We start from the raw sequence: 72,089 nt of genomic DNA on the forward strand, positions 1-72,089 counted from the left end.
TGTTTGCATCAAGTTCGTGTTGTTCAGCTTTTTATATGTTACTTAATTTTGTAGAGATTTTTAAAAATGATTTTTGATAAAGGATTGATAACTTTCCAACTTTATTTCTTGCTTTAGATCTGTTGGATTTTGCTTCATAAATTGCTTATAATCTGGAATCACATTCTACCAGCCTAAGCCTTTAGTTAGCATTTCTTTTAATTCAGCTCATGTTTCCCTTTCAATAATTACTGTCCTACATAGTCTATTGTTCAATGTCTGAAATCATTTGCCTCATATAGTACTTTAAGATTTATAATTTTGCAACAGAAATTGCCTCAATACTGATTACTCCATCACAGTTAAACTGTGGTATATTATATTTTTACGGAATTCAGCTAGAATGTTTAGTGTCCTCATATCATTAGATTATATTTAAACAAGTACTTATATTTACATGGATATAAGCATGCAACTAAATTAATATTGATTCACTGCTATGATTAGCAACATGAGGCTGAGGGATGGCCAGGCCATATTGTATGTATTTTGTGCTCATTACAAATGGCAGTCCTTACACTATCATACACATTGTGACAATGTCTTTGGCAAGTGGACAGGATGTCGGATTGTATGTGTGTTTGTATCCTACCTTTAAGCTGTTGTGCCTGTGCCAGACAATATGTATATTAACTTTTATGGCAATAATTCCACTGGCATATTGAAGACATCACTTGTTTTTATTTGGTATCCATCTTAGGAAGTTGCATTAGTATGTTTATAAATAGTTACTGCTTTCTACTTCCAATTGGCTGATACAATAAGGCTTTGTTGTAACCTTTTCCAAAGGTGTTCTCTGATACATTTTTCAACAAATCATATTAACAAGGGAATTGCATAAAATTTAATTTTGTCTGGAAGCTTACCCGGAGAAGTTTGTTAATGTTGAGTAACATGTAAATATCTAAATTTATTTATATCTACTTCAATTCCACAATTAGCAAATAAAGCTTTAAATATTATCTGTAGCAATGTACACTTTCTGAAATAAAAATTTTTGTGATTTTATGAGTGTGAATCAAAAAAATGTGCAGAGTTAAGGTTTAACTTGCTTAAATTTAATTCTCTGATGTTACTAGAGCTTTGGAAAGAAACATAACAACTCCCCTTTTTAGAACATTTCAAATCGGATCCAAGAGATATTCTTTCTCTTTCACAAAGTAGATAATGGTTTCAGTTTTTTTTGATATTATGGACTATAAGCCTAAAGTGTGAATAAGTTTTCCTTCTCCCTGTCCCCTAATTTTCTTAATTTTTCCCTAGTTATACCATCTATTCTTTTATTTCAATATAATTCTTCTATTAGCTTTTAGGTTTACCACTTTAGACTAGAATATGTATCCTTAATATTTTACCACTTCATGAAAAACCTTAGAGCAATATAATTGTCCTGTCCACAAATATTGATGGCAAAATACCTTTGAAACACAACATGGATAAAAATATAGAAAGTTCTTTTCTTCTCCAAAGGGTGATAAAGTGTTTGCCTTGGAGGGAAAATGTAATCTGGAATCATTTCATTAAGGCAGTGTTTAAAAACAAACATAAATTGAATGGGTTTAGCCTTAAGACAGAGCAAGCAATTTCCTATTTGTGACACCAATTCTTATTATTTTATTACACCCAGACTGATCATATATTCATGAAACCTACAGGCAGGCATCTGATTTTGTGATACCTTGCTTAAAATTAGTTCAGGAGCAAAAACAGATGTACTATATCAAATTTGTGCTACCATTTCCTTTTCTTACATTCATAATAATCTTTTCTTATTATTTTTCACACTCTTTACACCCAGAGAGAGAAATGTTTCTGCTCCTCTTTCTTGTTTTCCTCCATGTCCTCATTTTCCTTCTCTTTTCTTTCTCCTCCTTCTTTTCCTTTCCTTGAGCAAACATTTTCAAGATACTAGTTGAGACACTTGATCTATAACAGTGAAAGGGGCGCTTATAGTGAAACATCATTGCTAGTGTGGTTCTTCTTGAGCCTACTAAACAATAAAAGGCATAAAAATTACCCAAAATAATTATAGTTTATAAAGAAAATGCAAAGCTCATTTTAGATTCATATTAACATTGATTTAATAAATCCAAGCTGATTTTGTCACATAATGTATTATTATCAAATGAACAATTGCATAAATTTTGAGAATACTTTACTATTAAATAAGTATACATATCAAATTTATTTTTTGAAGGAAAGATATGTCCATGCACTTTTCTTTAAATTTTTTCTCATTTACAATCCACTAATAACTACAAGTCAAGATTGAGTTATTTGATCCTTTTAGATAATCAATTTGTTCCATTAGACTTTTTTCCTCACTTGATTTCAAAACAAATCTTGGCACATAATAATAAATTGTAAGATTTTACAGTTTAGGCATTATGGAAGAGCAAGTTTAAATAACTTATTTGCCAATGTCTATAAAACTTGGCTACAGGCTCACAGTTGTAATACTGGCACTTTGGGAGGCCAAGGAGGGTAGATCACTTGAAGTTAGGAGTTCAAAATCAGCCTGTCAAAATGGTGAAACCCTGCCTTTACGAAAAATACCCAAAAAGTTAGCTGGGCATGGTGTTGGGGACCTGTAGTCCCAGATACTCGAGAGACTGAGGCAGGAGAATTGCTTTAACCCAAGAGGCGAAGATAGCACTACTGCACTCCAGCAGGGGCAAGAGAGGGAGACTCTGTCTCAAAAAAACAAAAACCAAAAAACTTGGTTAATATTAGGATCATCAGTTATCTCCCCTCTGAAATCAATATCATTTTATCTACTATTATTCATCTGTTTCTTAATCTAAAATAGTATTTCTCCTTTTTTATAGGAAGGAATGGTGTATATTTAAGAGATGCCAGAAATTTTAACACCTTGGGCTTATAAAGTTTTGAACTACAGAAATAAATTGGTTAGGTAAGATTAACTAAATTGAATTAACAAAATACAGAAAGATTATATTAATAGAACAAAATAATAACTTTTAAAAATATGTAAATAACTAGCTTAAACTATTTAAAAATTTATTTTATATTAAAATTTTAAATTTATAATATTTAAAATTTACTATCAATAATGTGTGTTGTTTTGGAAATTTTTTTTCTTTTTTATTATACTTTAAGTTCTAGGGCACATGTGCACAATGTGTAGGCTTGTAACATATGTTTACATGTGCCATATTGGTGTGTTGCACCCATTAACTCGTCATTTACATTAGGTATATCTCCTAATGCTATACCTCCCCTTCCTCTCACCCCACAGCAGGCTCTGGTGTGTGGTGTTCCCCTTCCTGTGTCCAAGTGTTCTCATTGTTCAATTCCCACCTATGAGTGAGAACTTGTAGTGTTTGGTTTTCTGTTCTTGCAATAGTTTGCTGAGAATGATGGTTTCCAGCTGCATCCATGTCCCTACAAAGAACATGAACTCATCCTCTTTTATGACTGCATAGTATTCCATGGTGTATATGTGCCACATTCTCTTAATCCAATCTGTCACTGATGGGCATTGGGGTAAAAAACAAACAACCCCATCAAAAAATGGGTAAAGGATATGAACAGACACTTCTCAAAAGAAGACATTTATGCAGCCAACAGACACATGAAAAAATGCTCATCATCACTCACTGTCAGAGAAATGCAAATCAAAACCACAATGAGATACCATCTCACACCAGTTAGAATGGCGATCATTAAAAAGTCAGGAAACAACAGGCTCTGGAGAGGATGTGGAGAAATAGGAACACTTTTACACTGTTGGTGGGACTGTAAACTAGTTCAACCACTGTGAAAGACAGTGTGGTGATTCCTCAAGGATGTAGAACTAGAAATACCATTTGACCCAGCCATCCCATTACTGGGTATATACCGAAAGGATTATAAATAATGCTGCTATAAAGACACATGCACACGTATGTTTATTGCAGCACTATTCACAATAACAAAGACTTAGAACCAACCCAAATATTTTGGGATATTTTAAATTGCATCACATTTTATTTTGCATCCAAGATTTTTGCATTATTTAGCTATCATAGTCAAATATTTAAGAAGGTGTTATTTATAAAAAGGAAGTATAGTGAGAATCATCTATCATAATTAAGATAACAAACAGAAGTTGTACCTAATAGAAAGTGTATGTTAAAAAAAATTTAACAAATTCAGACATAATGACTCTTACACAACATTGTCTTCTCAAACATGGGTTAAGTGATGTCATTTCAAGATTCTCAAAAAGATTATATAATCAATCATTATATGAATCACTAGAGAGATGTGTAAAATCTGCCAAAAAGAAAGGGAAAAAATAACAAAATTCCAAACTTTATGAGCTTAAAAAAATCTTTTGTTCATACTGTTCTGAAATATCCCACTAATCTATTCAGTCTTTCCTTCTTTATACACTGCCAAAAACAGTGCAACCCATCACCATCTAGCCAAAATCGCAGAAGTGATTACAAAAGAGTGATTCTTCACTCAATTTGAAATCCTATTGTCTTTTATTAATTAGTTTTAATATGAAATTATATAAAACATAAATGTAAAATTTAATATGTGGTTTAAAAAATGGCAATGAAATGACCTCCTAAATCAAGAAATAGTGCATTGCTCTCTGTGACCTAAGGAATACTGTTTTCTATGCAAACCTTTCCTACTAGAATTTTGTGATAGCTGTTTTCTCTATATCTTTATTGTTTTCATAGCTATTTTTTTTCCTGAACAATATAATTTGCTCTTGCCTCTTGTGGTAGGCAACATAATGGTCTCCCAAAGATGCCCATGCCCTAATCCCTGAAATCTGAAAATATGTGATCTTATACGGCAAGAAGTCTTTTCAAATGTCATTTAGTTAATGATCTGAAAATGGAAAGATTTTTCTGGATTATCTAGCTATACCAAGTTTAATCACATGGTTCTTTAAAATTAGGGGGATGTGAATATAGAAAAATGGCACAGAGAAAAGCAAAGTTTTACCTTGAAAATTGAAAAAACGGAACAGCAGCCCAGGAATGTCTGCAGCATCTTATACTTGAAAAAGTCAAGAAAAGAGATTTTATTCCTAGGGCCACCAGATAATAACACAGCCTTACCAATATCTTAATTTTAGTCCAATGAAACCAGTGTCAAAGTCTAACCTACAGAACAAAAAAAAATAATAATTTTGTGAGTTTTTTAAACCACTAAATTTATTGCAATTTACTACAGCAGCAACACAAAATTCATGTATCTCTTTTATTAATGTATATAGATGAATCAAACTAAATTGAGTTTAATCTTGCTATTTTCTTCAATATTAATGTTTTTTTAAAAAAATGTATTCATCCCAAATCTTACTGGTGTCACTCATTCATTATCATTGTTGCTGTGTAATATTACATTATACAATTTATGGCAATTTGTTATCCACCATTTAATAAACACAATGAAATTTTGGTTGTTTCCTACCTGAGAAAATTAGTCAAAAATTTGTAATGAATATTTTTGTGTATTTATCCAATGGGGTTTTCTAAGATAAATATTTAGGTGTGCTGTGTCATAGGACATGTCTTCCTTAAGATTTACGCAAATATTTAAATTTTTTTCTAGTGAGATTGTACCACACTCTCCAACCACCAGAGTATGAGAGACCTTAATGAGGTCTACATCTATTTAGTTTTAGCCAGTACGATAAGTACATGGTTGGGTAGCACTGTAGTTTTAATTTGTAATTTCTTGATAGTCAATAAGTGTTAAGATTTTTTATGTTTATTAACCATTTGGAGTTAATATTTATGAATTGTGAATTCTAAACCACTCTGGTCATTTTTTTTAATTGGATTATTTGATGTCTTTTTCTTATTGACTTTATTTCCTTTGTGTCTTTTTAACATTAGGCCTTGGTGGTTCTATGTATTGAATATATTTTCTCCCACTTGATGATTTTTATTTTTGTTCATTTTCCAGTGTCTTTTAATGAAGACAAATTATTAATTTCAATGTAGTCAATTTATAACTTTTAGGTTATATTTTTGTTTATTTAAAAGTATTTCTCTAAATATACCATGAAGATATTCATATATATTACCATTTAAAAATCGTATTTCTTTGCTTTCACATTTAATTTTTAATATTCCTAGAAATTACTTTTATAAGACTTGAGTAAGGGGAAAAATCATGTTTTCATAGAAGAATACACAGTTGTATTGGCATTACTTTAAGAGAATATTGTATCCAAATGGTTCTACAGTGGAATATATCTTACAATAAAATGGTTATAAAATTAATTATTTTTATAAGACACTTCAATGTTTCTGGACTTCTTTGTTTCTGATGAACAATGGGCAATTAATCATATCATTCTTCCCTGTATGTAATGTTTCCTTTCTCACTGGTTCATTTTAAGATTTTCTTTCTCTTTGGCTTTTAGCATTTTGTCTATGATGTGGTTAGCATTTTTGTTGTGTTTAGTTTGAAGCTCCTTGGATCTCTAAGTCAATATTTTCTACAAAATTTGACAAATTTTCAGTTGTTGTTTCTTGAAATATTTTGTTTCTCCTCGTGTTTCTCTTTCTGGCACTTCAACTATAGACATGAACTTCTTTGCAAGGTATGTCTTTCTGTTATGTAGATTGATCTATTTTCATGGTCACTGGTTATTTTTTTTTTTTGTTATCTTCAGTCACTCATTGAGTCTTTCTTTTAATTTATTGGACATTTTAGTTCTAAAATTCCATCTTTTATCCTTTCCTTGTCCTATCAGAATTCCATTCTCCGTTCACTCATTACTGCCATTTTGCTTTAAACTTTGGATATAATATCCACTCATTCTTTGAATATTGCTTAATAAGTTTCTGTAAAATCCATTTTGCTAAATCTGAAATTTGACATTACCTTGAATGTTTTTATTCAGCATCTTTTTTGCTTATTGTAAATTATCACTTTCCTGTTTCTTTACATTCATGAAAAATTATAAATAATATACTGTAGCACATATGGATTGTTAGAATTATTATCTTATGTTTGGTAAATAGTAACCTTGTTTGGACTTAAAACACTAGCTTTATTTTCCAAGCATTAGGCATCAGCTAAAGTGTCTGCTCAATTTTTGTGTCTTGAAGATGCTGGCTCTTTTTAGGCTGGACTCTTAGAGATCTTTGAGAAACAGGTTTACTTGGACTGGTCACCAACTTGTCTGAGTCCAGTAAGACAGAACACTCATGCATACATAAGTAATATGAAATGTGTTTATTGCATGCAAATAGGTGGGAAGAAAAAACAGAAGTCTAGGATTCATGTGAACCAGTCCCCCAAGGCTCAGAAAAGCTGCCAGGAATGGATGGAATCTCATCTGCATGTCTCCTGCTTGCACTGCAGTTGAGTTACCCTGGTAAGCAGACTGAGCTGAGTTTTATACCCCTGGGTTTTCAGAATTTTTAGGATAAAATGGGGAAGGACATCCTGTATTGTGGAGAGGGAGGATGGGCAGGATGAAACAGAGTCCAGGCTTTCCAGCCAGTCCCTCCCTATTTTAGGATATCACATTCGCAACATATTTTACATTTATTCTTCAGAACTACAAGTAAAAATGGAGTGAGAACTGGGTTAGTCCAAGGCCACCTGGAGAATTGTCCTCCAGTATCATCCACTGTCTCTGCTTAATTTGTCTCTCAACATAAAAGAGACAGAGATTACCAGTTGACCCTCCTTATCTGTGGGTTTTGCACCATGGATTCAACCAACCACATATTAAAAACATCCAAAAAATGCATTTGTATTGGATATATACTGACATTTTTGTCCTTATTCCCTAAACAATATAGCAGATCAACTATTTACATAGCATTTATATCTTATTAGGTATTATAAGAGAACTAAAGATTATTTAAACTCTACAAGAGAATGTGTAGAGGTTATATGTAAATATTGCACCATTTTATATTAGGGACTTAAGCATCCATGGGTTTTGGTATTACACAGGGGTCCTGGAAACAATCCCCTACAGATATAGAGAGAGGACTGTACTCAAAATTAGAGGCAAAATCTTCCTGGCATTCCCTTGTTTCTAGGGATTTCTACTAATTTACAGCTGCTCCATAGATTTGGTTTCTTTCCTGTGAATCTCCAAGTCATTAAGCTTCAGCTTTTTGCTGTCCAAGTTGCATATGGTTGAGGAATGCCATCAATTAATAAGAAAACAAGTACACGGAACTCACTTGGAAGAGCTTTATTTTATGATAATGGATACTTTTGGTCTCTATGTTCTTGTAAATGGATATCTCTAATGCATATGTGTAGTTTATGTTAGTGACCATTCAGAAATTTAAGTTTGTGCTGAAATTATAGATCACACACTTTCTGTGATTCTTCACTTCCAGAATATCCCATCTTAAATTATTTAATCGTGAACTTCTTTTCTACCATATTGAGCTGGTAAGCCTCCAATGCATCAGTGTGATTTTTCACACTGAAAACATTTTTTCTCTGCTGCAGCAAAGTACATTGGAGGATATCTTCAGGAAACAAAACACAAATATTCTTACCCCTTATTTTTGAAACTTTTCAAAAGTAAACTCTCCTCTGACTTTGGCTTGTTTTGTATACTTATTTATTCTTTTGAATCCTTTTTGAAATATTCATGCATTTTTATCTACATGTTATAATTTTTATCCCAAGAAAATTTTACATGACTATTTTACTGTCCCATCATTACCACAAGTAACAAATATTAATGTATTTTTTAAAGAAAATATGTACTGAGCAGCCACTTTATGCTCAGAACTATTTTAGGAATTTGAGATATATATCAGTGAATGAAATAGCCAAAAAGTACTGCCCTAATAAAGCTAAATTAAATTTGTGATAGAAACAGAATAATGCATAAACAAAATACACATTATATGTATTTGAATAGTGTATTTGATTCCTGGGGAAAATAATTCATAGCAAGTAAAGATGTAAAATATGGAGGTTAAAGGGGTATTAGTTTTAAATATTCTAATCATCGTAGGGATTACTCACAAGATAACATATCAGCAAATAATTGAGGAAGTTCAAATAATTAGCAGTAAACCCTGGAGAGCAAGAAATATAAACAAAGGGAAGTGTTGCAGGAAGTCAGGGACCCCGAACTGAGGGACCGACTGAAGCCATGGCAAAGAACATAAATTGTGAAGATTTCATGGACATTTGTTAGTTCTCCAAATTAATACCTTTATAATTTCTTATGCCTTTCTTTACTGAAATTTCTGAACATAAATTGTGAAGATTTCATGGACATTTATCACTTCCCCAGTCAATACTCTTACAGTTTCCTATGCCTATCTTTACTTTAATCTCTTAATCCTGTCATCTTTGTAAGTTGAGGACGTATGTTGCCTCAGGACCCTGTGATGATTGCATCAACTGAACAAATTGTTCGTAAAGTATGTGTGTTTGAGCAATATGAAATCTGGGCACCTTAAGAACAGGGTAACAGCGATTTTCAGGGAACAAGAGAGATAATCTTAAAGTCTGGCTGCTGGCGGGCCGGGCAGGACAGAGCCATATTTCTCTTATTACCAAAAACATGTAAAATAAATATCGTTGAATTCTTTCCCCAGTAAGGAATATTAATAATTAACAGCCCTGGGAAAAGAATGCATTCCCAGGGGCTGGGGGCTGTAAAATGGCCACCCTGGGAGTGTCTGCCTTATGCAGATGTAGATAGGGATGAAACACACCCTAGTCTCCTGCAGCACCCCCAGGATAGCTAGGATTAGGAAATTCCAGCCTGGTGAATTCAGACCGGTTCTCTGCTCTTGAACCCTGTTAAAATGTTTATCAATGAGAATGCGTGCACAGCAGGACATGGAATTTCATTAGTGATTCTAGTTTCACCCTGACCTTGTGATCTTGCCCTGACCTTCTGCCTTGTGATCTTTTGTTTCCCTTAAAGCATGTGATCTCTGTGAACCACACCTTATTCATACACTCCCTCCCCTTTGAAAATTTCTAATAAAAACTTGCTGGTTTTACGGCTCAGGGGGCATCACAGAACCTGTCGACGTGTGATGTCTCCCCTGGACACCCAGCTTTAAAATTTCTCTCTTTTGTACTCTTTCCCTTTATTTCTCAGACAGGTTGACACTTAGGGAAAATAGAAAAGGACCCACGTTGAATTATCGGGGGCAGGTTCCCCTGATAGGAAGAATCAGTACAAAGATCATCAAGCAGTGTCATACCTAGAAAGTTAGAAGGAAATCAAGGAGGCAAGTGCAACTTGATAAGGATGAGCACATTAGAGTGTAATTAGTAATTATGTTGGGAAGACAATTAAAACTAAGTAAAATAGATCCTTAAAATTTATCAAAAAGACTTTGGCTTTACTCTAGATAAAATAATGATAATCGTTAAGAATTGACTATGGAGACCAACAATCTGACCAAGTTGAACAGTTAAAAAATTATTTAATGAATAAAAGAACAAGATATTATTAGACTGTACTTTGACAGTAGCAGTAGAGATATGCAAAAGCAGCCATACTTAAATGTGAATTTTTAATGGCCATCGATTCAGAGGGTGCAAGCTTCAAGACTTCACTCCTAACATATGGTGATGAACCTGCTGGTGCACAGGAGTCAAGAATTGAGGTATGGGAACTACTGCTTGCATTTCAGATGATGTGCAGACACACCTAGATGTCCTGGCAGATGTTTGTTGCAAGGGTAGAGTATTCATGGAGAATACCTGCTAGAGCAGTGCAAAAGGGAAATATGGGTTTGGGGCCCCTACACAGATTCCCCACTGAGGTAATGCCTAGTGGAGTTGTGAGAAGAGGGTCACCATCCTGAAGACTCCAGAATGGTAAATCCACTGACAGCTTGAACTGTACTGGAAAAGTCACAGGCGCTAAATGCCAGCTCATGAAAGCAGCCAGGAGTGGGGCTGTACGCTGCAAAGTCATAGGGGTAGGCCATCTGAGCCCACCTCTTGCATCGGCAAGACCAGGATGTGAGACATGAAGTCAAAGAACATCATTTTGGAGCTTAAGATTTGACTACACTGCTAGATTTCAGATTTGCATTTGTTTTGGCCAATTTATCTCACTGGGACCAGTGTATTTACCCAATGCCTGCAACATCATTGTAACTGGGAAGTAACTAAATTGCTTGTGATTTTACAGTCTAATAGGTAGAACGGACTTGCCTTGTCTCAGATGAGACTTTGGACTGTGGACTTTTGGGTTAGTGTTGTAATGAGTCAAGAGTTTGGGTGACTGTTAGGAAGGCATAATTAGTTTTGAAATGTGAAAGGGACGAGATTTGAGAGGGCCCAGGGACAGAATGATATGGTTAGAGTTTATGTTTCCATCCAAATTTCATCTTTAATTGTAATCCCCATAACCTGCATAATCCCCACATGTCAAGGGAGAGACCAGGTGGAGGTAACTGAATCATGGAGCAGTTTCACTCATGCCATCCTCATGATAGTGAGTAATTTCTAATGAGATTTTATGGTTTTATAAGGGGCTCTTCCTGACTTCACTTGGCACTTCTCCTTCCTGCTGCCTTGTTAAGAAGGTGACTTTCTTCCTCTTTGCCTTCCGCCATGATTGTAAGTTTCCTGAGGCCTCCCAGCCATGCTGAACTGTGAGTCAATGAGAGCTCTTTCCTTTATGAATTACCCAGTCTCATGCAGTGCTTTGTAGTAGTATGAAAATGGACTAATACAGAGGGAGAAGAAGAAAAAGTAGAGAGATATGAGAGGGAGATATCAACACATAGATGTCTAGAGAAAAATTCTTGCTATCCTCTATTCAATCAGGACTACAGGTTCTTATGCAAGAGCTCGTCCATATTTATCATAGTTCTTATTACAATCTAGCATACTTAGTTTTTTATTTTCTTAAATTATTTAATGACCTATGATCAGCTGGTGTCTTTTTGAAGGTATTATAGACATTCAATAATAACTTGTTGATTAAATGATTCATTGAATAAATAATAGTTCAACTGAATAGCTCATTAAATAATACTAATAGCTTGGCATGGTGGAGCATGGTAGTCCCAGCTACTCAGGAGGATGAGGTGGGAGTATCACTTGAGACTGGGAGGTGGAGGTTGCAGAGAGCTGAGATTGTGCCAGTGCACTCCAGCCTGGGAGAGAGAATGAGACTCCATCTCAAAAAATAAATGAGTGAATGAATTAATGAATAAATAAATAAATAAATTCTGAGAAAATTGATCTCAAGTAAAAATAATTTTTACTAAAAACAGATTTGAAAATAATGACCTAAAAATATTTGTATGATCCTCTCTAATGATACACTGGAGTTTGGGAAAAGATCAGGTGAAGTAAGAATGGAGAAGTCATTGAACTTTTAAATGCCCACAGCCAAGGAATATTATTAGGATACAACAATGAATCAGCTCCCATGAAATTATAGCCATAAATCACACTAATATTATGAAGATGAATTCTAGTTAAAAGGATTTGATCCATTTGAAAACTTCTTAATGAAAATAGTTACAGAAAATGCAATTGAATTTTGTATAAAAAATAAAAGTCTGTCACTCCTCAGTGACTCCCCATTACAAGGATAAAACCTGTGATTTTTTAATGGTTCAAAGCAACAGGATCAAGATAAGGAAAACAGACTATGAATGTTATAGTGGGAGTGCAGGCTTAGTTGGGTTCAATTCCCAGCTTTTCCACTTACTAGCAACATGACCAAAGACAATGTTGTGTATTTATATCTTTATGCTTAAAGTGGTGAAGATAAGAGTACACATGTTATAGATTTACTTTTTAAATGAAATGAATTAGATATTTTGGGAAACATGTGCCAAATGTTAAATCCTGCATGTGTTTAATATCCCACAATACTGACTCAAAATCACTACTGAGGTATAGGAATTTAAAGACTCCTTTATTTTCTTTCTTTCTTTTGTGTTATAAAGTAACTGGGATTATAGCAAACAGGTTATATTGAGAGAATCTCTACTTTTATATTTTACAATTACAGTGTGACTCTGAATATGCAAAAATAAAATTTTGGCTTGGAAAACATGTTAATAAGAAAGGAAGTTGGTAGGATAAAATTATAATATAGTCTTTTTAAAATTTCTTTTGAGACTATGTGACAAATATGCTGTCATACATCTTGATATGTAGTAAGCTGCTCTATGGTCAATTTGGGTTACAACACCGAGCTCTGTTTAACTTACCATAGAAGAGTAAGGTTGTTGAACTGTTAGGGCCAACATATTATTTCAACTTTTGCTCTTAGACTTTTCACACCAAATTTCTACTTTGTTGAAGTTTAAATTTGACATTTAAAAGGCAGATGCACTCCTGAGGGATTCACTGGTAAAAGCCATTAGTGAGTTTGCTGATATAAAATTTGCATGATAGCATAAATATTTTATAGAGTGTCTTTGGAAAATGTATGTGTGTGTGTGTGTGTGTGTGTGTGTGTGTGTGTGTGTGTGTGTTTGAGAGAGAGAGAAAGAGAGAAAGAGAAAGAGTGAGAGGTTAGACAATAATGGTAAATTACATTACATAAGCCTTCCACATTACACTTTTTGATGTTTAATAAACAGAATCACAAAAACTGTATCCTCAGAGGCCTTGTTATACTATCACATGAGTGAACATCATGTCATAGGTTTTGGGAAGCCATATATAGATAAGTTTGGTGAAATTTTATTTATAAAACTGATAAAGTCATTTTACTTTTCTTTTCTGGAAACTTTGGCTGCCTATCAACTGTGGAGCCATAAGAATAACTCTTCACATGAGTTCTATATATATCACAACTATAAAAGATTAAGGTAAAGGTATTATATCCATATCTATATTTCTATTTTATTTTGATCATTTGATGTTTAGAAATAAAGCAGAGGGGAAGAGAAGTATGCTGTTTGCAATAATAATTATAACTTCTGTAGTTAAATGTATAATGTAGTATTTTTTTAGCAGAAAAGATCTCTTGGCAGCTAATTTTGAAACTTTAAAAAGTCAAAATTAGACTTCTGACTTTGGAAAAAGTTGATATAGATTTATTTTTCTGGCTGCTACTATTACCTCCCCACCCACTTCTTCCACAAAGTACACCTAAATATCCTGAACATAATTTAACAAATGCAACCATGAAATGACTCTGAATAGGTATTATAGAACAGAAACATGGAATAATTGAAATAAAAACCTTGCTAGATGAGTTCGATAGGAGAATGGAGATGATGGCAGAGAACAGAATTAGTGAACTGGAAGACTTATCAGTAGTGTTTGCTCGATCTTAACAACACAGAGAAATTGACTTTGAAAATACACAGAGTCTAAATGATATGTGAAAGTGTAACAAAAGATTTAGCATCTATATCTTTGTGGTCTCAGAAGGAGAGTGAAAAATGAAAAGGCAGGACAAACATTTGAAGAAATAATATCTGAAAACACCCAAACTTGTTAAGACATGAACCCACATGTTTAAGAAGTTGAGCAAACCCAAAAGATGATTAAAAACAAACAAATGAAACCTTTAACAAGACAGACAAAAATTATACTTATAAAAACTATAGAAAAAAAGAAAAAACCTTTGGAAGAACCAGAGAGAAGCAACACATAATATTTAGAGGAATGCAAGTTCAAATGACAGCCTACTTCTCATCCAAAACCACTGAGACCAAAAGCAAATAGTGGAATACATTTTTAACCTTCAAATTAAGAGAATTGCCAGTAGTAAATCTTCTGTCAGGTGAAGCTAAAAACTAAGAAATTTTGCCACCACAGGATCTACCCTTAGGACATGCATAAAAGCATTTTCCTAATGGAAATAAAGTGATAACAAAAGAGTAGAAACTTCAGACAAGGATAAAACAAGGTATAACAATGTGGGTAAATATATAGACTAGCCTTCATTTTATGAGTTTCTTAATCAGATTTAATGGTGGAAACAGAATTTATATTATAACTCAATTGATATGGTGCTCAATGTATGTAGAGAAAATATTTAAGAAAATTGTGAATTTTGAAAATGGGAGATTTAAGTAGATCTAAATTAAAGTAAATTTTCTAAACATTGATGTCAATAGGCTATGATAAGTGCATGCATAGAAACACTAGAACAAGCATTAAGAAATCTATACAAACACTTAAACACACTAGCAAAGGTAAATCAAAACTAAAGTGGTAGAAAAAGCTATATCATCAAAATATATCATAGACTTAAGTGTAACATGTAAAGCTATAGAAATTTTAGGGGAAAAATTAGAAGATCTTCGAAATCTAGGGCTAAGTCAAGAATTATTAGACTTACTACTCTCTACTCTTAGAGCATGCAAAAAAGAAATTTTCCAAACAGAAATAAAGTGAGAGCACAATCCTTAGTCTAATTTTCAAAAATAATAATAAATAATTATTTACTTTTTCATCAGTACACTTTTAAGTTTGGGTTATTTTTTATTATTTTGTATTCATTCCAAAAACAATGCCATGTTTCAAATTACCTCTCATTTCTCTATTGCTAAAACCATAATCCAAACTATGTTCTTATGTTTGGACTACATTGGCATGTCATCAGAACTGCCCTCTCAAGTATTTCCCCATAGAACCACAGGAGTGGATGTTGCTAAGTACAAATATGCTTATATCTCCCATTTATTTCTTATGTATATTTATTGGACACTTAGGATAAATCATATATTATTTGATAGAAGTTGTTTATTCCTCTGCTTACAATTCATTAGTTGCTTCTTAATCTACCTGCCTATAATTCAGTTATCCTATCATGGCCTTCAAGGTCCTGTATAACCTGCTAGGTCTCTAATCTCCTCAAATAATGTCTCTCAATCTTTACATATCTCTATTCACTATGACCAAAGAACAAGGGCCTTTTTTTTTTTTGTCTTTCAGCATATCAAAGTAGTCCCAATCTTAGAGCCTTATCCCATCTTGTTCCTTGTCCATGGAGCAGTTTCACCTGAATGTTCGCCGGCAAGTTCTCATGCACTCATTTGAGACTTCCGCAGAGCAGCCTTCCTGGATTACAAAGTAAAAGCAATTCCTATAACATTAACCTATCTACTTGTATTCCACATATCAGTAAAATAAATTAAGTCACTAATTTGCATGATTCTTGAATCGTTTGTCATAGTTTGGCAATCTTTTGACAGAAAGTCAATCATGTTCACCACTTTTCACCAGTACTTAAACACGGTAGAAAAAATTAAGTAAATTTTGATTGATTAATAGCCTCATTTATTAATCTTGGTTTTGAATCCAATGATGTTTGATATTAATAGTCAAACACTCTTTTTAAAACTTTGTTGTCCTTAGTATGTCTTAATCTATAACTTTATTTTCAGCCTGTGCATTGTCCCTTTTTTGTGCCTTTTTGAATATGCCATTATAGTTAAACCTCATTAATTTGAAAATTTAATCTGATTTTGTCATTTGTTCAAATAATTAGACCCATTCAAGTTTTGGAAAAATGTATGCCATCCTTTTTAGTTATATTTATCATTTTTATCTCTTATTTTACTTTTTTCTCTACCTTTAAATGGGTTTGCTTTGCCAGGTTAGCTTTCATTCTTTTTTCTTAATTTGGAAAGTTTCTGACATCTTTTCATTATTATAATGGCAAACTTATGGCTATTATCAATTATACTTAAATTTGTATTTTTTGTTACCTTAACAGCATTAAAATAGTTTTTTAATATTCTGTAATAAATAATACTGTAATAATAAAAAAGTAAGCAATACATTTATAATCTGTAATAATTGGAAAATAAATAGAAAATAGTGTCTGAAGAATAAAATTAATTTTATAAAAATTTTGTCTTTGATATTTATTATTGTATATGTTATTTTCTCTATGACCTAGAGAATCTGTGTTTTCATATCTAAGATATAAGATATCTACACTGGCATCCTCTATTTCCTGCACTAATTTTACTAGAGAAATGTGCATATAAATACATAATTATATTTATATATGTGAGAATGTGTAGGATGAAATATATGTGTATCTGTGTATATATGTGTATATATGTATTTCTTTCTACCTTAGAAAATATAATCTGCACCATTTATGAGAGTGCTTTTTTCCTTATAAATTTGCCATAGTACATTATACACATTTTTATCTGAAGTGATTTGTTATTTTATACAAAGTATATATTAGTCCTAAATTGTGCTTACTATAAGACATAACAAAGGAACTGGCATAGAATTACGTTTTAGTCTTACAAATTTTTTATTGATATGATTGTTATATGTTGATAATATATATATAAATGACAAAAAGGAAAACTTCTATCTGGAATGTAGAAATCACATACAAATCAATAAGAAATAGGCAAACAACCCAAAAGAAGGGAACATAACTGGGATAGATACTTTAAATAGGAGGATTACAAGAGAACAATGCATATATTGACAAAGCCCTCAGTACCATTACTTACCAGGGAAATGTAAATTGAAACCACTATGTGATATCGTTGAAATCTCAAATATATTGAGAATAGAAAATATTGACATGGATTTGCTCTACTTGGGCCTCCTGTTCGTTGCCTGTGGATGTGGAAATTTCCAACTAGAAATATTGACACTACCAACTTCAACCAAGTATAGATGTACAGTATACAAAATTTTCATTACTACTTATAGATCCCTGATAAATGGGTTCCCGTGTCCATGAAACAAACAAGCAAACCAAACTATGCAGCTATTCACAGCAGTTTATTTATAACCCCAAAATTTAAAAATGACCCCAATGTTTTTTAGTCTTAGAATGAATTCATAAATTATGGTGCATTTCTTGATGCAACAACATGATGAATCCTACAAATACAATGATAGTGAAAAGCAGTTAGACACAAGAGATTAATATACTATCTAATTCCATTTACATGGCATTCAAGAATTGGTAAAATCACAGCAGAGTGATACATATTAGAATAGTAATTACCTCTGGGAGTGATATTAACTTAGAAAGGACATAAGAAATCCTCCTAGGCTGCTGGCAGTGTTGTATATTTTGAACTGAGTAATGGTTACACAGTATTCATATGTGTAAAATTAATTGAGTTGTGTAGTTGATATCTTCACTTTTGTATATATAAATTACACTTCAACATTAAAAAATCCAATGCAAAATGTCTTTTCTTTAAATAATTGTAAATCAGGAATACATGGGTAAAGCAGATAATTACATTAAATATGGGTAGCTATGAATGGCTCCTGTACATATGCATAAGTTGTACATTTTTCAACTTTTTTATGGCATATTTGAAACCTAAATGTTGTGTACATTACTAACATGCTCATTTTTCACTGATGTAGAGCATTTGCATATGCAATTATATTATATTACATATAATTATAAAAGTGATAAGAATTTGTGCAGAATTTATGTTTATTTTAAAATTTAAAATCATACAAATCATAGGTTTGAATATAAATAATGAATATAATGTTTGCTTTCTGTGAAAAAAAGTACATCATTAGAAATAGATAAACAAGTATCACTATTAGAAGGGAAGTAACCCCTAATTATGAAACATTACACCCTATTGCCTTGTGCACTAGGTTGTAGGAAATATTTTTATACAAAATATATTCCTGATGATGGCAAATTCATAAAAAGGAAAAAGAATAAGAGCATCTGATGGAAAAAGCAATAATTAATTTATAATTGTTCTAAGTAAAGACTAACAGAAAGAAAATCATAGCAGAAATTTTAGGAAAAATAATATCAACAAGGTACTAAATATATGAAAAAATAGTTTATCATAAAATATTTTAAATGCTTTTCATCCATCTGTAACTCCCTAGTTAATGTTATTATCTTTACCAAATTAAATTTTCTTAAAATATGTTTTATATTGTTAGTTATTAGCTATTTACTTCTATCTGATGAGTAGTAGCTGTTTTACTAGATTTAGTTTTTAATTTTTAATTTTTATATGTACATAGACGGTGTCTGTATTAGTCTGTTTTCAGGTTGCTGATAAAGACATACCCGAGACTGGGAAGAAAAATAGGTTTAATTCAACTTACAGTTCCACATGGAAGGGGAGGCCTCAGAATCATGGCAGGAGGTGAAAGGCACTTCTTACATGGTGATGGCAAAATAATATGAGGAAGAAGCAAAAGTGAAAACCCCTGATTATCCCATCAGATATTATGAGACTTATCATGAGAATAGCACTAAAAAGACCAGTGCCCATGATTTAATTACCTCCCCCTGGATTCCTCCCACAGCATGTGGGAATTCTGGGAGATACAATTCAAGTTGAGATTTGAGTTGGGACACAGCCAAACCATATCATTCCACCCCTGACTCCTCCAAATCTTGTGTCCTCATATTTCCAAAGCAGTCACGCCTTCCCAACAGTCCCTGAAAGTCTTATCTCATTTCAGCGTTAGCCCAAAAGTCAACAGCCCAAAATCTCATCTGAGACAAGGCAAGTCCCTTCTGCCTATGAGCCTGTAAAATCAAAAGCAAGCTAGGTACTTCCTAGATGCAATAGGGGTACAGGTATTGGGTAAAAAAAAACCTTTCCAAATGAGAAAAATTAGTCAAAACAAAGGGGTTAAGGGTCTATGCAAGTCTGAAATCCAGCGGGGCAGTCAAATTTTAAAGCTCCAAAATGATCTCCTTTGACTCCAGGTCTCACATCCAGGTCATACTCATGCAAGAAGTGGGTATCCATGGTCTTGGGCAGCACTACCCCTGTGCTTTGCAGGGTACAGCCTCCCTCCCAGCTGCTCTCACAGGCTGGCATTGAGTGCCTGCAGCTTTTCCAGGTGCATGGTGCAAGCTATTGGTGGATCTACCATTCTGGGGTCTGGAGGACGGTGACCCTCTTCTCACAGTTCCACTAGGCGGTGGCCCAGTGGGGACTCTATGTGGGGACTCCAACCCCACATTTCCCTTCTGAATTGCCCAAGCAGAGGTATTCCATGAGGACCCTGCCCCTGCCGCAAACTTTTGCCTGGGCATTCAGGCATTTCCATACATTGTCTGAAATCTAGGTGGAGGTTCCCAAACCTCAGTTCTTGACTTCTGTGCACCTGCAGGCTCAACACCATATGGGAGCTGCCAAGTCTTCAGGCTTCCATGCTCTGAAGCCATAGCCCGAGCTATAAGTTGTCCCCTTTCTGCCATGACTGGAGTGGCTGGGACGTGTGCCATCAAGTTCCTAGGCTGCACACAGTACCAGCGACCTGGGATGCAGGCTGCAAAACCACTTTTTCCTCCTGGACCTCCAGGCCTGTTATAGGAGGGACTGCCATGAAGGTCTCTGATATGGCCCGGAAACATCTTCCTCATGTTCTTGGGGATTAACATTAGGCTTCTTGCTACTTGTGCAAATTTTTGTAGCCAACTTGAATTTCTCTCCAGAAAATGAGTTTTCTATCACATAGTCAGGCTGCAAATTTTCCAAATTGTTATGCTCTGCTTCCATTGTGAAACTGAATGCTTTAAACAGAACCCAAGTGACCTCTTGAATGCTTTTCTGCTTAGAAATTTCCTCCACCAGATGCCCTAAATCATCTTTCTCAAGTTCAAAGTTTCACAAATATCTAGGGCAGGCGCAAAATGCCACCAGTCTCTTCTAAAACATAACAAGAGTCACTTTTACTCCAGTTCCCAATAAGTTTCTTATTTCCATCTGAGACCACCTAAGCTTAGAGTTTATTGTCCATATCACTATCAGCATTTTGGGCAAAGCCATTCAACAAGTCTCTATGAAGTTTCACACTTTCCCACGTTTTCCTGCCTTCTTCAAGTCCTCCAAACAGTTCCAACCTATGCCTGTTACCCAGTTCCAAAGTTGCTTCCACATTTTGGGGTATCTTTTCAGCAGTCCCCTACTCTACTGGTACCAATTTGCTGTACTATTCTGTTTTTACATTGCTGATAAAGACATACCTGAGACTGGGAAGAAAAAGAGGTTTAATGGAACTTACAGTTCCACATGGCTGGGTAGACATCAGAATCATGGTGAGAGGCAAAAGGCATTTCTTACATGGTGGAGGCAAGAAAAAATGAGGAAGAAGCAAAAGTGGAAACCCCTGATAAACCCATCAGATCACATGAGACTCAATAACTATCACAAGAAGAGCAGAGGAAAGACGGGACTCCATGATTCAATTACCTCTCCCTGCATCCCTCTCATGACACATGGCAATTCTGAGAGATAAAATTCAAGTTGAGATTTGGTGGGGACACAGCCAAACTATATCAATATCTATATTTATGGAGTACATGGAATATTTTGATACAGGCATACAATGTGTAATACTCACATCAGGTTAAAGGGGGTATCAGTCACTTCAAGCCTTTTTCATTTCTTTGTACCACGAACATTTTGATTCCACTATTTTAGTTATTTTAAAATATACAGTAAATTATTGTTGATTGTAGTCACCATTTGTGCTATCAAATACTAGATCCTATTCATTCTTTGAAGACCTGATTTGGTTTAAAAAATATATTTCTTTTCTAGAACAATATTACAAAATATTCTGAATTTCAAATTATTTCAAAATGCTTTTTTTAAGAAGTTAGCATTCGATGCTATTGAATACAAGGCATTGCATATAAAAAATGCAAAAAAAAAGTTTAAATAGCTCTGTGACTATAGGTTGTTAGAGTATTTGTTCTGTTTCTCTTTCATTCTGCCCCATTTTACACAGAAAATGTGAAATTCTTATGATTGCCTGTACAGAAGGTAGCTCTTTGACTTCTCTATATTCAGTCATTCTACTCAAGCTTTTGCTGTTCGCTTGCTCCTCCTCAAGCAGGTCCTGTACTCTCATATCTCAAAGACTCAGACTGCTGTGCCTTTGTTGTAGACCATTCTGCCTCTGCCGTACCGTAACCAGTTTCTTCACTGCTTTCATGCCTTTTCTTTAATTGCTCTTTCCTAATGAGGCTCACCTAAGGGCATCACCACCCACTCCCAACATAATTCTGACTCCCTTTAGCCTGCTCTTCTTTTTCTATTCCATATTTCTCCTGTCATATAATCAACATTTTTTCTGCATTTATTTTGCTATTGTTTATTATCACCCCTCAACACAGAAGAATAGGAGTTTCATGTGGGAAAGAATCTGTGATTGATTTCAAGCATCTAGAGTATCGTAGGTGCTCAGTAAATATTTGTTGTTTATTGAAAATAAATGGAGAGAAATAGGATCTATAGAAAATTTTCTAATTTGAATCAATAAGCACTTCAAGAAATTACTACTTTGAGGGACCAATCAAAATTTTAAAATATCTTTTATATATTATATATACAACATATTATATATAAATTATAATTATAATATATTGTAATTATATTGTATTATAATATGTTACAAAATATAAATATAATGCAATATAATTATAAAAATAATATAACATAATTATAATATAAATATAAACATATAATATATGACAATATAATTATAATATTATATTATAATATATATTATTCTATATAATATTTATATATTAATAATTTATATATTATACATTATTGTATTGCATACTATATAATTATAAAGTATATATTATATTATTATATATAGTGTTATTATTTATATAATAAAAGTGTACACATAATATATAATATATTATGAATGTTATAATGTAATATTAAATATATATATACACAAACAAATTTTCATCCCCTTTTCCAAATACATACAATTTTATATAGTTCTCCTGGATAATTCAATATAGTTCTGAGCTTTGGCAAGCAAAAATGCTACAGTTTTTACTGTTTAAACAATATTTAAAAACTTAGAGTCAATTCATTGAATGATGCCAGAGTTTAACATCCAGACACCAGTTTTATATAAATTACATTGCTCTTCATAAAAGGAAAATCATGTGAATTAAGAGTCTGCCATAATTACCTAGGTTATACCTTCTACTCCATTTTTTTTTACTTATGGTGTTCATTTATGTGCCACTCATAATAGACTTTGCAGATTATCCAGAATCTAGGAAAAATTTTTTCCAGACTCAGATTACTTACTTCAGCTAAAGAGAGGCATAGTATTACAGTACTCAGATTTGAAATAACATACACATAAGATGTATAAGAGTCAGAATAGTAGAATCTATCTATCCATTTCTACAATCTATGTCTTCTATCTATAGATATAAATTATATCAATTTTTAAGTTACACATACATACAGAGCATGTAATAATGCAAGCAGATTAGTCAAGACAAGAAGATAGTTTTATATGCCCATTTAGGTGTTGAGCAGGTAGGTAAATTAATTTTTTGATGGATATAGATAAGCAGAAAATTAGATCAACTCTTGAAGGTTAAAATAGAATATTGTGAGTGAGTAAAAGTACTCAAATCAGTTAGTTTTATCAAGTTAAAATTGAAAAGTTGATTGAATCCTTGCATTAAAATGACCTATGCTTGATATTTCTCTTTTGGAAATACAGCCTTTGATAAATGAAAGTGTAAGACATCAATAGTGTTAAGAAGTAGAGCAAAGGGTTCTGTGAACACTCAAAAGTAAAAGATTGAGTTACGCTAGCAAATGTCATTTGGTCAGATAGCTCTTTGTTTCTTCACAACGTAAAGTCATTCAGTTAGTCCTGAAACCAAACTGTACACATTCAGGTCACAATGAGTGACTGCAGTACCACCAAGAGAAAACAAGCTGAGATTCATTGAAATCATATGTGTGGCAGGGACCGCCACAGGTCTTTTGAGACAGTTACATCTCAGTTGGAAATTTTCTAAGCGCCTCAGCCAGGAAGAAAAAATCAAATCTGCCCTGAGTAAAGGTGGACATTTCAGTCACTTATTTGAATTTTTTTTTTTTTTTTTTTTCCTGAGACAGTGTCTCGCTCTGTAGCCCAGGTTGGAGTGCAGTGGCGCGATCTTGGCTCACTGCAAGCTCTGCTTCCTGGGTTCAGGCCATTCTCCTGCCTCAGCCTCCTGAGTAGCTGGGACTACAGGCGCCCACCCCCACGCCCGGCTAATTTTTTGTATTTTTAGTAGATACGAGGTTTCATCTTGTTGGCCAGGATGGTCTCGATCTCCTGACTTCGTGATCTACCTGCCTCGGTCTCCCAAAGTGCTGGGATTACAGGGGTGAGCCACCGTACCTGGCCACTTATTTGAATTCTTAGACACCCTAATAAGTCTAATCAGATTCGTTTTTTCTCTCTGATGATTGAAGCCAGACAATCTGCATGGGAATAATGTGGGTGCTCGTTTAAAAAGTACATTAATGGACCCCATCAAAATCTCACTGTATCCAAATTTCTCTCCTCTAAATAAATGTATCTACTTGCAAGTAAATATTGCAAGTAATATGTGTATAATCCTTTAAAGAATCACTGAAATAAACTATAAAAGTTATTGAGAAACCTCCTATGTTTACATTAACAGATAAATGAAATGTATGACTGAAGATCTTGGAAATAATCTAAGTTACTTTATTTTGAGTTACTTTGCCCATCATGACATTCCTCAGAATCCTCTCTATACTTTAAATAAGCTTTCAAAGATTCTTTTTCTACAGTGTTACTTGTATAAAAATCTGGAGTTCCTGTAATCTCTATGAAATCTTATTGGTCCAGGAATGGGTGCCTGACCGAAAGAGAGTGGAGTGTATTTGTCCAATGGCCTAAGAACTGGCCCTAAGATCTTATAGTCCTCTAGAAATATTGCATGTTAGATATCTAAGTTGTCAAAGTGGATCCCCATTCAAGGCATTCAAACTCAAGCTGTGGAATGCCAATTAGAAGGAAATGTCAGAGCAAAAGAAGAACACACAGAGAAAAATTGAGTGCAACACTAGAATCATGTAGATCAGTTGTCGATGCATAAATCTCTTCAATCACTGGGGCAGCTATTGAGTCATAAAGAATTTTGATATATTCCCGTTAACTTTGAGAACATTGACGTAACTGCTAATATAGATGCGTGCATTTTTGATACCAGCTTTCATCTAGATTATATTTTGTCCCTTAAAATTGAGTTTAAATTATACTGATAAGCATATAAGGAAGACATGGAGAAAATTTCTTTTAACCTAAACAATAACAATTTTTACAAAATAATTCACATTGTTAGGGATACATTTTAATTGCTAATGCAGATACTTATTTACTGTTTATTATGATGTAATATATGCTAAATAAGTGAGAAGGTATATTTAATAACTTTTCATTCTCTACTCTAATTGTGTTTATGTGAATATAAATTTTGTGGAATGTATACCATCCATGTGAAACACTTGCAGTACTTGGAGTTTCTAAAGAGTTTTGGTGAGTGACAGTCCAAACTTCATGAGGTTAACACCAATATGTTGGAAATTTAATAATCAGAGAATGCCAGAATCTTCACCTGACTACCTGGCCCTGGAAACAGTATGCATAATCATCTTTTTTTTTTTTTTTTTGCATAAGGTATTTGCAACCATCTTACTCTGTATTGATTTATTTGGCAGAATTAATCATTTCATCATCCTACAGAACATCATACTGGCAAAAACTTAAATATAGAAAAAAATCAGTACTGTATATAATATGACTCAATAGGATCTGTGAATGATACAGTGCAAGAAATAAATCTCAAAGGAAAATAGGAACCTGTTTATTTAACAAAACTACTGAAGTTCTGGCAGTCTATGGCTTTAGTTCTCTACCTTTCGGAATAAAATTCACATTGCTTCCGTTTTGCATGCTACACTAAATAAAGGGGGCAGTCATTTGTGGATTTATTGAAATTTTACAAGGCATATGTCTAACGTGTATACCTCAGACACATTTACCAGGTGACACAGGATAGATGAAAGTCTTGCAACTGTCCAAGCTATTATCCAAGAATTTCTGTCAATTGGACTTTATGAACCAGAGAAATCATTTGTTCTGTCTGTATTTGTGAAATATGCAATCTGTTCCAAACCACAAAAGAAAATCACAATAGGGGGTGGAGCAAGATGGCCGAATAGGAACAGCTCCAGTCTCCAACTCCCAGCGCGAGCCACACAGAAGACCGGTGATTTCTGCATTTTCAACTGAGGTACTGGGTTCATCTCACTGGGGAATGCCGGACGATCGGTGCTGGTCAGCTGCTGCACCGCGACCAGCGAGAGCTGAAGCAGGGCGAGGCATTGCCTCACCTGGGAAGTGCAAGGGGGACAGGAATCCCTTTTCCTAGCCAGGGGAACTGAGACACACAACACCTGGAAAATCGGGTAACTCCCACCCCAATACTGCGCTTTAAGCAAACAGGGACACCAGGAGATCATATCCCAAACCTGGCCAGGAGGGTCCCACACCCACGGAGCCTCCCTCATTGCTAGCACAGCAGTCTGTGATCTACCGGCAAGGCAGCAGCGAGGATGGGGGAGGGGTGCCCGCCATTGCTGAGGCTTAAGTAGGTAAACAAAGCTGCTGGGAAGCTCGAACTGGGTGGAGCTCACAGCAGCTCAAGGAAACCTGCCTGTCTCTGTAGACTCCACCTCTGGGGACAGGGCACAGTAAACAATAACAAACGCAGCAGAAAGCTCTGCAGATGCAAATGACTCTGACAGCTTTGAAGAGAGCAGTGGATCTCCCAACACAAAGGTTGAGATCTGAGAAGGGACAGACTCCCTGCTCAAGTGGGTCCCTGACCCCTGAGTAGCCTAACTGGGAGACATCCCCCACTAGGGGCAGTCTGACACCCCACACCTCACAGGGTGGAGTACACCTCTGAGAGGAAGCTTCCAAAGCAAGAATCAGACAGGTACACTCGCTGTTCAGAAATATTCTATCTTCTGCAGCCTCTGCTTCTGATACCCAGGCAAACAGGGTCTGGAGTGGACCTCAAGCAATCTCCAACAGACCTACAGCTGAGGGTCCTGACTGTTAGAAGGAAAACTATCAAACAGGAAGGACACCTACACCAAAACCCCATCAGTACCTCACCATCATCAAAAACCAGAGGCAGATAAAACCACAAAGATGGGGAAAAAGCAGGGCAGAAAAGCTGGAAATTCAAAAAATAAGAGCGCAACTCCCCCGGCAAAGGAGCGCAGCTCATCGCCAGCAATGGATCAAAGCTGGACAGAGAATGACTTTGATGACATGAGAGAAGAAGGCTTCAGTCCATCAAATTTATCAGAGCTAAAGGAGGAATTACGTACCCAGCGCAAGGAAACTAAAAATCTTGAAAAAAAAGTGGAAGAATTGATGGCTAGAGTAATTAATGCAGAGAAGGTCATAAACAAAATGAAAGAGATGAAAACCATGACACGAGAAATACGAAACAAATGCACAAGCTTCAGTAACCGACTGGATCAACTGGAAGAAAGAGTATCAGCGATTGAGGATCAAATGAATGAAATGAAGTGAGAAGAGAAACCAAAAGATAAAAGAAGAAAAAGAAATGAACAAAGCCTGCAAGAAGTATGGGATTATGTAAAAAAACCAAATCTACGTCTGATTGGGGTGCCTGAAAGTGAGGGGGAAAATGGAACCAAGTTGGAAAACACTCTTCAGGATATCATCCAGGAGAACTTCCCCAACCTAGTAGGGCAGGCCAACATTCAAATCCAGGAAATACAGAGATCGCCAGAAAGATACTCCTCGAGAAGAGCAACTCCAAGACACATAATTGCCAGATTCACCAAAGTTGAAATGAAGGAAAAAATCTTAAGGGCAGCCAGAGAGAAAGGTCGGGTTACCCACAAAGGGAAGCCCATCAGACTAACAGCAGATCTCTCGGCAGAAACTCTACAAGCCAGAAGAGAGTGGGGGCCAATATTCAACATTCTTAAAGAAAAGAATTTTCAACCCAGAATTTCATATCCAGCCAAACTAAGTTTCATCAGTGAAGGAGAAATAAAATCCTTACAGATTAGCAAATGCTTAGAGAATTTGTCACCACTAGGCCTGCCTTACAAGAGACCCTGAAGGAAGCACTAAACATGGAAAGGAACAACCGGTACCAGCCATTGCAAAAACATGCCAAAATGTAAAGACCATCGAGGCTAGGAAGAAACTGCATCAACTAACGAGCAAAATAACCAGTTAATATCATAATGGCAGGATCAAGTTCACACATAACAATCTTAACCTTAAATGTAAATGGACTAAATGCTCCAATTAAAAGACACGACTGGAAAACTGGATAAAGAGTCAGGACCCATCAGTCTGCTGTATTCAGGAGACCCATCTCACACGCAGAGACATACATAGGCTCAAAATAAAGGGATGGAGGAAGATTTACCAAGCAAATGGAGAACAAAAAAAAGCAGGGGTTGCAATACTAGTCTCTGATAAAACAGACTTTAAACCATCAAAGATCAAAAGAGACAAAGAAGGCCATTACATAATGGTAAAGGGATCAATTCAACAGGAAGAGCTAACTATCCTAAATATATATGCACCCAATACAGGAGCACCCAGATTCATAAAGCAAGTCCTTAGAGACTTACAAAGAGACTTAGACTCCCATACAATAATAATGGGAGACTTCAACACTCCACTTTCAACATTAGACAGATCAATGAGACAGAAAGTTAACAAGGATATCCAGGAATTGAAATCATCTCTGCAGCAAGCAGACCTAATAGACATCTATAGAACTCTCCACCCTAAATCAACAGAATATACATTCTTCTGAGCACCACATCGTACTTACTCCAAAATTGACCACGTAATTTGAAGTAAAGCACTCCTCAGCAAATGTACAAGAACAGAACTTATAACAAACTGTCTCTCAGACCACAGTGCAATCAAACTAGAACTCAGGACTAAGAAACTCAATCAAAACCGCTCAACTACATAGAAACTGAACAACCTGCTCCTGAATGACTACTGGGTACAGAACGAAATGAAGGCAGAAATAAAGATGTTCTTTGAAACCAATGAGAACAAAGATACAACATACCAGAATCTCTGGGACACATTTAAAGCAGTGTGTAGAGGAAAATTTATAGCACTAAATGCCCACAAGAGAAAGCAGGAAAGATATAAAATTGACACTCTAACATCACAATTAAAAGAACTAGAGAAGCAAGAGCAAACACATTCGAAAGCTAGCAGAAGGCAAGAAATAACTAAGATCAGAGCAGAACTGAAGGAGATAGAGACACAAAAAACCCTCCAAAAAATCAATGAATCCAGGAGTTGGTTTTCTGAAAAGATCAACAAAATTGACAGACTGCTAGCAAGACTAATAAAGAAGAAAAGAGAGAAGAATCAAATCGATGCAATTAAAAATGATAAAGGGGATATCACCACCGACCCCACAGAAATACAAACTACCATCAGAGAATACTATAAACACCTCTACGCAAATAAACTGGAAAATCTAGAAGAAATGGATAATTTCCTGGACACTTACACGCTCCCAAGACTAAACCAGGAAGAAGTTGAATCCCTGAATAGAACAATAGCAGGCTCTGAAATTGAGGCAATAATTAATAGCCTACCAACGAAAAAAAGTCCAGGACCAGATGGATTCACAGCTGAATTCTACCAGAGGTACAAGGAGGAGTTGGTACCATTCCTTCTGAAACTATTCCAATCAATAGAAAAAGAGGGAATCCTCCCTAACTCATTTTATGAGGCCAACATCATCCTGATACCAAAGCCTGGCAGAGACACAACAAAAAAAGAGAATTTTAGACCAATATCCCTGATGAACATCGATGTAAAAATCCTCAATAAAATACTGGCAAACCGGATTCAGCAACACATCAAACAGCTTACCCACCATGATCAAGTGGGCTTCATCCCTGGGATGCAAGGCTGGTTCAACATTCGCAAATCAATAAACATAATCCAGCATATAAAGAGAACCAAAGACAAGAACCACATGATTATCTCAATAGATGCAGAAAAGGCTTTTGACAAAATTCAACAGCCCTTCATGCTAAAAATGCTCAATAAATTCGGTATTGATGGAACGTACCTCAAAATAATAAGAGCTATTTATGACAAACCCACAGCCAATATCATACTGAATGGGCAAAAGCTGGAAAATTTCCCTTTGAAAACTGGCACAAGACAGGGATGCCCTCTCTCACCACTCCTAGTCAACATAGTGTTGGAAGTTCTGGCTAGGGCAATTAGGCAAGAGAAAGAAATCAAGTGTATTCAGTTAGGAAAAGAAGAAATCAAATTGTCCCTCTTTGCAGATGACATGATTGTATATTGAGAAAACCCCATTGTCTCAGCCCAAAATCTCCTTAAGCTGATAAGCAACTTCAGCAAAGTCTCAGGATACAAAATTAATGTGCAAAAATCACAAGCATTCTTATACACCAGTAACAGACAAACAGAGAGCCAAATCAGGAATGAACTTCCATTCACAATTGCTTCAAAGAGAATAAAATACCTAGGAATCCAACTTACAAGGGATGTAAAGGACCTCTTCAAGGAGAACTACAAACCACTGCTCAGTGAAATCAAAGAGGACACAAACAAATGGAAGAACATACCATGCTCATGGATAGGAAGAATTAATATTGTGAAAATGGCCATACTGCCCAAGGCAATTTATAGATTCAATGCCATCCCCATTAAGCTACCAATGAGTTTCTTCACAGAATTGGAAAAAACTGCTTTAAAGTTCATATGGAACCAAAAAAGAGCCCGCATCACCAAGACAATCCTAAGTCAAAAGAACAAAGCTGGAGGCATCACGCTACCTGACTTCAAACTATACTACAAGGCTACAGTAACCAAAACAGCATGGTACTGGTACCAAAACAGAGATATAGACCAATGGAACAGAACAGAGTCCTCAGAAATAATACCACACATCTACAGCCATCTGATCTTCGACAAACCTGAGAGAAACAAGAAATGGGGAAAGGATTCCCTATTTAATAAATGGTGCTGGGAAAATTGGCTAGCCATAAGTAGAAAGCTGAAACTGGATCCTTTCCTTACTCCTTATACGAAAATTAATTCAAGATGGATTAGAGACTTAAATGTTAGACCTAATACCATAAAAATCCTAGAGGAAAACCTAGTTAGTACCATTCAGGACATAGGCAAGGGCAAAGACTTCATGTCTAAAACACCAAGAGCAACAGCAGCAAAAGCCAAAATTGACAAATGGGATCTAATTAAACTAAAGAGCTTCTGCACAGCAAAACTACCATCAGAGTGAGCAGGCAACCTACAGAATGGGAGAACATTTTTGCAATCTACTCATCTGACAAAGGGCTAATATCCAGAACCTACAAAGAACTCAAACAAATTTACAAGAAAAAAACAAACAACCCCATCAAAAAGTGGGCAAAGGATATGAACAGACATTTCTCAAAAGAAGACATGCATACAGCCAACAGACACATGAAAAAATGCTCATCAGCACTGGCCATCAGAGAAATGCAAATCAAAACCACAATGAGATACCATCTCACACCAGTTAGAATGGCGATCATTAAAAAGTCAGGAAACAACAGGTGCTGGAGAGGATGTGGAGAAATAGGAACACTTTTACACTGTTGGTGGGATTGTAAACTAGTTCAACCATTATGGAAAACAGTATGGCGATTCCTCAAGGATCTAGAACTAGATGTAGCATATGACCCAGCCATCCCATTACTGGGTATATACCCAAAGGATTATAAATCATGCTGCTAAAAAGACACATGCACACGTATGTTTATTGCAGCACTATTCACAATAGCAAAGACTTGGAATCAACCCAAATGTCCATCAGTGACAGATTGGATTAAGAAAATGTGGCACATATACACCATGGAATACTATGCAGCCATCAAAAAGGATGAGTTTGTGTCCTTTGTAGGGACATGGATGCAGCTGGAAACCATCATTCTCAGCAAACTATCACAAGAACAGAAAACCGAACACCGCATGTTCTCACTCATAGGTGGGAACTGAACAATGAGATCACTTGGACTCGGGAAGGGGAACATCACACACCGGGGCCTATCATGGGGAGGGGGGAGGGGGGAGGGATTGCACTGGGAGTTATACCTGATGTAAATGACGAGTTGATGGGTGCAGCACACCAACATTGCACAAGTATACATATGTAACAAACCTGCACGTTATGCACATGTACCCTACAACCTAAAGTATAATAATAATAAATAAATTAAAAAAAAAGAATATGCATGAGACCTGGAATATCCAAAATACTATTGAATAACGTATTTAAAAATTCGCCAACTTAGTCGTCTTATTTCAAGATTTAAAATAAAGCCATAATAATTCAGGCTTTATAGTATTTGTGTAAGTACTGGCAAATTAATCAGAAATAGACTCAGACTTCCAATGTGAATTAAAATTTGAGGGAGCTAAGATAATTCAATGGGGAGAGTACAATCTTTTCAACATAATATTGTATAGTGTGTAGTAGTCAAAAAAAAAATAAAGCCTGACTCCCACCTCACATCATTCATACAATTTAATTTGAGATGGATTCATAGACCTAACAAATAAAAGCTGGAATTATAAAGCTTCTAGAAGAAAAATGAGAAAATATCTTGATCATCTTGGTGGTGGTAAATATTTCTCAGACAAGGTACAAAGTGCTAACCATTAACAAATGATAAATTCAACTTCATCAAAAATATTAAGAAAATGAAAAGTAAGTCAAAGACCGGATTAGGCTAGGTATATGTTTAACTTAGAATATGCCAAGCAACTTTCCAAAATGATTGTTTAGTTTTGCATTTACATTAGCAATGTATGAGAGTTTTCATTTCATCACCTGTTCAGGAGAATTTTGTGTTTTTAATTTTAGCCATTCTAGTGGGTACAGAGATGTGTCTCATAGTAGTTTTAATTTGCATTTCCCCGATGAATGATGACACTGAACATCTTTCTTGTGAGCCTTGGTTATTTGCATATCAGAATTTTTAGTCAAGTGATTGTTTAGACGTTTTGCTCATTTTCCGTTGGGTTGCTTGGCTTTTTATTGAGTTGTAGGATTTTTTAACATATTCTACATGTCAATTCTAAGAATTTAAATTTCTGATCAAAGATTTAAACAATTTATAGTAACTTTTTAGCAACTTTTTCATTCATACTAGGAACTTATATTTCAGGTTCCTTCTCTTGATTTGGATTTTGGAAGGCAAAATTTTCATCAGCTGAAATGTATTAGTTCTTTATTTCTTTTGTTCTTACAATACCTTTGTATGGCTATTACCTGACAATTTCCAATCATTTTGAAATGTCTTACATTTTCCTGTATCTGCAATAACAAAGTTAAGTTGACTAGAATAAAAGCTTTTGGATGGCTTTTTACGTTTCTTAGTTCAAGAGAGACACATTTGGTTTTTGAAAAATATTTGTGTTGAAGTCTAACACACATACAGAAAAGTGCAAAAAGTAGCAATGCACAGGTTGACCCATTTTTATAACCTGGACAGCCCTGAGTACCCAGCACCCACAGTACAAATAGAAGACTACAGGGCCCCCAGTGGGCCTGCCTTGTGACCTTTCTAAATCCCAGCCAGGATTACCTCTATCCTGACTTCTAACATCATAGATGGATTTTTGTCTGGTTTTGAACTTGATATAAATGGGATTATACAGTATATATTCCTGTGTTCTTAGTGTCTCTTACACAATCCATATTTGTGAGATTCATGTATATAGTTGTTCATTCTCATTGCTATATTTGTTTGTACAGTTGAGTGACGTGTGTATGTTTCGGTTTGAAGGTGTAATAAAAGGTCTTGCTATAAAAAAAAAAGAAAATCACAATAAACATCAGTAAGATTTTGAAATAAATCCTTGCTTTTTGGTAAGTAGTTTGTGAGAAACAACTCTCGGCTAGCTAATGGGCCCTAATATACCCTGAACGTCTGGATGTGAGCATAATACTTTATCCAAAGTGCCCATTAAAAACTCTAAAATACCTCTTCAACTTTGTTATAATATCTGCTGCTCCCAGAATAATTTATTCCATTAATAAATGTAGGTATCACTTATGCGAGTTGACTTGAGGAGGTTCTGAATGCATTGTAATTTACATAAGAAAGTTTCAACTTCTCAGCATGCCATCACGTGGCTGCATTGCCAGCTCTCCCACATCCACACTCATGACATCATCAGAATTCCCCAGTGACCTGTTGACTGACAAGAAATACATTTGATCCTGTTAAACACATGGAGCTACGAAGTATGGTAGTTATTAACTGGAAATAGACAGTTGTGATGGTAATTCTTACAGTTCAACTAATTTCTTTGTCCTCCCTCTCCCTTTAAACTATGGGCCATTTTAAGTTTTCCATGACATGGAAACTTGACTCCATGACAGAATTAGAAATTTTCAAGATTTATTAGGAGAAATTCTGAAGAGAATGAAGTGGGAGATAGCAACAGTAGGCAGGGAGAGCGTTCACATTGTAATACAGGTCTGACAGCTGTGAAAGTGAGAGGAGAAAATGTCTAGGAACAACTTCAGAGTGCAGATCAGCCAAAACTGTGTTTCTTGAGGCAAATTTTCCTGTAAGGGAGTTCCCTGTTAAGTAGAAATGGTCTGAACCTAGTACTCTCACCATGTTCAGAATGTCAACCATGTTCACATGTGAATGTGTTGCTAGAACCAAAGCAGTTAGGTTTGTCAGTCAACTCTCCTCACTGTGGTAGGTTCCGCTGAAAGAGATCTGAGCTGCACACTTCCATAAGCACCATACGTAAGCTCCTTTCAGAAGGATGAAGTTGGTAACTAATGAGAGCCAACGTGGCTTACCTGCTTTAAACTTCAGTGTTTTTAAGCACGTTATCCAAGATCTTTTCTTCACAGGTATCACATCACTCTTTTCTTATCTGAGCTATGACCATAGTGTAGATACTTGCCAAGGCTGTAACTAATTCTCTTTGTAACACTATTAACTCTCACCATTAGATCCCCTCTGCGATTTTCAGCATTTGTTTGTTCTTGTTGGACAAAATTAAAGATCTTCAAATGCTGCCATGATGGCATTCTGACTTTCGAATTCTGCCGTGAGCTGATAGTTGGCTACCCTGGTATGTTTACTTTCTAGGGTTTCTATAACTTACAGTAGTAAACTTATTCCACAATGCTTCATTGTCCCTCATATCTCAATTGTTAGAACTATTGCATAAGTCAGTGAATCCTAATTTAGCTGGAACTCATCGCTATTTATTACAAGTAGGAGTCTCCACAATTGTGAAGATGCATCATGCAAAGTTATCAATACTCCAGATTTCCTCCAGCAATTATTTACTACTTTATCAGTAGTTTTGTTGACAAGTTATCTAATTCCAGAATATTTTACAGAATTGTTGTCTACTTTTTTAGATTGCTTCTAATACCAAATAGACCATCTCTTTTTGTTTAGATTCCCACAGAAACAGGACCTGAGACAAAAATTCAATTGCAAGTGTGTTATTTGGGAAGTGATGCCTGGAAATACTAGTAGGAGTGGAAAAGTGAAAGAAGAGAGATGTGTGCATTATCAAGCTAGTTACCCATACAGGCAACTAGAGCTTGATATTCCTAGGGAGTTAGGGGACAGTGTAGAATAAGGGCTGTCTAGTTATTCTACCATAGAAGTGAGGAAGCTGTAGTATTATCTACCAACTCTCTGTCTATAATTGTTCATTTGTAAGTCTACCATTGACTATACCACTTCAGCATTTTTGCCACTCATGTACTTAAAAAAAGTGGTTCTGTGACCAGAAAAACGACTTCAGGAAAAATATTACAAGAGTTCATATCATAAAGCTTTTGGTGTGCAAAAGTGAATGCTGATGAGAATGTTCTGAGAACCAATAGAACTGTCAACAGATTATGTTAAAAAAATTAAAAATAATGTCTGTAATACAGAAAAGAGAGCCAAAATAGCAAAAACTGAAATGCATGCATACTTCATCTATTCCAAACCTTGGAAACATTATGCTAAATAAAATAAGCCAGACACAAATGATAAATATATGATTCTGTTTACATGAAATACCTAGAATAGGCAAATTCATAGAAGCAGAATGTCTATTTGAAAGTACTTGAGGAAGGAATTGGCAGTTATTGCTTAAGGGGTAGAAAGTTTCTATTTTAGATTATTAAAAAAGCTGAAATAGATGGGGTGATGGAAACACAATATTGTGGACTTACTTAATGGCACTAAATGATACACATAAAAAGGCTAAGTTAGCATTTTTTACTGTTATATATATTATAAGAAAAAGTCAATATAAAGTTCATGACCAGCCTGGCCAATATGGTGAAACCCTGTCTCTACTAAAAATACAAAAATTATCTGGGCATGGTGGTAGGGGCCTGTAGTCCTAGCTACTCAGGAGGCTGAGGCAGGAGAATGGCTTGAACCCAGGAGGCGGAGGTTGGAGTGAGCCGAGATCGTGCCACTGCACTCCAGCCTGGGTGACAGAACGAGACTCTGTCTCAAAATAAATAACTTAACTAATTAAAACACATAAATAAAAATAAAATAAAAAATAAATTAAAAAAGAAAAAACATGATAAAGGTCATCAGCACAATTCAAAGGACAGGAAAACATAAATGGCAAAGTTATTTATAAAAACAACCTCAAAGTCATTAGCACCCAGGACATTTCAATTTCAAAAAAAAAAGTAAGATATGTAAAAATAACTATAATCTTACTTAGTAAAATTTAAGTAACATAAAATTTAAGAATATTTCATGTACTTAAAATATTAGCATTTAAAAAGACAAAGAGTACATCTTGTGAATGAGGAAAAACAATTGGGATTTTCAAAATTTTTGGTGGTTATAAAATAATAATGTGACTTTTTATAAAGAGAAACAGACATCTCTAATAAAGGAAAACCTCAAATCTCATTTCCAAGTTTATACACAAGAAACTTATGCAAAGAGATATGCAAGGAGAAACTCGGAACTGTATTCTTTGCAAATTTGTTTCTGATAATGCAGACTGAAAAGAACTTAAATATACACTAATATGGGACCTGATATTTTATTTTTGGTTCATTCAAACCATGGAACTATTAAAATGTGTTGAAGTGAATAAGCTTTGTAACTAAACCTCAGAAATATAATTAAGTAAAAATAGCCAGAATGATGAAAATCTTATTGCAATTATGGGAAAAATTAAATATTTTGAAAAATCATATAATTGATCAATAGGGTTATATATGTCAAAATTTTTAAAAAGTGACCAAAAATTAATTTTGACTTCAAAATAGAAATACAAAGGTTCAAAAGGGTCCTTTATACTGCAAATGTTGATTTTTAAAATAAAGAATTTAAAACAAATAGGATTACATATTAACATTCATTTAATCATGATTTTGGTTAATGCATGTTAATTTTACTTTACTTTTTTCTGAATGCTTGTCTTTTTTTAAAATAGATTATTATATTAATTATAGCCTATACTTTCAATCAGAATTAATAAACCCGATTTTCTATTAGCTTATTATGACTTCAATTTCATTACCTATGCATAATTTTATTTTTAACTTTTCCGTTTCATTATCTTTTAATTAATAATTAACATATGGAGTTGTAAAATTATCATCTCAAAGTCTTTTAACATAGTTTTAAAAGATTTTTTACTTCAAACCCTATATAATTATTTTTACTTTCATCTTATATATCTTATTATTAGTTTGTTAATATTTTTTTCCACGTTTCTTCTGTTAGTGAAACTGTCTTTTATTTGCTTGTGATAGGCAAAGAAGATGGGCATGTCTTCATGTCTTCTTGAGATTTGTGCAATATTTGTAGGGCTCAGAAATTGTCACTGTTCCTGACAGCATGATGAGAGAGGTATATGCTGTATAATCTGTGCCTAACATGGGTATGTTTCTAATACTTGTGGTACTTTTTTTCTTTTTCTTTACTTTTCTTTTCTTTTCTTCTTTTATTTTTCCTCTTTCTTTTCTCTTTTTCTTTTGTTTTCTCTTTTTTCTTTCTTTTTTTTTTTTTTTTTTTTTTTTGGTAGAGATGGAGTTTCACCATGTTGCCCAGGCTGGTCTTTAAGTCCTGAGCTCAAGCGATCTACCTGCCTTGACCTCCCAAAGTGCTGGGATTACAGGTGTGAGCTACTGTGCGCAGCATTGACTGTGATACTGTTAAAATTTGTTTCAGTTAACAAGGAATACGTTCTTATTTAATTTACAGTATTGTTTACTATAAATGTTTAAGGATTTTTATCTCAACTATGAATAAGTAAAAGTGTCCACTTCTGCAGTTGACCCTTAAGCTGGTATTCATCTTTATCATCTCTTTCCCACACCATTCACTGTAGATTTGCTTACTCTCACACAGCCTTTTATGTAAATTAATTCACCTACAAGGTTGGATAACACAGCCCTGTGCCCTTGTTGCCAATGGTCTCTTCAATGGCCCTGTAACTTTTAACACTCAAATGGAAGTGCCAAGAGACACCCCAGAGAATAACAGGTTTCAGACACACTCCTCCCTATGTACATTGTTATCATGAGTGCAAGTTCCCCATAATTACCAGTCCTGACTCCTGCCATTGATAAATAACTCTTTTTTATCCCTCCTTGAGCAGCAGCATGAGGAGTCCATGTGGCAGTTATTGCTTCACCACATTCTGAGCCGGCTGGAAGTACCACTGACTTCCCCAGGAATCAGGTTTTCCAACTTACCAGAGTATAAAACTGTGAAAATATAAAGCATAGAAGCAATACTGCTAAGAAAAGCCATTTGTACTTTCTTCCAGCCCTTCCTTTTTAGACTTACATAATTTAACTCTGTGGGACACAGCGCCATAAACTGGCCACTGATTCATTCAGAATGCTGCCTCTGAGGTGATGCCTCAGCTGAGTAATCCATAGACCATTCCAATATTGTATCAGAACAGCTCCTTCCAGTCATAGAGTATTTAATACTTCAAGTGATCTTTAGCTCACTAAGCACCTAATTGGCTGTGAAAAAATATTACTCTGAGTCAATACATGTAGGGTCCCATGTTATGAATTATTCATTAGGTTATTAGGGGTTGTGTTAGAAAAATGCAAAACTCTCAGATAGTGATACTGACAAGGAACGTATTAGGGAAATAAACTCATATCCAGATTATGCATAATTTCTGATAAGAAGAAATAACTCATCCCTCCAGGGTAGAAGGGATTGATTGTAATCAATGTAGCAGTGAGTGACGGGCATATTTTCTTGAGATCTGTGTCATTTGTAGGGCTGAGAATTGGTCACAGCTCCTGATAGGATGGTGAGAGGAACATGCTATGTGATCTGTGCCTAAAATCCCTCAGCATTAGCATTACTGCCCTCTTCATGAGCCTAGAAGATAAGTCTAAAGTGGCTGAGGATAGAAACTAGTTGACATCAACGGCTATGTTTCTAACAAGTGTTGTGTGCCTCCTCTGATGCAGGTACTTTCTGGGGTCCATTGATGTGAGACCCACAGTTTCACACATTTTGCGCTCACTTCCATGTGTCCGTCCACATGCCTTTTCCCCAGACTTCTATGTATCTGATTCTCTAATGCTCTTTTCATGACTCTTATCAACCAGCCAAGCCATTTAATGCTGTACAGCAGTCTGCACACCTGGGCCAGATTTCTTGGGTCACTTTACACCTTTGCACTCATATCAAGTGGACAACAAAGAGTAATGCTTGTAACATTATTTGCTGAGAGGATTCACTTCATTAGTGTATTTCAGAACCACATCCTCTGACTTGTGCAATATTACAATTGGAGTCTATTTTCATCTCATTCCAACATATCAAGTTGACTCATATGTAAACAAGGACCAATTACATTTTCTCTTCCATGAGATGATTTTAAGAAACTTTCCCTCACCCATAAGGTTAGAGACATCAGTTGAGAGGAATGGTAAATGCAAAAATAGGCAATGCATGCAGGGGCCCATATTACAAATTATTCATTAGGTTATTAGGGATTGTGTTAGAAAAGTACAATGTGCCTTCTTAACTCTGATACTAAATTATCATTTTAGTCATTTGATAGATTGCTACTGCATTTGATGTTTAGCAGATTTAATAATGCTAAGGGGTAGTTCCAGTCACATCATCACATAATTTCTATAAGTACTCAATGGCTGTTAGTATCATGTAGTTAATAGAATTCTAAGATAACCTCCAAGATTCTTCTCTCCGACCCTGTACAAACCCTCTACATCTTCTTCCCTTGATTGTAGGAATTCCCTGTGAAAATGATGGAATTTCATTTATCTGATAAGGCAACATTATATGGAAAGGTGAAAGGATTTTGCATATGCAATTAAAGTCCCAAATCAGTTTATTTTGAGTTAACTGAAAGGAAGATTATTCTGGGTGGATAAGAATCAGTTTGGTGCAAGATGTTAAAAGAGGGGCTGAGATCATTGCTGACCTGAGAATGGTTATCCTGCTGGTTTTAAAGAGAAGTCTCCATATTGTGAGGGGGATAGATGGATAGGAATTGCCTTTAGGCATTGTGAACAACCTCCATGGATGGCCAGTTAAGAAAATGGAGACCTCAATTCTACAACTGAAAGAACTAAATTATACCAACAGCCTAATGAGCTCAGAAGAGGGCTATGAACTCCACATAACAATGCAGCCTGGCCAGCACCTTGATTTCTACTTTGTGAGACCCTGACCAGAGAATCTAATGATAGTTTGTCTGGACTTCTGACCTACAGAAATTGAAGCAATAAATAGGCATTGCTTTATGCTGAAAATTTGGAGAAAGTGTGTCTTGCATTATGTAAAACTAATATAGATCATTAGCACACTAGAAGCTTCTTTTCTAATATCAAGAATTCTCTTCACTATTGAAGCAGATCTGGCCGAGGGATGAATCTTTCATTTAAAAAATTCTCATTATCACATCTTCTCACTGTCACATTGCTTTTGCCCAATTCTCTATCATCTTCCTTCCTTCCTTTTGTTCTATATATCTCTTATACTTTACTTTATATTTCATTTTCACTTGTTTGAGATAAACTTTTTGATTTATCTTTCATCTCACTAGTTGTATTGTTCCCCAATTCATATATTTGAAGCTACTTACCAGATACCAGAGATTACGTGGATGTGAGACTTTTATTTAAAGTGAATCACATGGTGTTGCAACAGAAAGAATGAAGGCAAGCATTGGAGATCCAACTGGTGACTGCAGCGCAAGTGTTCAATTGGGCCAGTCTCACAAGCTGCACTGTATTGAGGCTAGCTTGAATGATCAAGATTTATGTAAAGAATCTTGGATTTGAGAGAATACATCTAAAAAGCTCTCTGGCTCACTCAGCGGTCAAACAGGCTTATTAAACTGAACAGGGTAATTACAGAGCAACAGTAAAGAGACTAAGTGTCACAAGAAAAATTTCATACATTGAAAAGTATACCATAAATGCCAATGCCCTTATCTTAGCCAAGAATAAAACCAACAAACCAACAATCAAACAAAGAAAGGTATCTAGGAATCCCCAGAGAAAGAAATAGAGCTTTTGTCAGCCAGTTTGAAATTAGTTCTATTTCTATATTAATCCTCCTACCTAACAGATTACTCTGCTCAGTCTTCTACTAAACTCATCTCATAGCTGTATTTTGCACTACTTACTATTGATATTTTGAATTGCATTTTTTTTTTGTCAAAACTTTCCAAATTATTTCCCTTTTGGTGTGTCTTCTCTATTATCTTGAACATATTAGTAACAGTAATTTAAAATTCTTCCAATTCTCAACAACCCAATCTCCTGTAGATGTGCTTTAATTAACTAGTGTTGCTCTTCAGTTTTGGTCCACAGAATATATCTTTTAGCATGGCTCATAATTTTTATTGCATAATTGGCAGTGAAGATGCAAAATTGTATAGAATTGGGAAAGTAATATTTCTAAAAAGGACACTTTATGTTTTAAAACAGATACTAGCCTATCTTCCTAATTTTGTAAAAAGTGGGCATTTGGGTTTGTAAAGTCTGTTATTATTTTATTCTCATAATTTTTCTTTTTGCTTTATTATTTTCTTTACATTCTTAACCATACATCTTTCAAACTCTCGGTCAGCAAACTACTGTAGGTCCATTTTTCTTTTCCTCCTGCTTCTGATGCCTTTGTTATTTTTATACAAATGTTAAGCACTGAGTTTAGAAAGATGACAAGAAATTTTGAGGGACTTAATAATGTTAATTTACTCTGGTAATAAACTTTTGCTTTAAGCAAATTGTGTTGTAAAGTTGTTGTATCCACCTGAATCTGTGATTGATCTCGCTGTGAAGATTGGATGTTTCAAGTATACTTTTTACAAGATGTACTCATAATGAGGCCCAAATGAAAGCTGAAAGTGCTAGTTAGGTCTCTTGTTTCTTAGTGGAGATTGAAGTCCAACGTTTTTCACCCTTGCCAGCCTCATATGAATACCAAGAGCTATGCTGTCTATCTCAGCAACTCTCATGCTATTTTCAAATAGTCACATATCTGTTGGGGAAAAAAGACAAAAAAAAAAAAAAAAAGTGCTCACTTCTTTAAGCTTCTCTTATTTATTTGCTTTTACCTTCATCATAAACCCTTGTTGCTTCCTTTGATTACCAATCTCTTTATACAAGTTTAACAATATTTTGTACACATTTTCTATTTTCCTTGAATGAGTGCTGGTATAAAACAAACTATACTTTCATTTATAATTCATTTCATTTAAAAAATGAATAGACTATTAATGACTTCTGAGAAAATGTTATTGTACATGTACTTAAAGTCCAAAAAATAGGAAAAAAAAATAAAATGAGCAGAAACACTTTTGAAAATATAGAGGCCAACAATTTCCAAAATATGTTGTAAAATATAAACGTACAAATTAAAGTGCACACAAATCACAATGATTACACAGAAAATTCCTTAAACCCTCCAAATGGCTGAACATAAAACATGAAAAAGGCATTTTAGGAGCAGTCAAAATTTTTAAATGATGTTTTGCATAGAAGATAAAAACAACAAAAATTACGGTTGACTTCTCATTAGAAATAGAGGCAGCTGGAAGAAGATGAAATAATATATTTTTTTAACTCTGTAAAGTAATAAAATACATTATCCACTCAGAATTTCATGTCAACATAAAAATCCCTTTAGAGAGTTAATATAAAAGAATGCCAATTTTATTAAATTTGAGTTAATTTGCTAACTATAAGCCTATACTATTAGACATAATAAAGGAAAATTACCATGCTGAAGGGAATCAACATAAAAACTTGAATTGACTGGAGAAAAATAACATCTTAAGTAGTATTGTGTCAGTATATATAAAAGACAATATACAGATAGAAAGATAGGTAGACAGATAGATGCATAGATACGTAGATAGATGATAAATAGACAAGCTTTCTGTTTTTCTTCCTTTTAAATCTATATGATGCATTAAAAATTCAAAGAGCATATTTTGGCACTAATACCAAGCATGAAGCACACACATATATTTTGTATATGTAATTATAACAATAACACATACAAAATGATATCATATCTATGAAAACTGAGGATGAAAATTTTAATCACTGCACCTATCAATAAAGCTTATTGCAAATTTTATAGTTCAAAATCAAGACATAAATTAAAAACATACATCATTGACTTCTGGTTCCAAAATGGTAGCAGAGAAGCAGGTTGGCTTCACTCCCTCCCACAGAAAACCAAAGGCAAATATACATCACAGACACTACCACTAGTAATATTTCAGAAGCCAAATATCATTCCTGGGGCTACAGTGCAGTTACTCTGAGCAGATGGTAAGAGAGAATCAAACTTCCAGATTTGCAATGATGCTTCTATGATTTTTCCCTACACAAAGTGTGCAAAAATTTTCCACCAACTTATGGTTTCTACGTGAATAAAACAAACAAAAAGCATCAATAGGCAAAAATACTTGAAGGTATAAAACACATTGGTAAAATTAAGTACTTGGACAAACTCAAAACACTCTAACACCATAATTATGATGTGCAATCCATTTATAACTGTAGTGTGAAGTGCAAAAGACAAATCTATTACAAGTAATAATATTTAATATTAACCTATTCAGAGATAGGCAATATAAAATATGTAAATTGAGGCAACAAAGTCAAAATATGAGGGGAATGAAGATAATATTTAGAGGGTATTTTATTGTTTTTGTCTTTTTTTTTTTTTTTTTTTTTTTTTTTTTGAGACGGAGTCCCTCTCTGTTGCCCAGGCTGGAGTGCAGTGGCGGGATCTTGGCTCACTGCAAGCTCCGCCTCCCGGGTTCCCGAGTAGCTGGGACTACAGGCGCAGCTACCTCGCCCCGCTAGTTTTTTTGTACGTTTTTGTAGAGAGGCGGTTTCACCGTGTCAGCCAGAATGGTCTTGATCTCCTGACCTCGTGATCCACCCGCCTCAGCCTCCCAAAGTGCTGGGATTACAGGCGTGAGCCACCGCGCCCGGCTGTTTTTGTATTCTTATCTGTGTTATCTCAGAAAAGATGTCATCTCTTTAGAAACTTTAAAAAAAATTAATAGCTTTGTGGGTACAATGTTTTCTGGTTACATAGATGAATTGTATAGTGATGAAGTCTGAGATTTTAGTGCACCCTGAGAAGTGTATATTGTACCCAATATATGGTTTTTTAATCCCCTACCCCACTTCACCCTCTCCCTTCTGAGTTTCCGAAGTTCATTATATCACTCTGTATGCCTTTGTATACCCATAGCTTAGCCCCCATTATAAGTGAAAACATACAATATTTGATTTTCCATTCCTGAGTTACTTCACTTAGAAAATGGCCCCCAGCTACATCCCAGTTGCTACAAAAGAAATTATTTTGCTCTTTTCTATGGTTGAGTAGTATGCCACAGTGTATATATACCACATTTTTATCCACTTATTGGCCAATGGACACTTAGGTTGGTTTCATATCTTTACAATTATGAATTTTGCCAAAATTACATGTTCAGATGTCTTTTTCATATAACTTTCTCTTTTGGTAGATATCCAGTAGTGAGATTGCTGGACCAAATGGTAGATCTACTTTTAGTTCTTTGGGGCATCTGAGTACTGTTTTCCATAGAGGTCGTGCTAATTTACATTCCCACCAGCAGTGTATAAGTATTTCCTTTTCACCACTTCCATGCCAATGTCTATTGTTTTTTGACTTTTTAATAATGGCCATTCTTGCAAAGGTAAAGTAGTATCTTACTGCAGTTTTAATTTGCATTTCCCAGATGATTACTGATTTTGAGCACTCTTTCATATGTTTGGTGGCCATTTGTATTTCTTCTTTGGAGAAATGTCTATTCATGGCATTTGCCCACTTTTTGATGGAATTACTTTTTTTTTGTTCTTGCTGATTGTTTGAGTTCCTTTTAGTTTCTGGATATTAGTCCTTTGTCAGACGCATAGTTTGCAAATATTTTCTCTCATTCGGTGGGGTGTCTGTGTACTCTGTTGATTATTTGTTTTGCTGAACAGAAGCTTATTAGTTTAATTAGATCTCATTTATTTATTTTTGATACATTTGTTTTTGGGGTTTTAGTCATAAATTTTTACCTAGGCCAATTCCCAAGAGAACTTTTTCTAGGTTTTCTTCTAGAATTGTTATGATTTCAGATCTTACATTTAAGTTTTTGATCCCTCTTGAGTTGATTTTTGTATAATGTGAGAGACAAAGATCCAGTTACACTCTTCTACATATCACTACTGATTTCTCCAGCTCAATTTATTATATAAGGTGTCCTTTCTCCAATTTATGTTTTTGTATATTTGTCAAAAATCAGTTAGATGCATTTGGCGTTGTTTCTGGGTTCTCTATTCTGTTTCATTGGTCAATGTGTCTACTTTTATACCAGTTCCATGCTTTTTTGGTTACTATAGCCTTTTAGTATAATTTGATGTCGGGTAATGTGATGTCTTCAGATTTGTTTTTTGTTTTTTTTTGCTTGTTTGTTTGTTTTTTGTTTTTCCTTAGGATGGCTTTGAATATTCAGAATTGTTTTTGGTTCCATACAAATTTTAGAAAAAAATTTTCTAATTCTGTGAAAAGTGATATTGGTATTTTGGTAGGAATTGCATTGAATCTATGGATTCCTTTGAGAAATATGGTAATTTTCAAAATATTGATTCTTCCAATTCATAAGCCTGGGATGTGTTTTCATTTTCTCGTGTCATCTATGATTTCCTTCCTCTGCGGTGTTTTATAGCTATCCTCGTAGAGACATTTTACTTCTTTAAGTATATTCCAAAGCACTTTAGTTTTTTGCAGATATTGTAAAAGAGATTCAGTTCTTGATTTGATTCTCAGCTTGGTAATTGTTGGTGTATAGCAGAGCTAGTAAATTGTGCAAATCAACAAATAGTAATATGGGTGAACAGTGATATTTTGTCTTCATCTTTTTCAATTTGAATGTCCTTTATTTCTTTATCTTACTTGATTGATATGGCTAAGACTTCCAGTACTAGGTTGAATAAAAGTGATGAAAGTGGGCATCCTTGTATTATTCCTCTTCTAATGGGGAATGCATTCAACTTTTCGTCATTCAGTATAATGTTGTTTGTGGGTTTGTCACATATAGCTTTTATTATTATTATTATTATTAATTTTATTGGTTTTTTTTTGAGACAGAGTCTCACTTTGTCACTCAGGCTGGAGTGCAGTGGCGCAATCTTGGCTCATTGCAAGCTCCGCCTCTGGAGTTCACACCATTCTCTTGCCTCAGCCTTCCGAGTAGCTGGGACTACAGGCGCCAACCACCACGCCTGGCTAATTTTTTGTATTTTTAGTAGTGACGGAGTTTCACGGTGTTAGCCAAGAGAGTCTCTATCTTCTGACCTCGTTATCTGCCTGCCTTGGCCTCCCAAAATGCTAGAATTACAGGTGTGAGCCACCACGCCTGGCCTAGCTTATATTCTTTTGAGGTATGTCCCTTGTATGCCTAATTTGTTGAGGGTTTTTATCACAAAGGGATGCTGAATTTAATTAAATGCTTTTTCTGCATCCGTTGATATGATAATATATATTTTGTTTTAAATTCTGTTTATGTAATGTATCATATTTATTGACCTGTGTATATAAAGCCATCTCTGTATCAGAATCAAAACCCAGTTGAGCATGGTGTATTATCTCCTTGACGTGCTGTTGGATTCTGTTAGCCAAAGTTTTGTTGAGGATTTTTGCATCTATATTCATCAAGGATATTCGTCTGAAGCTTTTTGTTATTGTTGTTATATCCTTTCCTGATTTTGGTATCAGGTTCATACTGGCTTCATAGAATGAGTTAGGGAGGACTTCCTTTCTCAATCTTTTGGAATAGTTTCAGTAGAATTGGTACCAATTCTTTGAGTGTGTGCTGAAATTCAGCTGTGAATTTATCTGGTCCTGGGCTTTTTGTGGTGTTGGCATTTTTTATTGTTTTTAATATTGATTAAATTTCACTGCTTATTATTGGTCTGTTCATGGTTTCTATTTCTTCCTGATTTAATTTAGGAGGGTTGTATGTTTCCCAAAATTTATTTATTTCCTCTAAGTTCCAGTTTGTGTGCAACGAGGTGCTCATCGTAGTCTCAAATTATCTTTTGTATTTCTGTGATGCCAGTTGTAAGGTCTCCATTTTCATTTCTAATTGAGTTTATTTGAATCTTCTCTCTTATTTTCTTGATAGATCTAGCTAATGATCTATCAATTTTGTTTATCTTTTCAAAAAATCAACTTTTTGTTTTATTGTTATTTTGTATTTTTTGTTGTCTTTTCAATTTCATTTAGTTATGCTTTGACTTTGTTATTTCTTTTCTAACGCTAGCTTTGAGTTTTATTTGTTCTTCTTTCCTTAGTTCTTTGAGGTGTGATGTTAATTTGTCAATTTGTGATCTTTCAGTTTTTGATGCAGGCATTTAGCACTATAAGCTTTCTTCTTAGTACTGCTTCTGATGTATCCCAGAAGTTTTGATAACTTTTGTCACTATTATTATTTATTTTAAAATATTTTTAAATTTCTATCTTGATTTAATTGCTTACCCCAAAATCATTCAGGAACAGAACGTTTAATTTATTTGTGTTTGTATAGTTTTGATAGTTCCTTTTGCAGTTAATTTCTAGTTTTATTCCACTGTAGTCTGAGAAGATACTTGATATTATTTCAATTTTTAAAAATTTATTAAGGCATGTTTCATGACCTATTATATGGTCTATCCTGGAGAATGTTCCATGTGCTGATGAGAAAAATGTATATTCTGTAGTACTTGGGTAGAATATTCTGTTTATATCTGTTAGGCCCATTTGTTCTATAGTGTAGTTTACATCCATTGTTTCTTCATTGACTTTCTGTCTTGAGGATCTGTCTAAAGCCATCAGGGAGTGGTGAAATCCCCCACTATTATTGTGTTGCTGTCTATATCATTTCATATGTCAAGTAGTAATTGTTTTATGAATCTGAAAGAACCAGTGTTAGGTGCGTATACATTTAGGATTATAATATAGTCTTGTTTGATTGATCGTTTTATCATGATATAATCACCTTTTTCTTAAAAAAAAAAAAAAACTTGTTATTTTAAAGTCTGTTTTAGCTCATTTAAGAATAGCTACTTCTACATGCTCTTGATTTCCATTTGCATGAAATATCTTTTTTTCACCCTATTACCTCGAGTTAATATGAATCCTTACATGTTAGGTGAGTCTCATGATGACAGCAGTTATGGTTTGTGATTTTTTTTTATCCATTCTGCCATTCTGTAGCTTTTAAATGAAGGATTCAAGCCACTTGTGTTCAATGTTAATATTGAAATGTGAGGCCCTGTTTCAATCACCATGTTAATTGTTACCTAGACACTTTGCTTGTTTCATTGTGTTATTGTTTTATAAGCACTGTTTTATGCTTTCAAGAGGTTCTCTGCTGGTGCATACCATCCTTCGTTTCAAGATTTAGAACTCCCTTTAGTATTTAAGTACTTCTTATAGGGCTGGTCTTATAATAACAAACTCCCTCAGCATTTGTTAGTCCAAAACTAAGTATATTTCTCTATCATTTATGAAAGTTAATTGTGCTGGATGCAAATTTTTGGTTAACAGTTATACTGTTTAAGGAGGCTACACATAATCCCTTCTGGCTTGTAAGGTTTCTGCTGAGAAGTCTGGTGTTAATCTAATAGATTTTTTCCTTTATAGATTACCTAATACTTTTGTCCCACAGCTGTTAGAATTATTTCCTTTATGTTGACTTTAGATAGCCTGATGACTATAGGGCTTGGTGATGTCCTTTTTGCAATAAATCTCCCAGGATTTCTTTGTGTTTCTCATATTTGGGTATCTAAATCTCTAACAAGGCTGGGGAGGTTTCATCCATTATTCTCTTAGATAAGTTTTCCAAACTTTTTGCTTTCTCTTTTTCCTCAGGAAATCCAATTTTTCTTAGGTTTGGCCATTTTACATAATCCCGTATTTCTTGGAGACATTTTTTCATGTCTTTTGATTTTATTTTCTTTATTTTTGTCTGACTGGGTTATTTTAAAAGGCTTGTCTTTGAGTCTTCTACTTGGTCTAGACTATTGTTAAAACTTTCCACTACATTTTAAAATTCCATAAATGTGTCTTTCATTTCCAGAATTCTAATTGATTTTTTCTTTAAAATATCCATCTCTTTAAAAATTTTTAATTCCTATCTTGAATCTTTTTTACATATCTTTATGCTTATTTTTATCTTTCTCTGGCATCTCCTTGAGCAGGTTAATAATTATCCTTTTGAATTCATTATCTTATATTTCAAATATTTTGGTTTGGATCCATTGTTGGAGAGCTATTGTGATATTTTGGAGATGTTGTAGAACCCTGTTTTGTCATATTGCCAGAGTTATTTTCCTGTTTTTTTTCTTCTCATTTGAGTAGACTATTCTAATTATTTTCTAATTTATTTTTTATTTAACTGTGTTTTATTTTTAAACATTTTTTCTTTCCTATTTAAGGATGTGACTAATATTTATAGATTATTGTAACCTATATCAACTCTTGGTGCTTTCAGGGGTGAAGAATCTGCATGGATTCCTTTGTTATATAGAATCTTTGTATGATGGCTTTCTTGGGTACTGCTTGTAGTAGCATTGTGCTTGGTGTGTGAACAAGTTCACTCTCTTCTATGGGGTTGGAATAGCAAAGATATCTTGAAGCTTATATCATTCCCCTATGGTGTGCACTTTTTAATATATTTTTTCCAGTATTTTATTTTACTGTGTTGAATAGTTCAGGATTCAGGTCTGAAGGGAAAGTGTCCCTGGGTAGAAGTTAGTGTGGCTAAAATAGGTGGGTAAATGCAATACCTCATGTTGTGCAGAGGTCCCAGCCTTGACAGAAGTTGCTAGAGGAACTCTCAATTAAATGCACTGAGGTCTTGTTAGGGGGAAGGGTAGGAGCCACCTAGCTCCTATGCCAGGCCAGCAGGAAAGTGATACACCTCCCAGACACACTCCTAACCAGGTGTCCTGGCTATTCAGATCAAACAGGCACCTCTTTTCATCTTCATGAATGTTAATACTCAAAGTAGAAAGGAATTGTGACTCTACCCCTCTGAGAGGTTGAATCTGGAGGGCACTCCTCCTGTGGGGATGTACTAGTGGTGGACAAGGGGGAAAAGTACTTTCCTCCCCCCAAGACCCTTCATGAGCCCTAGGGCTGCCTGATGATTGGGGTAGAACTGCAGACTTTCACTACTGAACCCAGCGTAGCACTTGTGACTCTTCTGAAGGAAACTTCCCACCAGAAGAAAGCCCTTGAACTCAAGGCCTGCCATCCAGATCTCTGTCTCATGGGGCAGTCCTTTGATGCAGTGCATTGCCCCTTCCTCTGCGAGTAAGAGTGCCTCAGAGCCAGATTACTGTGAATGCTGCTGTTCCTCTGAGTCTAGCAACCTACTAATGGGACTGCCACACTCCAGGCCAGTGCTAGGGAATGCCTGCAAGAGATCCAGTGATGTGACCTCTGGGAGTCCTCAAGACTCCCAGCAGCAGGTGCCAGCACCAGTTCTGATGTGGGTGGCAGGAGAGTGATGTAGATTTTGCAAGATTCCTTGGTAGTAAATAATCTCAGTATGTTGGCTTTGTCAAATGTTGGTTTTAGTAGTAGTAAACTGGTCTTATGGATAGACTCACGACCTCCTTGTTAACCAGGATGCTACAGGCAATAGTGATGGCTGAGGCCACAAACAAGTTTTCTTCTTCTTGGGTGCAGTGTTATTTTACCTGGAGATGCTGTAATTGACTGTATCTGTTGCCTGCAGTCAGGAAGTAGCACTAGAAAAAAAGTGCCAGCTGTGGTAGTAGTGGTGGGATTTGTGCTTGCTTTATGCTACCTAGGGAGGTATTCTCATTTATCAGGCAATTGGGCAAGGCCATAGAGCTTCCAAAATATTCTCTCCATTGTCTTAAGCTACTTGGACAGGTGGAGGGGCAAAGTCAAGTTGGGGCTGTGTCAGGCAGGTCCACGCTCTGTCTCTCCACATGTGGAGCAAGCAGCAGCACCTGTGTGGTTTGGAGAGTGGTTTTTTGCCCACTGAGGTAATGTCACTTGGAGGAACACAGCTGCTTCTGCTGGGCAGAAGAGTTTGCAAAGGAAGTGGATAGTAACAGACAGCAGGAAGACCCACCTGACTTCCACACACTTGGCAAGGGTGGTCCCACACCTGCAGAGTCTCACAAGTTGCAGCTCAGTATATTCCAGGTAGTTTGGGCACAGAACTCAAATCTGCCCCAGGTCATAAGAGTTCCTGATGGGGGACAACAATGTAGCTTTCAGGCCATGCTCCTCCCAGTCTGCCCACAAAGCCAGGGTGCCTAGCTCTTACGCTTGTGGCTGCAGCAGACTTCCCACTTGACCCTGGTTCTGGACAAGATAATTTTTCCCCACTTGAGACTATATTACATATTTCAGTTGGAAGCTTCTCTCACCCTGAAAACCACTGCCTGAGTTAGCCGGCAGACTTCTGTGAGTTTCCCTGTGCTGCAAAATTAGAAACAGCTTCCCTCTGTTTGTGCTAGAGAATGGGAATGCTGGCAAGGCTCTTCCCACTGCTGCTCCTTTTATAAGCCCACTGCTCTGTAAATCTCTTCCAGCACTGGGTATGGTTAGACCTTCTCTTGTGACCTGGATTGCCAAATTATCCAGTGGGAGTGTATATTCTAGGGGCAATTTCTCCCCTTCTCACAATCTGGGGACTTAAAATTTTCTGCCTGCCTCATAGTGTAGGCAGAAGCCTGATGCTTTTTTCTAAGGGTCTGTTGTTTCCTGTTAAGTTTCTGCATTGATTCTTGAAAAAGACTTTGAAATATGGACCTCTACACACTATTTTGTCTTTCCAAGTAGGAGATGCATGCTAACACTACTTCCAATCTCCATCTTAGATGGCATCTCTTTAAAATGTTATATCTAAAATTATTTTCTATAAGCCTTATGATAACCAGAATTCAAAAACCAGTAATAAATTCATTAAAAATAAAAGCAATAAATTAAAATATGCTACTAGGGAAAATTGTTTAACCACAAAGGAAGACAGGAAGAAAAAAAATAAGTAAGAGAAGAGTTATGAAACATTCAGAAAACACACAATAAAATGTTATTAGTAAGTTCTTATTTATTAGTATTAACACAGAATGTTAGTAAACTCATTTATCTAATTAAAAGTCATGGAATTCTGAATGGATAAAGAAACAACACCCAATTATACACTGCCTACAAGAAAACTACTTCTCCTACAAAGACATATACATAATAAAAGTAAAAGGGTGAAAAATAATATACTATGCAAGTAGAAACCAAAAAAGAGGAAGGATAGCTTTACTGATATAAGATAAAATAGAATACAAGTCAAAGACTCTTAAAAGAGACAAAGAATGTCACCATATAGTAATCATAAGGTCAATTCAGTAAGAGAATATAAAAATTATAAATATTTATATGTCTACCACAGGAGCACCCATATATATAAATCCAACAGTAATAGATCTAAAATGAGAGATATATATCAATACAATTGTAGTAGGGGACTTCAACACACCACTGTCGTTAATAGACAGATAATCCAGACAGATAATTAATTAAGAAACATTGGATTTAAATTACATAGTAGACCAAATAGGTCTAATGAATGTTTATAGGACATTTCATACAGCTGCTGTGGAATGCATATTGTTTCAATTATTACATGGAACATTGTCTAGAATAGACCACATTTTAGGCCACATGAGATGTCTCAACAAATTTTCAAAAAACTGAAAATGATATTAAGTACCTTTTCTGATCACAAAGGAATAATAGATATCAATAAAAAATGAAACCTCAGAAGATATACAAAACACAAGAAAATTAAACAATGTAATTCTGAAAGGCCAGTGGGTCAATGAAGAAACTAAAAAGAAAACTAAAAATTTTCTAGAAATAAATGAAAATGGAACTATAACACACTACTATCTGGTACAGAGCAAAGGAAAAAAAATAGGAAGAGTTCAAATAAAATTCCAAACAACATACCTCAAGGAAATAGAAAACCAAAAACAAATCAATCATAAGATTTGCATAAAGAAAGAAATAATAAAATCAAAGTATAAATAAATGAACTTGAGACTACAATAATTATAGACTATCAACAAACAAAAGTTGAATTTTGGAAAGATAAATAAAAATCCATAAAATGTCATCTAGACTAAGGAAAAAAGAAAGTGGACTCAACTAAACAACATCAGAGACAAAAAAGAAGACTAACAAATGAGATCACAGAAATACAAAGAATCACTAGAGACTATTGTGAGCAACTCTCTAACAAATTTGAAAACCTAGAAGAAATGGATAAATTTCTGGACTCAGCCTAACAAGATTGAACCATGAAGAAATAAAAACCCTTAACAAACCAAAAAACAAGTAAAGAGATCAGAGCTCTAATAAGACAATTATCTAAGAAAAGTCTAGGAACTGGTAGCTTCACTGCTGAATTCTAACAAACATTCAAAGAACTAATACCAATCCTACTAGAGTTATTCTAAAAAATTGAAGTTGAGTTAGTAGTTCCAAAATCATTGTATGAGGCCACCATTACACTGATACCAAAATAAGAGAAGGACACAACCAAGAAAAAAGAAAGAAAACTACCAGTCAGCCAGTATCAATGATGAACATAGATGCAAAAATTCTCAACAAAATGCTAACAAATTGAATTCAACACCACGTTTAAAAGGTCATGACCAAGTGGGATTCATCCAGGGATGCAAGACTCATTCAACATATGCAAATCAATAAACGTGATACATCACATTAGCAGAATCAAAAACAAAAGCTATATAATCATTTCAAAAGATGCTGAAAATGTATGAAATAAAACTTAATATTACTTTATAATAAAAACTCTCAATAAATTGGTTATAGAAGAGCACAGCTCAGGATAACAAAGGCAATATATGACAAACCCTTTGTTAACTTCATAAGCAAAGTGGAAAACATGAAATGCTTTTCTCTAGGATCTGTAACAAGATGAGGATATCGACTTTCCTCATTTTTATTCAACATGATGCTGATAGTCTTGGCTAGAGCAATTAGGCAATAGAATAAAGAAATAAAGGACATCCAAGTTGGAAAGGAAATAGTCAAATCAGCCTTCTTCTCAGATGACATAATCATGTACTTAGAAAACCTGACCACTCCACCAAAAAGCTGTTAGAGCCAATAAACAAATTCAGTAACGCTTCAAAAAACAAGATCAACATAGAAAAATCAGTAGCATTTCTCTATGCCAACAGTGAACAATCTGAAAGATAAATCAATAAATCAATCCATGTATAATAGCTACAAAGAATGTAAAATACCTAGGAATCATTATCATTTTAACCTAAGAAGTGAAAGATCTCTAGAAGGAAAACTATAAAACATTGATAAAAGAAATTGAAGAGGACACACCAAGAAATGGAAATATATTCCAGGTTCAACGATTGGAATAATTAATATTGTTTAAGTGACAGTGTTACCCAAAGCAATTTACAGATACAATGCAACCCCTATCAAAACACGAATGACATTCCTCTTATGAATGGAAAAGTCTCCTAAAATTTATGTGGAACTATGAAAGATCTTCAATAACAAAAGCAATCCTGAGCAAAAGGGACACAGTTGGAGGCATCACACTAGCTGACATCAAAATACACTACAATGTTATTGTAAACAGATCAACATGATACTCATGTAAAAAATTCCATGTAGACCAACGGAATAGAATACAAACCCCAAATATAAATTCACACATCTAGAGCTAATTCTTTTTCAACAAAACACTAAGTATAGTTAATAAGGGAAAGATAGTACCTCCAAAAAAATGATGCTGAGAAAACTGGATATCTATATGCCAAAGAATGAAACTAAACCCCTATTTCTCACTAAATGCAAAAATCAAATAAAAGTGGATTAAAGACTGAAATATAACATCTGAAACTACAAAACTGCTAAAAGAAACCATTATAGATCTGCTTCAGGACATTGGTCTGAGCAAATTTTATTTTTGTGAAAGACTTCTAAAGCACTAGTAACCATAGCAAAAATACACAAGTGGAATTGCATAAAGATAAAAGCTTCTGCATAGCAAAGGAAACAACATAGTGAAAAGACAACCAACATAATGAAAGAAAATATTTACAAAGTATCTGTCTGACTAGAGATTAATAACTGGAATATATAAAGCCCTCAAACAACTCAATAGTAAAAAAAAAAAAAAAAAAAAAAAAAAAAAAAAAAAAAAAAAGCCAGTCACAGAATGGCACATATTACACAGTCTTACTCATATGTAGGAACTAAATTTTAAAAATAAACTTATGGAATGGACTGAGGGAAAATGGCAAGACAGGAGTCAGGACTAACTTGCAGCACCCACTCGGATGGACAAAGCAGTGTGTGGAAACCCATATGATGAACTTTTGCTCCAAGAACTACTGCAGGAACGTACCAGGAAAGTCAAGAGACTCCACAGACCATCTGCAGGAGGTGGATTGCTGCGGGCTCTGTGGTTCTGTGGGACAGGTAAGGAACTGTGAGTCTGCTTGCTTTCTCAGCTGGGGCAAGTTCTCATGCCTGTTCACCGGCTGCCTGGAAGTAAACTCGGTGCTGTTTTGGGGACACAGTGGGAGTGAGATCAGCCTTTTGGGCTTTGGGCTGCATGGGAGTTAGGTGAGGACTGTGAGGATTGTGACTGCCAGCTTTTCCCCACTTTCCTGGTGACCTGTGTGATGCAGCAGAGGCAGCCATAATCTCTCTGGGAACATAACTCCCTTGGTCTGGGAAGTACACCCCATCCCCCACAGCAGCCACAGCAAGCCCCATGGGAGGAGAGTCTTGAACACAAACACGCCTAACCCTGACTCCACCTGATGGTCTTTCTCTACCCATCCTGGTAGCAGAAGAAAAATCCGTAAGTTCTTGGTTGCTCTATGAGCCTGCCCACCACCTGATTCCCCCTAACCTACCACAGAAGATGTGCTGTTGAAAACACAACCTCCTGCTTGAAAATGCAAAAAAAAAAAAAAAAAAAAAAAAACCAAAACCAAAAACACAAAACTAGTGAACTTAGCAAAAATGCAACAAAGAATCCTCACAGAATCCACTTTACTCCTCTACTACCTCCACCAGAGCAGGTCCTGTTATCCACAGCTGAGAGACCTGAAGATGGGTCACTTCACAGGACTCTTTGCAGACATTCCCCAGTACCAAACCCAAGCCTGGTAACTCTGCTGGGTGGCTACATCCAGAAGACAAATAACAACCACTGCAGTTGAGCTCTCAGGAAGCCCCATCCTTAGGGGAAAGGGGAGAGCACCATATCAAAGGAACACCCTGTGGAACAAAAGAATTTGAACAGCAGCCCTTGAGTCGCAGAACATCTCTCTGACATAGTCTGCCCAAGTAAGAGTGAACCAGAGAAACAATTCTGGTAATATGATGAAATAAAGTTCTTTAACACCCCCTAAAAGATCATACTAGCTCACCAGAAATGAATTCAAATCAAGAAGAAATGTCTGAATTCCCAAAGAAAAGAATTAAGAAGGTCAACTATTAAGCTAATCAAGGAGGCACCATAGAAAAGTGGAGTCCAATGTTAAGGAATCAATTTAAACAAGATACAAAATACAAATGGAAAACTCTGTAGTAAAATAGATAGCATAAATAGAAAACCATCACAACTACTGGAAATGAAGGACATAGAGAATTGCAAAATGTACTGGAAACTCTCAGCAATAGAAGAGAACAAGTAGAAGAAAACATTTCAGAGCTTGAAGACAGACTATTGAATTAACTTAATCCTACAAAGATTAAAAAACAAAATATCAAAGACTCAAAGAAATTTGGGATAAGGTTAAACAACCAAACCTAAGAATAATTGGTATTCCCAACGAAGAAAAAAATCTTTACGTTTGGAAAACATATTTGAGGGAATAATTGAGGAAAACTTCCTTAACCTTGCCAAAGATCTAGACATCCAAATACAAGAAGGTAAAAGAACACCCAGTCAATTCATCACAGAAAGATCATCACCAAAGCACATAGTCATCAGGTTATCTAAAGTTAAGAAAAATTTTAAAAATCTTAAGAACTGTGAGGAAAAAGCCTCAGGTAAACTATAAAGACAAATGTCTCAGATTAACAGCAGATTTCCTGGCAGAAACCCTACAAGCTAGAAAGGATTGGAGTCTTATATAAACCTCCTTAAACAGAACAATTACCAGCCAAGAATTTTGTATCCTGCAAAACTAAGCATTATAAATTAAGAAAAGATACAGTCTTTTTCAGACAAACAAATGTTGAGTGAATTTGCCACTACCAAACCAGAACTACAGGAACTCCTAAAAGGAGCTCTAAATATTGAAACAAATTATCAAAATACATCTAAATAGAACCTCATTAAATTATAAATCTCACAGGACTTATATAAAAAAAACCACAATGATAAAAACCTAAGGTTTTCAGGCAATAAATAGCATAATGAATAGAATAGTATGTCACAACTCAATACTAATGTTGAATGTAAATGGCCAAAGTCCTCCACTTAAGAGATACAGAACAGCAGAATGGATAAGAATTCACCAACCAAATATCTGCTATCTTCAAGAGACTCACCTTACACATAAGGACTCACATAAACTTAAGGTGAAGGGGTGAAAAAGATATTTGATGTAAATGGAAACCAAAAAACAAACAAGAGTAGCTATTCTTATGCCAGACAAAACAGACTATAATGCAGCAGTCAAAAAAGACAAAGAGGAACTGTAATGATAAAAGCACAAGTTCAACAGAAAGATATCACAATCCTAAATATATATGCACCTAACACTGGAGCCTCCATATTTTTAAAACAATTACTACTAGAACTAAGAAATAAGATAGACACCAACACAATAATAGTGGGGCTCTTCAATACTTCACTGACAGCATTAGACAAGTCATCAAGACAGAAAGTCAACAAATGAATGATGGACATAAACTATGCCCTAGAACAAATGGACTTAGTAGTTATTTACAGAACATTCTACTCAAGGACTACAGAATACATGTCCTTTTTTTTTTTTTTTTTTTTAAGTCTCACTCTGTTGTCCAAGTTGGAATGCAATGATGCAATGACATGATCTCAGCTCACTGCAACCTCCACCTTCTGGGTTCTAGTGATTCTCCTGGCTCTGCCACCCAAGTAACTAGGATTACAGGTGTATGCCACCACGCCCAGCTAATTTTTGTACTTTTATTAGAGATGGGGTTTCATCATGTTGTCCAGGCTGGTCTCAAACTCCTGACCTCAGGTGATCAGCCCACCTCGGCATCACAAAGTGTGATTACAGGCATGAGCTGCAGCGCCCAGCTTGACATTATTTTCATCAGCATATCCATCCTTCTCCAAGAAAGATCATATGGTACACAAAACAGTCTCAACTAATTTAAGAAAATTGAATTTATAACAAGTACTCTCTCAGAACACAGGGGAATAAAATTGGAAATCAAATTCAAAAACAACCCTTAAAATCATGCAAATACATGAAAATTAAATAACCTGCTTCTGATTGATTTTGGGGGGAACAATAAAATCAAGGTGGAAATTAAAAATTATTTGAACTGAATGATAATACTGACACAACCTATCAAAACCTCTGGGATACAGCAAAAGTGGTGCTAAGCGAAAAGTTTATAGCATTAAATACCTAGATCAAAAAGTCTGAAAGAGCACAAATAGACAATCTAAGGTCACATCTCACGGATCTAGGAGAAACAAGAACAAACCAAACCAAAACCCAACAGAAGAAAAGAACTAACCAAGATCAGAGCAGAAATATATAAAATTAAAACAAAAAACAATACAAAAGATAAATGAAGTGAAAAGTTAGTTTTTTGAAAAGATAAATAAACTTGGTAGACCATTAGCAAGAGTAATCAAGAAAAGAAGAGAGAAGATCCAAATAAACTCAATTAGAAATAAAACAGGAGATATTATAACTGATACCACAGAAATACAAAAGATCATTCAAGGCTACCATAAACACATTTATGTGCATAAACTAGAAAACCTAGAGGAGATAGATAAATTCCTGGAAACATACAATCCTCCTAGATTAAACCAGAGAAAAATAGAAACTCTGAACAGATCAATAACAACCAGCAAAACTGAAATGTTAATGTAAACATTGCCAACAAAATAAGTCCAGTACCAGATGGGTTCACAGCTAAATTCTATAGGACATTCAAATAAGAATTGGTACAAATCCTATTAACACTATTCCACAAGACAAAAAAAAAGAGGCAATCCTCCTCAAATCATTTTATGAAGCCAGTATCACCCTAGTATCAAAACCAGGAAAGATCATAACAAAACGGGAAAATATAGACCAATATCTCTGATGAACACAGATGCAAAAATTTTAACAAAATACTAGCTAACAAAATGTAACAGCATATTAAAATGCTAATCTACCATGATCATGTGGGTTTCATATCACGGATGCAAGGATGGATTCATATCTGCAAGTCAAAAAATGTGATACACCACATAAACATAATTAAAAGCAAAAATTACATGATCATCTCAATAGATACAGAGAAAGCATTTGACAAAATACAGCATTCCTTTCTATTAAAACTCTCAGCAATATTGGCATAGAGGGGACACAGCTTAAGAAAATCAAAACATTCTGTGATAAACCCATAGTCAACATTATACTGAATGAGAAAAAGTTCTAATCATTCCCCCTGAGAATTGGAACAAGACAAGGATGCCCATTTTCACCACTTCTATTTAACATAATACTGGAAGTCCTATGCATAGCAATCAAACAAGATAAAGAAATACAGGACATCCAAGCTGGTAAAGAAAAAGTCAAAATTTCACTGTTTGCTGATTCTGTAATTGTATACCTAGGAAACCCTAAAGGCCTATTCCAAAAGCTGCTAGAACTGATAAATGAATTCAGCAAATTTCAGGGTACAAAATTAAGGTATACAACTTAGTAGCTCTGCTATGCATCAATAGCGACCAAGTGGAGAATCAAGTCATTTATAGAATTCTAATGGAACCCAAAAAGAATGTGTATAGCCAAAGCAAGACTAAATTAAAACAAACAAATAAACAAATAAACAAAAACAACAACAACAAAAAAACAAATCTGGAAGCATCACATTGTTCAACTACAAACTATATTATAAGGCCGTTGTCAACAAAACAATATGGTACTGGTATAAAAAGACTAACATAGGCCAATGCAACAGAATAGAAAATGCAGAAATAAGGCCAAATACTTACAGTCATCTGATCTTCAACAAAGCAAAGAAAAACATAAAGTGGGGAAAGGGCACTCTATTCAACAAATCCTGCTGGGATATTTGGCAAGCCATGTGTAGAAGAATAAAACTTGATCCTCATCTATACCTTATGCAAAAATCACCTCAAGGTGGATCAAAGACGTAAATCTAAGACTTTAAACCACAAAATTATAGAAGATAACACTGGAAAAATCCTTCTAGACATTGGCTTAGGCAAAGACTTTATAACCAAGAACCGAAAAGAAAATGAAACCAAAAGCAAAAATAAATAGATCTTAATTAAACTAAAAAGCTTCCGTGCAATAATGAAATCATCAGCAGAGTAAACAGACCACCTGCAGAGTGGGAGAATATCTTATTTATCTATGCATTCAGAATCTACAAGCAACTCAAACAAATCAGCAAGTAAAAAACAAACAATTCCATCAAAATGTGAGCTAAGACAATAGACAATTCTCAAAAGAAGATATACAAATGGCCAACAAACATGAACAAAGGCTCAACATTACCAATTACCAGGAAAATGCAAATCAAAATCACGATGAAATATCACCTTATTCCTGTAAGAAAAAGAAATAGAAGTAGATCTACCATTTGATCCAGCAATCCCCCTACAGGGTAAATATCTGGAGGAAATGAAGGTATTCTATGAAAATTTACCTGCACATGCATGTTTATAGGCGCACAATTCACAATTGCAAAATTATGGAACCAGCCTTAATCTCCGTCAATCAAAGAGTGGTTTATTATGGTATATACACCATGGAATACTACTCAGCCATAAAAAAAAAATAATGAAACAATGGCATTTGCAGTAACCTGGACAGAATTGGAGAACATTATTCTAAATGAAGTAACTCGGGAATGGAAAAGCAAACATCCTATGTCCTCACTCACAACTGGAAGGTATACCATGAGGATACAAATATTTAATGATTCAATGGACTTTGTGGACTCGGGGAAATGACTGAGAGTGGGGTAAAGAATCAAAGGCCACACTTTGGGTCCAGTGTAGATGGCTCAGGTGACAGGTGCTCCCAAATTTCAGAAATTACCACTGAAAAACTTATTCATGTAACCAAATAACACCTATTACCTAGAAATCAGTTGAAATAAAAAAAAAAAATGAACTTACGGAGATAAAAGATAGAATGATAGATTCCCTAGGTTGAGAATGGTTTGTGTGAAGGAGAGGGAATTAAGGAAAGATTCATTGTTGGGTGCAAACATAGAGTTAGGTAGAAGAAGTAAATTCTAATGTTCAATAGGAGTCTAGAGTGACTATAGTTAGCAACAATATATTATGTATTTCACAGAAACTAGAAGAGAGGATTTGAAATATTCAATCAATATTCAAAGACAAATATTATTTTTTCTCACTCATATGTGAAAGCTAAAAAAAAAAAAATGATCTCTCAAAGATAGACCAGATTGGTGGTTGTTAGAGGCCAGGAATGCAAGGGGGCAAAAGATGAAGAAAGGCTAATTAATGGAAATAAATATACAATTTGACAGAAGAAGTAATAACTAGTGTTTGATAGACCAGGAGGGCAAGTATAGTTACCAATAATCTATTGTGTATTTCAAAATAGCTGGAAGAGGAAAATTCAAGTGTTTCCAACATAAAGAAAATATAAACATTTAAGGTGATGAATGTTCCAATTACACTGATTTGATATTGCAAATTGTGTGATTGTGTTAAATTATCACATGTACCTCAAATATTGCACATCTATTATGTATTATTTTAAAATTTACAATTTAAAATATACATTGGATTGAGCCAAGAAAAAATAGAAAATTTAGATGAGATGATCTTTTCAAAAACAGATGAGTCAAATAAAAACAACAAAGAAAATGTTAGAAATAATATAACATTAACATTTTCTTACTTACAAATGGAATAACCTTTGAAATTAAAAACTAGAGATTGCTAGACTTAGGAAAAATGCTGAGAGGCAAGTATATCCTTTCTATAAGAGGCATACTTTAAATATAGATATGTAGAGATTAAATGCAAGATAAGTCTTCCAATGCATACAGTATGCAAATGAAATCTAGTGTGATGAAATTTATTCAAGCAACAGAGAAGTCAAGAAAATGAATATTACCAAAATAATGAGATATTTTGCAATGATGATATTCAAATTACTTCAATTAGCATAACATCAAAATGAGTATGCTGTTAAATGCAAAGCTTCAAAATACATAAAGATAGCTAACAATACTATTGGAAGAAAAATACAAATCCACAGTGACATTTACCTATGTTAAGACTCCCCATTTTAGAATCTAGTTTTAAAAATAACAGAATCCATAAAAGTATAAATTACCTATACGTACTTAAACATTTTCATTTTATTAATATCTTAGACCCTGTATTAGTTCATTCTTACATTGCTATAAATACATAATAGGGACTGGCTAATTTATGAAGAAAAGAGATTTAATTTACTCCCAGTTCCCCAGGCCGTACAGGAACCATGGCTGAGGAGGCCTTAGGAAACTTGCAATCATCAAGGAAAGTGAAGGGGAAGCAAGCACATCTTCACGTGGACAGCAGGAGAAAGAAAGAGAAAGAAGTGGGAAGTGCTAAACACTTTCAGACAAGCAGATCTCATGTGAACACACTCAGTATCACAAGAACACCAAGGGGGAAATCCACCCCCATGATTCAATCATCTCCCACCAGGTCTCTCCCTCAACAATGGACATTACAATCCAACTTGAGATTTGGGTAGGCACATGATGCCAAGCCGTATTATTTTGCCCTGGACCCTCCCAAATCTCATATTCTTCTTACATTTCAAAACCTGATTATGCCTTCTTATTAGTCTCCTGAATTCTTAACTTATTCCAGAATTAACTCAAAGGTCAAAGTCTAAAGTCTCATCTGAGAAAAGGCAAGTATTTTCCATCTGTGAGCCTTCAGCCTGTAAATAAAAAAAAAAAGTTTGTTATTTTCAAGATATAATTGGGGTACAGTCATTAAGTATGACTTTCGATGCAAAAAGAGTGAAAAACAAAAGGACTACAGGCCCCATGCAACTCCAAAACCCAGAAGTGCAGTCATTAAATCTTAAAGCTAAACAATAATCTTCCTTGATCCCATGTCTCATATCCAGGCCAAGCTGACACAAGGGGTGGGCTCACAAGGTCTGGGGCAGCTCTGCCCCTGTGGCTGTTTTCATGGGTTGGCATTGATTGCCTGTAGCATTTTCCAGGCACACTGTGAAAACTGTTGGTGGATCTACCATTCTGGGGTCTGAAAGTCAGTGGCCTTTTTCTCACAGATCTATTAGGTAGTGTCTCTGTGTGGGGGCTCCAAACCCACATTTCCCCTTTACACTGTCCTAGTACGGGTTCTCCCAAAGGGCTCCATCCCTGCAGCTGACTTCTGCCTGGACACTCAGGTGTCTCCACACATCCTCTGTAATCTAGGAAGAGGCTTGCAAACCTCAACTCTGTGCACCCACAGGCTTAATACCATGTGGAAGTCTTGGTGGCCTCCAGTTTGCACCCTTTGGAGCAGGGGCCTGAGCTATACCTTGGCCCTGTACCTTTAGTGACAGCTGGAGCTGGAGCAGCTGGGATGCAGGCACCATGACCTAAGGAGGCACAGAACAGTGAGGCCCTGGGCCTGGCACACAAAGCCATTTTTGCCCCTAGGCCTCCAGGCCTGTGATGGGAAGGGCTGCCATGAAGGTTTTTAAAATGCTTTTGAGGCATCTTACCTATTGTCTTGGGTATTAACATTTGGTGTCTCTCTACTTTTGCAAATTTCTGCAGTCTGCTTGAATTCCTTCACAGAAAATAAGTTTTTCTTGTTTACCACTTGGCCATGCTTTAAATTTTCCAAACTTTTAAGCTTTTCTTTACTTTTAAATATAAGTTCCAGTTTTAGATAATCTCTTTGCTCTTGAATATGAGTGTAGGTTGTTAGAAGCAGCCAGACCATGTCTTAAATGTTTTGCCGCTTAAAATTTCTTCCACCGGATATCCTAAACCATCTCTCAAGTTCAAATTCCACAGATCTCTAGGACAGGGGGATAATGCTGCCAGTCTTTTTGCTAAAGCTCAGCAAGAGTAACCTTTTTACTCCAGTTCCCAATAAATTCCTCATCTCCATCTGAGACCATCTCAGCCTGGACTTCATTGTCCATAACACTATCAGCATTTTGGTTTGGTCACAGCAATTTAAAAAGTCTCTTGCAAGATCCAAACTTTTCCTCATCTTCCTGCTTTCTTCTGAGCTTTCCAAAGTGTTCCACCTCTGCCCATTACCCAGTTCCAAAATTGCTTCCATATTTTCAGCTATCTTTATAGCAATGACCACTTTTCTGGTACCAATTTTCTATATTAGTCTGTTCTCACACTTCTATGAAGACATAACTGAGACTGGTTAATTTATGGAGAAAAGAGATTTAGTTTACTAACAGTTCCACAGGCTGCACAGAAAGCATGGCCAAGAAGGCCTTAGGAAACTTACAATCATGATGGAAGGCACAGGCAAAGAAAGGCCATTTTCACATGGCTGGAGGAAGAGACAGAGCAAAGGGGGAAGTACTACACAGTTTCAAACAACTAGATCTCATGAGAACTTACGATCATGAGAACAGCAAGGGGAAGATCCACTTCCATGATCCAATCATCTCCCACCAGGTCCCTCCCCTAACACTGGAGATTGCAATTCAACATGAGGTCTGGATAGGGACAGATCCAAACCATATTAGACCCTAAATCTAAGAGCTATAAAATAAACATCTTTTAATGTCCACATGATATGCTAAGTTAGATCACATACTGTTTCAAAAAATATGTAAAATTATCTCAACAGATTAAAAATCTTATAGAGTATGTTGTCATTTCTAATAAAATTACATTTGAAATCAACAATAAAAAAAGACATTAAAACATCCTCATTTGATTTTAAATGAAATGACACTTGTAAATAATACCTGGCCAAAGTGAATAATCACAAGGGAAATTAAAAAGTGTGTCATGCTAAAAAATAATAAAATCGCAAAATAAAATTTTTGTGATATGCTTTCAACACAGTGCTTAGAAAGAAATTTATAAATATAACTGTAGTCATTGGATTATGCCAATTTTCTCATTTTATGTCTCCTAAACTTACACTTTAGAATTCGTTGCAAGAGTTCTATTTGTTAAAATTCTTACAATGATAATGCAAATTTGAATTCTTGAATTTTGTTTTAAACTACCACAATGTATGCCTTTTTGTTACTAAACTTTAAAAAAATAAAGTTTTCCAGTTTATACTTTATATAGTTGATGTGCAAAAGAGATAAAGGAAGGGTGCCTAATAAGTACAGGATGAAAAAAAAGTTAATGTTCCTCCTGGTTTTGCTGATTGCGGCTCCTCTGGTGCCTTAATATCATATTCTCGAGATCAGGGATTCTGGGGCAAGAAATTTTTTCAGCACAATTACATCTAGTAGATAGAGCTACTTAACTGTGTTGGCCTGTGTTGCAATAAACAATAAATAATAGACCAAACCTCAATACAACTGAACAGCTGTCACCACAGCTAACAGTGTGCAATCATAAGGTAAGACAAGAACTGTAACTGGGGAGCATACATAGACCCAGCTGCCAGCGCTAACAGCACATATATCTTAACCTCTGGGTGACTGTAGCTGCCAAACCTTTTCCACAAGCAGCTTCATGTATTGGCTTCAAGCCTGATAGAAAGATGGAGAAAAAAGTTGCATATTCAATAATGCTAGAAATAGAAGAATGTGTCAAATGACGGTGGAAATTTTTTATGTACAGTGAATATTATTTTCAAAGAAGAAATATGCTTTTAAAACATTTAATTCTTTTGGTCAAGGACTATGTCTAATTATTTTTGACAATTTTCATTGAGATTATTATTTATTTTATTTAGTTCTCAAGATTCTCATTGTGCTTAAATGCTCAATTTTATTTCCACATGGAAGCTAAACTGTTTCAATAATAGATATATATTACTGAAAATTACTTACTTAATTGAGATACTGAAGTACTTTCTATACTTTATCAAATCTATGTTTTAACTAAAAAGCACTAACGTTTATCATATTATTTGTCATTGTTGCCTTAATGTTTACATTATAATGCTAAGTAAAATGATAACTTCGGGATTGGCACAAGGGTAAATAGTGCATAGAAACTACAGACCAAGGTGAAAGGTAAAATATCTTAAACTATGTGATGTTGCCCACAGCGTGGGTCACGGTGGCATAACTTTAAACTGGAGTATTATCTGAACTTCATGTCTCTACAAATACGAACAAGATGCAAAAGAGATGTTATGATTAGACTGACTGCCCTGTGAGGCACTTTGAGGAATTTCTACCCTCTGACTTTAAGTAACATATATACTGTTGACCACAGATGACAATTTGGGACAGTTCCTTCATACCAGTCGTTCCATGTACAAGTGGAATAATTGGGGAAAATTGTGCACTTCTGAGTGTTTTCCAAGAGCCAGGACCGTATTGAAAATCAAATGGCCAGGCCTCAAAAAACCGTGAGATTTTGTCCTGAAATTCTTTTACATGAGAAGATACATTCAGTATTATATTCATACCTTTAATACAAAAACATATATTTAAAAAATTCTAAAGAATCAAAAACTACTTCAAGATGCTGTAAAGTGTTATTCAAATTCATATTCCTAATACTTTTCAAATTTATTATCTATTTTTAATAAACAATTTAATCATGTGACTGTTGTGTTCTGATCAAGTGGTCTTCATGTAAATTGGCCTAGGCAAAGAATGAGCTTGTCTTTCCTTATTTTTTCTCCTCTTTGTGAAAATTGTATTTTTCAATGCAAATGGTATACTAGCATTTTGTTTAATATATAAATTGCTTGTGAATTGTTTACAAACTGTTGTCTTTCTTATGTCCTCTAAATAGAGACACTGGAAACTCTGGGGATATTTCCATGTATGTTTAAATATCAGGTATAACAAAAGTCAAACTAAAAGATCTTTCTTTTTTTCACCATCTTGCCATCAATTGACAATTCCATCAGGTTGCAGAATGCTTTCTTTGTATAATGGCTAATTTTAATGGGTCAGTTTCAGTGGATTAATATACTCAAGCAGTTTGGCAACTTTGACTGGATGACAAAATAAATTAATATGCTAAAAAAGATACAAATTAGAAAAGAGTACTTACTATAACAATCCATACGGAGTATAACTATACATAAGTATTAGAAAGATAAATGTGTGGATAAATATTTATTAAAAGTATAAACATCTACCTGTAATCCCAGCACTTTGGGAGGCCGAGACGAGCGGATCACGAGGTCAGGAGATCGAGACCATCCTGGCTAACATGGTGAAACCCCGTCTCTAGAAAAAAATACAAAAAACTAGCCAGGCGAGGTGGCGGGTGCCTGTAGTCCCAGCTACTCGGGAGGCTGAGGCAGGAGAGTGGCGTGAACCTGGGAGGCGGAGCTTGCAGTGAGCTGAGATAGCGCCACTGCACTCCAGCCTGGGCGACAGAGCGAGACTCCGTCTCAAAAAAAAATAAATAAAAAAAAATATAAATAAACATCTAAAGAATGTGATATTTAAATGCTGTTCTGGAATTATTTTATCACCATCCACTACTTACAGACCTCTGAGAAAGAAATCTATTTTGTATTTGAATAGTATGTTGTTGAAATTTTCTAATAATTATTTTTATTCATTTTAGCCATTCAGGTGTATATACTATTTTTTTATTTTTTGCATTTTGAGGAAATTCCTTTTATGTAATTGCTAGTAAAGTTATTTGCCTATTTTTCTATTGAATTGACTGTGTAGGTACATAATATCATAGTATGAGTTCTATGTTTTTATCTATCTATCTATCTATCTATATATACACATATGTGCAATGAAATTAGTGCTATGTCGTTATATTTGAACTGTACTCTCTCTCACTTGCTTTTTTGTTACTTTCTTAATTGTATTTGTTTCGGACAGGTTTTTTAAATTTTATGATAGTGAATTTACTGTGTTTTCTTTTTGTTTTATTTTTAAAATTTTCACCCACATTGAGGTATGGAAAATAATATTCTCTTTTTCTCTAGAAGTTTGGTGGTTTATTTCCCAGTTTAGATGTCTAATCTATATAAAATGGTTTTTCTTTACGGTATTATGTAGATGTAAGGATTAAGTTTCCAAATAAATATCCTATTGTGATTTTTAATTTGAAAGAAACAGAGAGAGAGTAATTTAGCCTTAATTGACAAACTTGTGTTTATATCATAATGGCCCATATTTCTAAGTGGTACTTCAACTGTAAGAGCAAATAATAAGAAGACATACCTACTGAGATAGCACAATTAAAACTTGATTAGATCAATCACAGAATGGGTAGAAATGATCTGCTTAAAACCTGCCAAGCTTAAAGTTAAGTAAATGCTTTCTTTAAAAAAAAAAAACACTTTTATTTTATTTTACGGTTACAAATGAAGGTTTGTGTCATGGGGTTTGTTGTACAGATTATTTCATTACCCGGGTATTAAGCCTGGTACCCATTAGTTAATTTTTCAGATCCTCTCCCTCCTCTGACCCTCCAGCCTCTGAAACAACCCAGTATGTGTTGTTCCCCTCTATGTGTCCATGTGTTCTCATCATTTAGCTCCCACTTGTAAGTAAGAACATGTGGTGTTTGGTTTTCTGTTCCTGGGTTAGTTTGCTAAGAATAATGGCCTCCAGCTCTATCCATGTCCCTGCAAAGAACATGCTCTTTTGCTTTTTTATGGCTGTATAGTATTCCGTGTGTATGTACCACATTTTCTTTATCCAGTCTGTCATTGATGGGCATTTAGATTGATTCCATGTATTTGCTGTTGTGAATAGTACTGCAATGAACACATGTGTGCATGGGTCTTTATAAGAGAATTATTTATATTCCTCTGGGTGTATATACAGTAATGACATTGCTGGGTCAAATGGTGTTTCTGTCTTTAGGTGTTTGAGGAATCACCACACTGCCTTCCATAATTGCTGAAATAGTTTACACTCCTCCAACAGTGTATAAGCATTGGGTTTTCTCCACAATCTCACCATGTGTTATTTTTTGACTTGGTAATAGTAATCATTTTGACTGGTGTTACATGGTATCTCATTGTAATTTTGATTTGCATTTCTTGAATCATCGATGTTTTGAGTTCTTTTTCATATGTTTGTTGGCTGCATGTATGCCTTCCTTAGGAAAGTGTCTGATCATGTCATTTGCCCACTTTTTTTATGGGGCGTTTGTTTATGGAAGTGCTTTATATTCAAGGAAAGCCACAAAATATTTTTCCTATTATTCATATTTACTAATTGAGACTCATAAATATTATAAGCATACCAGGAGACGTGCACAAATAATGAAAAGCCAAGAGGCAAAAAAAAATTCATCAACAGATTATCTAGATTTTGGAAAGATTAACACAAATATTAAAATAGTTGTGATTAACATATGTCACAATATAGATGAATGAAAAAATAATATTGTCATAAAAATGAATCTATAAAAATAGTAAATTATTTGTGGATTTAAAATACAATGTCTTAGTGTGTTTTTTGTTGTCATAAAGGAATATCTGAGCCTGAGTAATTTGTAAAGATAAGAGGTTTATTTGGCTAATAGTTACACAGGCTGTTCAAGAAGCATGGTGCTGGTGACATCTGCTTCTGTTGAGAGTCTCAGACTGCCTCCATTCATACTGAAAGGCAAAGGGAAATCAGCAGGTGATGTGTATAGAAACCACATAATGAAAAAGGAGGCAAGAGAGAGCAAGAAAGTACCAAGTCCTTTTAAACAATCAGCTTTTATGGAAACTAATAGAGTGAGAATTCACTCACTCCAGAGGGAGGGAATTAATCTACTTATGCTGGATCTAGCCCCATTACTCAAACATCTCCCATCAGGCCCTACTTGTAGCATTGGGGTTAAAATTTCAACATTTGGTTTGGGATGACAAATATCCAAACCATAATATCCAATAATATAAAATTCCAAAAATATAATCACATTAAGAACCAAGTTGAAAGCTAAAGTGTAGTTTAAAACATCATAAGAGAATAATAGTGAACTGAGTTACATATAAATAGAAAATACTGGACCAGGCATGGTGGCTCACGCCTGTAATCTCAGCACTTTGGGAGGCTGAGGCAGGCGGGAGTTTGAGACCAGCCTACCCAATGTGGTGAAACCCCGTCTCTGCTAAAAATACAAAAATTAGCTGGGCATGGGGGCAGGCTCCTGTAGTCCCAGCTACTTGGGAGGCTGAGGCAGGAGAATCACTTGAACCCGGGAGGCAGAGGTTGCAGTGAACCGAGATCACGCCACTGCACTCCAGCCTGGGTGACAGAGTGAGATTCCATCTCTAAATAAATAAATAAATAAATAAATGAAAGAAAATACCCCTCTTGATGTCCAGAGACAAAAAAAAAAAAAAAAAAAAAAAAGAAGGGAAAACTTTATAAAAATACACGATAGGATGGCTATGGTCTAAATGTTTATGTCTCTCCAAAATGCATATGTTGATATCTTCTATGGTTTGAATGTGTCCCCCAAAAAGCATGCATTAGAAACTTAATACCCAATGCAACAGTGTTGGGAGGTGAGGCCTAATACGAGGTGATTTGGTTGGCTTTGTATCCCCACCCAAAGCTCATGTCGAATTGTAATTCTTAATGTTGAGGGAGGAACCTGGTGAGAGATGATTGGATCATTCCCCCTTGCTGTTCTCATAATAATGACTGAGTTCTCATGAGATCTGCTTGTTTAAAAGTGTGTAGCACTTCTTCTTTCACTCCCTCTCTCATGTTCTGCCATAGTAAGATGTGCTTGCCTCCCCTTTGCCTTCCACCATGATTGTAAGTTTCCTGAGGCCTCCCAGCCATGCTTCCTATACAGCCTGTTGAACTGTAAGTCAATTAAACCTCTTTTCTTCATAAATTACCCAGTCTTACGTAGTTCTTTTTAGCAGAGTGAGGATGGACTAATACAGGAGGTTTTTAAGTCATGAGTGTGATGCCTATTACAAATGGATTATACTTATTACAAAATAGCTTGGGGATGTAAGTTTGTAAGTTTGATCTCTTGCTTTCTCTCACCCTCTCCTGCACCTTTACTGTCTGACATGGACAATGCAGCAAGAAAGCCCTTGCGAGAATCCAGCACCTCAATCTTAGACTTCCCACCCTACAAAACATGAGTCAATAAATTTCTGTTCATTTCAAATTATTTAGTCTGAAGTAAAAAATGAACTAAGACACAAAATTGGTATCAGAGAGGTGGGGTGTTGCTATAAAAACATATAAATATGTGAAAGTGGCTTTGGAACTGATAACGAATAGAGATTAG

Source organism: Macaca fascicularis, chromosome 17 (genome assembly GCF_037993035.2).
Source record: "Macaca fascicularis isolate 582-1 chromosome 17, T2T-MFA8v1.1".
Taxonomy (NCBI): Eukaryota; Metazoa; Chordata; class Mammalia; order Primates; family Cercopithecidae; genus Macaca; species Macaca fascicularis.